We start from the raw sequence: 66042 nt of genomic DNA on the forward strand, positions 1-66042 counted from the left end.
TGGCCGATCGAGGAAGCTAAAAGCCAGACCTCTCGGGTCAGCAGTGACCGGCACACGCTGCGACCCAGCGATCAGAGGCAGCCCAGAGGAGCGTGTTTACCACAAAGGAAGAAAATGCACTCCCAGCAGTGTGCGCCTGCCACGTCTTTGTTCCTGGGGGGACGCTGGCTGGAAGCGGAATGATCTCGAAATTTGAAGCTAGTGGTATTTCATCTCTAGTCACACTGGAGATAAAAGACCTGATTTTATTTTACTTTTTAAGCATAAAGCAATATGAAGCGAAAGGTATTTTTTCCTTTCATGGGAAGCTTAATTTATGTTTGGGAACATAATGTGGAACCTGGACATTGCCCACTTCGGGCCACCCCTACCCCCAGCCCCTGCCAAGGCTCAGAGGGAGGCAAGGACCACATGGTGCGTCTCTAGACAAGTGACCAAGTGGCTGTGGTCCCCCTCCCCATAAGCCCCCGGTACATGGCCATCACAGGTGGGGATGGAGCAAGCTCAGCCCCGGGGAAGCAGCCCTCAGCTTCTCTCTGGGTGGCTTACTGAGGCTGCCCGTCCGGGCCACCCCTGACTCCAGAGAGCAGAATTCCAGCAACGGGTGGACAGGGGCATCCGAGAGCCCACACAGGGACTGAGGCAGCAGTGACCCTGGTCATGGCCTGGTGGGTCTTCAAGCTCCAAACCTCCCAGTGGCCATTCATTTCTCAGAGCAAACTCCCATCCTTCCACGTAGTGACTCTGTGCCCGTCCCCTCTCACCTGTGGCCGGCCACGGGCTCACCCTCTCTCCCCCCTTGAGGGCCTGTGTCAGAACCTTTGTGCAAAATCCTCTTCTCCAGGGGAAGCTGCAGGGGGTTCCCTCTCCCCTTCAGGGTTTTGTCCTTTACCTTGTCATACAGGCCACCAGCAGCTGTGCTTTGACTCCTCCTCCTCACTTGGCTCTATTTTTCCAGAGCACATATCACCTTGCGGCTTATGAGAACTGATTTACCCTCCATTCATTTACTAACATGTTTATTATTTCCTGCCCCGTAGGACGTCAGCACCACGAGGCCAGCGGGCTTCATTTCCTCACTCGTGTGTTCCAAGCACCTAGAATCACAAAGGGGCAGAGAGCAAACCTTCAGGCACCGTCGGAGCCATAGGTACCGTGCTCCCATCGAGTGCGGCCTCTCGGGGTGTGGTGTTTTTCCAACCACCCCCTCGCCAAGACACAAACACGGGGGCTGGCGGAACAAGTGGGGGAAGAATGTCTTTAAAGAAGGCTTGACGGCCCATCCCTGAAGGGATCCTCTGCTCCGACAGGGGCAGTGCTGTAGTCTCTGTGCTGAGTGTGCTGTTGGGGCCCCCAACAGGAGGTGGGCAGCCGTGAGTCACGCGTCAACGGCGCCGGGCCCAACAGCAGGGCCGATTGCAGCGCTCCTGCTGCCTGAAGTCCAAATTTCCTGGCTCCCATCAGGTTGTGCAGACCGTGGCTATCATTCTAACATAGTTACCAGAATATAAACATTTGTCAAGTGTTTCAGTCAAATCCTCCTTCCAAAGAAAGGAGGTGGAGGGGCCAACCGCGCGCCCCCAGATCTTAAGGACACGGTTGTTCTTGACTTCTGGTCCTCCATCAAAGGCTCTCTTGGAGTGCATGGACGTCATTTTCTCTGCTTGTCTTTCTTTCTTTCCTCGCTGGGGGAATGCATTTATTTATTTTTGTCGTAGTTAGCAGGGAAGTGACCTAAGGGCGTAGGAATTTCAAGACTGAAAGGGAAACCCTATTCCAGAGAAGCTTACAAGCTCACTGCTGATGGTGAGGCCTGATTTCTCGGGAAGACCCCGACCAAAGGGAAAAAGTCAGGGACAGCCTGGGATTGACATGACACAAACCACACAGGCTGTTTCACTGACTGCAATCGCCATTAACCCTTCTGTGCCCAATGCCCGCAACCCAAGCCAACGCTGATTGCCAGCAAAGGCTTACCAGGAGCTGTGTGCTGCCTGCAGGGCTCTGTTGCTGAACCCTCAGAAGAGACCGGCCTGTGTTCTCACAAGTGGGGGCTCTTTCCAACCCCCTTTATGCAGGCGACATAGCGCCGTGCAGTGCAGCAGATTAAAAAGCGTCGTTTCGTAAGATGGAAATGTGAGAACAAGTGAGTCTTTTCCATGTCTGAGGCAAAACTCTCCAGTTCATGTCTATTTTAAGACATTTGGTTGAAAGTTCCAAAGACAAATAAATCAAACAATCAGAGTCCGGAGGCCTTCACAGTAAGGCCCATTGTTTTTCTTGGTAAATTAACACGTTGGTAGGGCGCCATGTGGACCTCTTTTTCGCATGATGTATCCAGATTCCCGAAAGAGAATTTTTTGATTCCTGGTCTCACCTATAGAAATGTGCCCTAAAAAAAAAAAAAACAATTTTTAAAAAGTGGCCTGAGGTTTGTGTACAGGGATGTTAATGCCTTCTTCTTTATAACAATGAATATAAGAACAGTTTAAATAATGGTAGAAGAATGGCCAAATAGGGGCACCTGGCTGGCTCGGAGGTTGAGTGTCTGCCTTTTTGGCTCAGGGCTTGATCCCGGGGTCCTGGGATTGAGTCCCACGTGGGGCTCTCCGTAGGGAGCCTGCTTCTCCCTCTGCCTGTGTCTCTGCCCCTCTCTCTGTGTCCCTCATGAATAAATTCATAAAATCTTAAAAAAAAGAACCACCAAATAATTGATACTATACCCATAAAACGGATTATTACAAATCCATAAAAATCATATTCCCTGGAATAGTAAAGTTCATGCCTTTTTTTGTCTTAAAAAAGACAAAAACGAAATGCCAAAATGTTGCCAGAAGTGATATCTGAATTGTATGCTTATAGACAATTTTTCCATTTTTGTATTTTATTTATTTCCCTTAAAAAAAAAAACCCAGGATTCGTTTATTACTTTTGTTTTTTGCAAAGCCGATGGATACCATCTTAAAGTAGGACACAGCCTTGAGTAATAGGCTGAGGTGGATTAGCCACACGATTTTGTTAAATGTGGTTTTGGGAGCAATGTAAACAATTAACGACCAGAGCCCTATGAACCTGGTGTCCGCATGCCCTTCGGCTGAGTAAAAATGCTTTGAGCTTTGGTGGAGCAATGAGGCAAGACAAACCTGCCCTTCTGGGAGAAGGTAGGTGCCCTAGTGGCTGGATAGGGCCACCCAGGAACAGTTCCCTGGTTTGCTCCTTACACCTTAGAGATCTGGCCCCTTCTTCCCTCTTCCTCCTCCTGTCCTGGCAGTCCCTCTGGTCTCTTTCCTCCTACTCTGTCATAGGACCAACTATAAATCCAGAAGGGGCAAGAATTTGTCCTCAGGGCTTTGTGATGAAATAAAACCAATGGCATTTTACTTTCTGGCCCAGAGTTTACTTTCTGCAAATAAAAATAATGCCTACAGATCCCTTTCTGGCTCCAGCAAACATAAACGATGTCTCTGAGAAACAACTGTTTGATTAATGCAGCCAATTCCAGCAAGCAACTTAAAAATTCCACGGAGAAAATAAAAGCCAGTAAAAATGCCTGTCTGACTACAGAGGCCGAGCCAGTGCTGGGGTTGGGCAGGCAACCGTGTTTTCACCACTAGTGCTCTGCTCTGCAAATGTCTGGACACCGCCAGGCGCGGTCCCTGCAAGAAGGAGGCTGTTCATCACGCTAGGTAGGGTCCATTTCCTCATATAGTTTCCTCATTGATTTTGACAATGCTTATTGGCTAAGAAAATGAACATGCATAGTAAAGAGCTTAAGCCCTGCAGCATAAAATACAACCCATGTGTCTTACATATTTATTACAGATCTCTTAAAATGCAGCTCCGAGTACATGGTGTCCATCAGGACAGCTCAACCATGCAGCTGCCCTGGGCCTCCTCAGTTCTGTGTCTCCTCACCAAATGCCCAGATTTTCCTCCACAGCATCACTACCATTCAGGGCATGGGGAGAGTGTGTGAGGATGGGGCTCGTCTCCACAGAGGACCCCCATCACCCAATACAGGGGAGACACTATGCCATAGGCCACTTCATCTCCAGTTAAGAAACGTTGTAATCAATTGACTTCTGAGCTGCTGACCGGGTGTTGGTTTGTTCATCGCTTTATTCATTGAACAAATATTTATTACGTGCTTTCTGTATTAGGCTTATCTACACAAGCAGCTGTGGGACAGGACACAATGGTGAGGGTGGTGAAAGGGAGAAAAAAACGGGTTCCTGCAAGGGGAGGTCATATCATTAGTGGGAATCCAGAGCTACATCCCAGACGGCCAACACCGAGAGGGCAGCTGTTCATTGCCAGGTACATTCCATTTGCTCATTTGGTTTTATGCACGGATTTGGAAAATGTTCATTGGGCAAGAAATGGAAGTTCCGGGTGAGGTTTCAGCCTCAGGGAAGCCATGGTGGCAGAGGAGGAGGTCGAAGGCGGGCAGCACGCCAAGCACGCAGAATGGCAGCAGGCGAGGCTGGAAGTCAGTAGAGCACAGAGCTTCGGATGATCCGTGAGGAGAGGCTAAGCATAGGGGCCTGGAGGGGAACAGAACCATCAGCAGGGCAGGATGTGGTGCTGAGTTTCTATCAAAAAGTCTCAAATTGTTTGCTTTCTTTCCATCTGCACTGACTTAGTTCTGGTCATCATCAAATCTCTTTGGGACAATTGTGACTGCCTAGCTCATATCCCTGCCCTGTTCTCTCCATCCTCTAAATATACTCTGTATAGGACAAGAGTAGCTCCCCATGGGCCTAATGTCGAGGGCGGCCCTAGGATGGGACAGTGACCCCAGCTGTCCCAGCAAACCAGAACAAACAGATCCTGCATATGGCCGTGGTAGATGTGATTCCTCCTCACCAGACACACATTTATACTTTAAGCAGATGCAAAATCCCATGAGGCAACTCTGTCTTTGAGGTAAGTCAATCTTTATGCTACCCACCTAGCCCTATGATGCGCCAGAAACTATGAGATAAGTAGTGAATGAACGATCTCTACACAGTGGTCTTCTTTAGGAGCACCTCGTAGCACACAGCACCCAGGAGAAGAACTACGCTTCCCACGATGGAATATGCTACCTGCCATTGTACCCACAGCCAAGACTGGGTGGGCCTTCCCCTCACCACTCTGACCACCTACTGGCTTATCCCTTCGAGTGGAGACACAGAGGCATCTAGAACACCAGGACAACCACAGAGGGGACCCAGAGGGAAGAGTCTGCAGCCTACAAGCCTGTATTCCACAATTCTAGTGAGTCCGGGCCTCAAACCTCATGATGCCGAGATCCTATCATCACCTGTCCTATGGCCTGTGGGATGCAAAGACTTTGAAGGTCTCAAAGCATTGCAGTTTCTAGCAAACCTATTTCTCCAGGCCCTTCCAGGCCCTCCTTTCCAAGGAGGCAATATGGCTGTGGATCTCCAACCCTGCTTCCTTTCCTCAGGAGCTCACCAGTTCCTATGCTCCAGGGAGTCTGAGTCCCTGCCAAGAGAGTGGGAGTCTGATCACCTCCAGGCCTCTAGGATATGAGGACTTGAGGAATGGGCAACAACTGCCAGGAGTCATCTGCTAGAATTCAGATCCCCAGCTTAGGCCTCAGTGAAAGAGCAGGCCTGAGGCCTGGCAGGATATATGCTTCCAAGACCCTACTGTTGTTGTTGTTGTTGTTGTTTTTAATTTCTTTTCATTTCATTTCATTTCATTTCATTTCATTTCATTTCATTTCATTATTTCAAATTATTAACTTATTTAAAGTGTGAATGGGATGAGGGACAGGGGGAGAGGGAAAAAGAGAATCTCAAGCAGACTGCACTGAGCACAGAGTGGGACTTGATCCCATGACCTGGAGATTATGATCTGACCTGAAATCAAGTCAGTCACTTAACCAACCAAGCCACCCAGGCACCCCCAAGGCCCTACTGTTTGAAACAGAAACTAGTCCTGTTTTGGGTGTTGTTTAACAGCATAACAGTAAAGATCATATAAAACTTCCCAAACAATTAAGATAGCAACAAAAAAAAAAGATAAATATGGTTTCTTTGTGCAAAATTTCTCAAGCCTGTAACAAGCCAAGATGTATCATGACTCACCAAGAAGAGGGTCTAGCACCCAGTATTTCCCAAACTTACTCAATCATGTGCCTCTTCCTCATGGGGTATCTGAATAGACTTCTCTTTTGCAGAATTCATGTTGGGAAAAGATAAAGTAAATAATTAGATAAATCAGGGACAAGATATCAGGAGGATAGCTGAGCTGAAAAATGTTATCATAATTCTGGAAAAGTTGGTAATAATCTTAATGTCCTCTGGACAAATATGACCTAATCTATTATGATGCCAGTCAAGATGCAGTCGTGTAACCCATATAGCATATAAACAATATAAAGAAGTTAGATAAATTTTAAAAACAAAGCATAAAACTATGTGAACGATGATTATAATTATATATTAAAAATAAAATATGGCTCCTGGTAATAGGGAGTAAAAACACTGAGACTCACTCTTCTACTTTGACCAAATAAAACACTTGACAAGCTATATGAAACAACCATTTCAGAAACTGGAAAAGAGGAAGTGCAAGACTATGATTCTTGAGAAAAAGGAAACAAATAAGGTAGATACAATATTTCCTCAGATTACCTCCAGGAAGCAAATTCCAGACTGTGGAGGAGGGAGAAGAATCACCAAATCAAGGGGATGGAAATCAAAGTTTGGCAAAACTGAGGACCTTACATGGCACTTGCAGAGAGGAGGAAACTATGAAAATAAGGAGCTTCAGAAATCTTCGTAAATATCCACTTGAGTCTCTAAATGAGGATGATTCTGTACCTGCATAATGCAACTCTATGAAGCTAGAAGAAGAAGAGCTTCCAGGTGCACAAAAAAGCTACCAGGAAGCTATAGTTCAAACAATCCCCAGAATTATTTAGACTGAGCCAGGAAGCTTTTGACTTGCTATATCCAGAGAGGAGAGACCTTGTGGAACGCACATGTCTTCAATAGTGACCGTAGAAGGTCATGCTGCAGTAGTGGACAAAACTAGCCCTAGAGGAAAACTATGAAAAGGATTAAAAATACACCTAAAAATAGTAAATTAATCCACAAATAATTATCTGTCCCAACAAAGTCTAACAGTCTTATATATAATACTATATATATATATGTATATAATATATATATAGAGAGGAAGTATATAAGTATATATTATATATATATATTTAATATGATCAAGGGTTGAAGGAAAACATGAATATGATAAGAAAAGATACCAAAAAAGTGGAATTTCTAAAGATGAATCTCCTAAAAATAGAGATTTTCACTGGATTGGATTAAGATAATATTAAAGGGCACCTGGGTGGCTCAGTTGGTGAAGTGTCTGCTTTTATTTCATGTCATGATCTCAGAGTCCTGGTATCCAGCCTCACATCAGGCTCCCTGCTTAGTGGGGAGTCTGCTTCTCCCTCTCCCTCTACCCTTTCCTACTTCTCATGTGCTCGCTTGCCCTCTCAAATAAATACATTCTTAAAAAATAAGAATATTAAGCACTGCAAAAAGTTGGTGCACATTAAGACATGAAAACAGATAGTATCCAAAACAAAGCCTATGGAGGAAAAAGAATGAAAAAGAATGACCAGACTTTGAATGACCTTTTAGATATAAAGCCACCTAACATATGTATGATTAGAATCAGAAAAAAAGAGAGAAGAGTGGCCACAAATAATATTTGAGGAAATGACGGGGGAATATTGCAAATTTGATGAAGCCTATAATGCACAGATCCAAGTCATCCAACAAACACAAAGAAAACCACGCCAAAACATATCTTGCTAAAATTGCTGAAAACCAGTGATAAAGAGAAAATCTTCAATGTCTCTAAAAGAAAAAAGGCCCATTACAAAAAAAGGAATAAAGACATTTCGTCAGTGGTATTATAACCCAGAAGAAAATTGGATTACATGCTTAAAGCGCTGAGAGAAAAGAACAAATTAGAATTTTATAGACTTTGTCCTAAAACTTTATCAGATAAACAAAAACAGAGAATCTTTCACCAGCAGATCTTCACCAAAAAAGGGGGTGGAGGGCTTGAGAAATTCATTCAAGAAATGTTAAAGGAAATTCTCTAGGCAAAAGGAAAATAATTTCAGATAGAAACTTGAATCTATAGAAGAGATGAAGAGTACTAGAAATTATAAATATGTACAAAAAATATGAAACTTTTTTTTTAGTTTTTAAATTCCTTTCACCAACAATTGACCATTTAAAGCAAAAACTAATGACATTGAATTCGTGTAGTTTACAAGATATGTAGATACCAAATACATGACAACAGCAAAAAGATTATGGGGTGCTGGGGTAGCTCAGTTGGTTAAGTGTCTATATTCAGCTCAGGTCATGATCTCAAAGTCCTAGGATCAAGCCCCATTGGGCTCTCTGCTCAGTGGGGAGTCTGCTTCTCCGTTTCCCCCAGCTAATGAGCTCTCTCTCTCTCAAATAAATAAATAAAATCTTTTTTTAAAAAAAGCAAAAAGATTATATTTTAGTGATATATTATTTGAAAATTAAGTATGAAATATTAAAAATATGTATTTTAAATCCTAAAGCAACCCTCCCCCAAGAAAAGAAAGTGATAAAACTAATAAATAATTGTAGATATAAGATGGAATCACAAAAAATACAAAATTAACTTTCAAAAGAGAGATGGAGGGAAAAAAAGGAATATATTAGATTATTAAATAGAAAACAAATCAAAATGTATCACACCTAAACCCACACGGCTATAAGTGCATTGAATGTACATTATCTAAATCTGCGTTGTTTCATACGGTAGTCACTAGTCTCTTGTGGCGATTTGAACTCAAATTTAATTAATTAACATCAAAATAAAACAAAAATGTCAGTCCTCATTCAATCTAGAAACCTGTCCAGGGGTCAGTAGCCACACAGGTGACTAGTAGCCACCATTTTGGGCAGTCTAGATAGAGAGTATTTTCATCACCATTGATAGTCCTATTTGACAATGCTCATCTAAACATATGGACTGGGACACAGATTTTCAAATGGGGTGAAACTACGTGGTCCACCTGTATGCTCTCTCCAAAATCTCAAACACAAAACAACAATGCAACAGCCATAAACATAAAAGCATAGGTAGGTGAAGTAAAAGAAAGAAGATAGAAATGCCATTCATTGGCCACAAATCACAAAAGAGCTAGAAATGGCAACCTGACAGCAGGGGATCCTGCCAGGACTGGAGGGGGTCATTTCATATGACAAAGGACTTGCTTCATCATGATGACATGATGACATGATGACGTGATACCAACAGACACGTACCTAATAACAGAACTTCAAAATACATAAGGCAAAACTTATGGAGAAATGGACATACTCACAATTACATTTGGAGATTTAATAACTTTTCCCTCAATAAGTGATAGAACAAATAGAAAATCAATCGGGATGCCCTACACTTGGAGAACACTATTCCCCAAGTTGACCTGAATGAGCTTTCTAAAACACTAAACACCAAAACTGTAGAAAACATATACTATTCAGATGCACATGGAACATTCACCAAAATAGACAAAATACTTGGTTATAAAATAAATCTCAATAAATTTTAAAGGATCGAATTCATAGTGGTGTTGTGTGCTTTATTTTCCTTTTACCACGATTGAAGTTAAATGATAAATCAGTAACAGAGATGTATCTGGAAAATCTCCAGACTATTGACAATGAAACAAAACACTTCTAAAGAACACATAGGTCAAAGAAGAACTTATATTTCAAACGAAATTAAAATGAAAATGAGACACAGCAAAATTTTTAGCATACAGCTAAAGTACTTACAGAGGAAACTCTCTACCCTTAAATGCTTATGGAAAGGATTAAAATCCATGACCCAATATTTCAATGTAGAAGCTGGAAAAAGAACAATCTGAACTTAAAGTAAGTGGAAGGGAAGAAACCTAAGAGTGGATATCCATGAAATAGAAAACAGATGAACAATAGAGACAATTAATAACACTAAGATCTGGCTTATTGAAAAGATTCGATAATCCCTGGTATGACTGATCAAGTGAAAAAAGAAAAAAAGATAAAGTGTCAATGCCAGGAAGCAAAGAGAGGACATCATCTTAGATCCAGCAGACATTAAAAGACCAATAAGGGATAATTTGATCATTTTATGACAACAAACACAGTAACTTCAATGAAAAAGGAAAAATTCTACGAAAGGTAGAAATTAACAAAATCCACAAAATGGATGCAAGGAGAAATAGAAAAATCTCAGGAACCCTAAATCCAATAAAGGAACCAAATTCATAAGTTCATAATTTCTCCCAAAGGAAACACCAGGCCCATGTGATCCTGCTCATGCATTCTATGAAATATTTAAGGAAGAAAGAATACCAATCCTACATAAACTATTTCAGAAAATAAAGAAGGTAGGGAAAACTTCCAGACTCATTTTATGAGGCCAGCATCAACCTAATGCCAAAACCCAACAAGTCTTATAAGAAAAGACAACTATAGACACACCCCTCATGATTATACACGCAAAAGCCTTCAGAGCATATTAGGAAATAATATCCAGCAACACATACAAAAAATATCATTTCCAAGTGGGGTTTATTCCAGGAATACAAGAAAATCAATCAACCATACTTTGTATATTAACAGAACAAAAGAGAAGGACCACATAATAATCTCAGTAACTGTAGAAAAAGCACTTGGCATTACTTAAATCCCATTTGTCCTTTAAAACTGTCAGCATACTAGAGATAAAATGAAATACCTGCACCTTGAGGAAGAGCATCTATAATCCATCTCTAGTCCACTTCATAGAGAATGGTGAATTTGAATGCATTTTTTCTCAGGTGGGAAATGATACAAAATATCCCCTCGCCACTTCCAGGGAACATTGTACCGGAAGCCCCAGCCAGTGCGATATAGCAAGATAAAAAAAAAAAAAAACTGAAAATAAAATAGAAAAAGAAAATGTCTGTAGAAAATTCTTTTCAGGGACCTATCAGAAAAAAAAAAAAATAACAAAGCTGACAGACCTAAGGAATGACTTCAGCCCAATGGAACAGTCTAAGATCGCCATACAGCAGTCAACGGCATTTCTGCACACCAGCAACAAAACAACTAAAGATTGGAAACTTAACGAATAATGATTATGATACAGCATCCAAAATTCAAACACTTAGGAATAAATTTAACAAGATGTGTGTTAAGGGTTGTACCACGAAAATTACAAAACGGAGAAGATAATGTGTCAATGGTTCCTAAGACTCTCTAAGGTTAGGATGTCTGTTCTCTTGGACAGAGCTGGCCTTAAGACAGTTCAAATCAAATTATCAGGAGACTTGGTTTGGTACAAATCGATGGCTTATCTTGAAGTTTCTTCAGAATTTCAAATGTCTCCTAGTAGGCAAAAGAGCTTTAGAAAAGGAGGAAGTTTGGGGATATAGATACTTCTAAGAGAAGGTCGGATCAGCCAGGGTTTCTACACCTGCTGTTCTGGACATAAATGACTCTCCTGCTTTCTTACTGTAAAATTGTTGCTGGAACAAATCCAGGGCATAATAACTCTTCTGGATCATAGAATCAAATGGAATAGTTCCCAAATCATTTTATGAAGCTTGTATAATCTAGATTCTAAAATCTGTGCACAGAAACGGGATAAGGTCAATGTACACACCACCGATTGAGCTCACTTAGGTGAAACATTAAATGAAAAATAATATCACTGAGGGTAAGCAGTGTGTTTGAAGGATGGTACTACATTATATAAGAGGGATTAGTTTAATAATTCAGGAAGATTAAATATCAATATTAAACCCATTTCTCCTACCTAAAAAAAAAAAGAAAGAAAAAGAAAATTAACCCTTGTTGGTAGTGAATGGGTATTTAAAAAAATCTGCGAGTGAATTCTCATGTCATCTTCAATGTCAATCAACTCACACTCCAGCCCCGACGCAGCTGGTTAATAGCTTGTGTCCAAACTAGCTCTTCTGTTCTTACCTGAAGGGTCTGTTTATTTAAGCGGACTTCGTGGTTCTTAACCCATCAGAAGTGTTAGTTTAACAAAGAATACCAAACAATTAACCTCTGGTGGAAAAAAAGGAAAGGATTAAAATAAGCAAAATTTATCACTTTGTCAGCTTCTGCAAACACCACCTTGATGATCTCAAAGCCCCTCATGGAGAAACAGATAGACTCTGCCTATAAAACATGTATCGCGATGACTGTGCCTGCGAATTTCTACCAACATAGAGGGGTGAGTAGGGTGGTCGGTCTCCATGAAGCAAACTGGCAGAGTTGATGGATGTGTCCTCCACTGAACTAGCTGGGTGTCTGGTTTTGCTATCTCGAGAGACCAGCAGAGAACCCTCTGCACTCTTCACCCTGTAGAGCTGGGGGCCTACAGGGGGAGGTGCCAGGGGGTCTGTGGGTCCCAGCAAGTCAGCTGGCCCTGAGAGCCCCCCAACTCCTTGCTGGCCAGGGGCTCCTGGGGGAGGGAAAGGAAACTCAGGGGCTGTGTCCAAGGCCCCCTCATGCAGCTCCGACCACCCGGTGACCTCACCGGGTTCTGCTCCTCGCTGACACATCGAAGAAGCCAGACAGGGAGCCGCCTTCTTCCAGCCGGAGACTGCAAACCTGTGGACAGCAGGTCCAGGCCCCAGCTCAAGACACATCATTACTCTGTCCACCGTTGACATCTTCCCCACCAGGTGACTGGAAAACAAGATGAGATAGAGCTGGCGGATTCGGTTTCCTCTTGGGCACCCCTGGCCTCCTTGATGGAGTGCAGGTGTCCGTCCGGCTGCTCCCCACAGGCTGTCTGGACCCACTGCCTGCAGCCCTTTGGGGCCCCTGGGCAGGAGATTACTCATTTATTCTGTATCTGGAAGCATTTTAGCCGGGTAGGGAAAACACAGCTTTGTGCTCTGAAACAGCCACGGAATGTTCCTTCTACCCTGTGAGCTTTCAGGGACAAATAGGAATGTTATGCCTTTTTATAGATCCTGCCGATATTCCTTTCTCAAAATAATCCCTAAAATACAATAGTAGGAAGAAGCTTTATGTAACCTTCAGCAGGGCCTGGAGCCTGAGATGACGTGTAGAGAATCTCCACGACCAGATGGAAAGTCTCACTTGTAATGGATCACGTACACACCTTTTGAGCTTTCTCGTGGGGTCTTCTGACAGGTGAGTCCTGGGGCTCTCTCCCTGGCCTTGTTCCTCTTCTCCTTCCCTAGGATTCCGGGGGTCTTTCTCTTGCCTCCCCACCTGGCTCTGTCTCAGAGGGTGATGGAAGATACTTGAAGCCTTAACAATCCCAGCTTTTTCGTGGGACGGCAACTCTAAGATGACACTATCTCTTATTAGACCTTTTCCATAGCTTATATTTTATAAAATATATATTATTATTCAATATTGGACTAGTCATACATCCTGAGATTAGTGAAGACACATGGGACCTCTCACCTCCTGCTAATGTTGGGTGGCTGGCATCTCACTATCCTAATGAATCTCTGATTTATACAGTATTGCCAAAAAGCTTCTCCTTTCAAATGATTAGGAAAGGAAAGGAAACAGCAGCAGTGGGCACAGCCCATCCTGCCTGGTTTCCCCCTTAAAAGCACATACACATGGAGCCCACGAGGAAATCCACTGCCGCCAAAGCCAGCAGGCATCCATGTGGCCTTGGGGCCCATCTTGAAAAATGCCCTCAACTCAAGAACAGTCAGCTCTGTGGTTCTCCTGCCTTTCTCACAAAGAGTTGTGATATTTGATTTTTTTTCATCATAAAAGAAAAAGCCTTCGCATACCAGGGAAATCTGAAACCTGGCCTGACATCCTCTGGGGCAAGAGTGCATGGTAACCAGTTCAAAGGACAGAACGGGAGGTGAGGGTTGGTCACAGGGGAGGACTTGTTTGTTTGAAGAGGCAGGAGACTTGTGGGAAGGGTCACCTTTTATTAGCTGTAAATACATTCCTGAGGCAACTCCTCCAGGTATCCAGTAAATTCTCAGAAAATGGGGGCGGGATTGAACTTCACTAATTAAAGGGTCCATCGCCAGGGGCAGTCACCAATCTCCGCTCAGCTTGTTTGTATAACCGGCCCTTCAATTGCCAACTGGCCACATGTGGCCCCAGTGGCTGAGCGTGGAGATGTGGAGCTTAGATCCCTTAGCTGAGGCTCGGCAGAGCAATGCAGCCAGTCCCAGCTCCATGTGACAGATTTCAGAGGCAAGTACAGTTGTCATGAAAAATACAGAGAGACCATGACCTGAGGTTGGGAGAGAAGAGGAAAAAAATGCCTGAAAACATTCCTTCTTTGTTGCAAATTGGTCCTTGATGTAGAACAGCGCATGTGACTCCCTAGATTTGCAATAAAGCCTCAACATCTTGGTCAAGACTTTCCAGAGCATTCACAGGAAATACTGAATGCCTTGAAGTTATTTGTAAGGTCTGCCTTCAACCCTCTGTCACGGGGACAGGCATGCGTACGAAAAGCAGGGAACAGGGCTCAAATTATTTGAAAACTTTACATACGCATCTACCTATGAATAGATATTAGACAGAAAATTCCTGACCCTACAGGTAAACCTATGACGCAAAAATAAATAGCCAAGAATAAAAATCAGTGCTCTGTATAATATTTCACTTTACAAAGAATGCAGAAATTAGCCTGTAGTCGAGGAGTTTCCCTTTCGTGTTGACTTTAACAGCATATTGCCAGCCTCAAGGCTTGAGACCTTTTATCCTTGCTTGGGACCAAGCTGAAGATGTCTTTTCCTTTCCAGTATCTTACTCCAACTAATTAATTTCTAATTTCCTGCTCGTTGTGTGTACGTGTGCATATCTACACACACCCACACGCGCGCGCACGGCTTTTCTGGAGTCCTGTAATATGCTCCCCAATTCTAGCCAGAGGGAATATATAAAATTTCCCTTCACATCCCAACAAGTAGAGTAGGTGCTTAAAGATTAGTGACCACATGCATTAATGAATTGATTGCAGAGGGCCCCAGAGCAATTTCATCCTGCAGACCACCTAGTCACTGGGATTACTCGTCCCTCACAAAATGTAGCTAACATGTGTGGTGTGGGCACCTGTTTACCCTAGAACTGCCCTGGGCCTTGGATCTGATTTCACCATGGTCCACCACAGCTGCCAAGTGCCAAATGCTCACGGCCACCTCTGGCCACGGCCAGCCACCCAACATTAACAGGAGGTGAAAGGTCCCATGTGTCTTGACTAATCTCAGGATGCGTGACTAGTCCAATGTTTTCTTTTTTATGCCCAGATCCCTATTTTGAAAAAAAAAAAAAAAAAAAGTTTCACAACTGTGTCCACATACTCCTTTCTCATGATTTCCCTTCCTGCGTGTGGCTTTCAGCATAACTTTATGAGCATTGAGCAAGGTCTACTAACTTGGAAATGTCATTTCAGGAGGAAATTGTCTACATTCTGGTGATCCTTGATAATTCCGATGCACTTAGGTCATCAGGCCTTCTACTTTTAAGAGCCAAAATAATATCAGCAACAGCACAAGAACACAAACCCTCTACCTGATTAATCTGGATTCAACAAGCTATGGAAAACGCTGGAGTCCTTGTGTTTCCCGAAAGGCCCCCTCACCCCCACCCCATGCTCCCTCGACAGCTCGAATCCGTAGGCCAACACTGGCCCACCTGCACACATAACCTGAATTATAGCCGTCTAGCTACCAAGTTCTTATCCTGAGCTTCACCCAATAATCATAGCAACTGATTGCAAAGTGTCCCTCTGTGCACAGCATTAAATCCAGATTAAATAGATTTATTTTTGTTTCATTTGGTTTTCCGTAATAAGAGATAGAGGTAAGCGATGTAGCGTGAAGAGGAAAGGTTACAAAACCTCAAGTAAGTCTCCCTGCGTGTGGATGTGCTAAGTTCTTCACCGAGAATAGTGATTTGTTCTAACAACCCTATGGGAGGGGGTTCTAGCTTTAGGAATGTTTTAGAGATTAGAAAGTTGCCCAAATTGACCCCATCAGTAAGTGGCAGAGTTAAATACCTGATGGCTCCTATGTTCATGCTTGATCTGCTATAACCTGCTGCCTTCTTACAAGCAACCTAGATTTCCCTCTAGGCAGCATGGCACCAGGTATTGGATTCCAAGGGACAGTCTGCTCAAGGTACACTTTCCTCCCCTGCTAGAGGAAGGGCCTGACAAAGAGTCTTCTGGGGAACCCACTGACCATGAGCTCCTCAAGGCGGGGCTGTTTGCATTCCTAGAACCTTGCATAGCACTTGACACGTAGTAGGAGTTCCAAAATGTGTCGGAGGAGTGCACGCATGAACGCATACGTGAGCAAATATGGGAGAGCATAACACAGACGAGAGTGATTCTATTCCGGCCAGATAGGCTTGTTCGCTCCCACCACCCAAGGTACATGACATTCAATTTGCCAGCTCACAATTACAGTAAGTTGAGAGCAATCAGAAGGAAGAAATGTTTGCTGACTTCACCGTGTACATGTCTAGGAGAGCGCCATTTACACAGAACTGCTTGGAAGTTCCTATGGTAACAGGAAGTAACCTGAGAAAGAAGACAAACTACAGAGAGGATGAGTCAGTGACGTGATCCTGATCCAGAGCTGCACCACTTCCCTTTTTCCCGCTCTGCCGCTGAGGCCAGCACCAGCGTATTTTCCTAAGCCCTCCTGACAACTGCTCTCAGTTTCCCCAGGACACCAGGCTCACCACACTGGCCACAGTAACTCATTACACATAGTGCTTGGAGCAGCATGTACGTAAATACCAAGAGACAAAGGACATGGTTTTGTCCTGGGCGTCCTGTAGATGTTCTACGATGAACAGGAAGCAATGCAATAGGGGAATGGACATTGTGAGAATCACTGAAGAGTAATTAAGGATCAAGGGGCGACCACATCCAATATCATATCCTGAGAAGGTTTTAGAGTTAGTTCCTGGACAGTAATAAAGAGCAAGTCAATAATGGAAGAATGTTAGGGAAAGAGGCAGCAAAGTGTCACTATGTATGACCATGAAGACAATTTAAAATGATATGTGGCATGTATTGAGCCATCACTTAAAAACCATGCCCAGTTATAGTCTTAAAAATGGAAGGCCACCGCTGTACAAGTAGCTCACAGAGGGGCTAACCCAATGGTCAAATGTTGGGGAAACAAGAAAAATGGGGTAATTGTGTTTGTCCTTATTGAAAGAGTTAGAGTTAGAGCTTCTCAGTTTGGAAAAAAAAGAATGCAATTTGACAATAATCAATTCAGCATTTCCTCATCCTTTAGGGAACAGAAAATTTTTTAAATTCTCTTAGACATCAAGGACATAGGTTGTGCTGCGGATAGTAATTGTTACAGCCAGGCTTCAGGGTGCTTGTGTAAAAATACTCGGGGTAGGCCTGAGGAGCCACGGGCATCTTTCTGACAATTGTTTGTCATGGTAAAAGCAGGGGGATTTTGGAAGTTCAGAATTCTCTCTTTTGATTCCTCCAACATTGGGAGTCTCCAGTGCTTGGGATATTGAACGAGACTCTGGTTTTCTTACGTAGAGGATCATTGTCTTCTTACACTTCTACACAATCCTTACAGACAATCAACTAAGCGTCTTCAGCACTCAGCCAGGCTCTGGGCGGCCTTCAGAGGTATGACTGCACTCCAGTCAAAATCTCTGCTCAACCCAAAGAATGTCCAGACTCTTCAGAATTAACACCATTTTAGATACAACTGTTTGAGCCTGAAACACGGCATCAAAGATTACAAAGGGATCGGAAGAAGGAGAGATCTGTGCTACCATGAATGTCATAATTGAGAAGTTACTTGGATTGCAGAGGGCAGTTAGGAAATGCGACGTTCATGCTTAAACTATCAGTCCAAACACTGGTGCAAAAACAGATCATATCACCTATCTTTAAATTTGAGGTAATTTCTAGAGGGGAAACATCTCACTGTTGACATTACTTCCACGAATCAAATCGTCATTAAGTGGAAATGGAATGAGCTTGGAATGAGTTGGAAAGCAGTAGGTTTTGATTTGCCAGAGAGCCTTTTTCCATCATTTATCCTGGAGAAAGCATGACGCTTGTTTTCTTTGGCCACGGCTGTTCTGATAACTCAGCTCTCATGCGTAAATCTGTGCCAGGGCTCGCGTGTAAGAGCTCGCTCTTTATGCCAAGGAGATGGCGGAGAAGTTCAATAGGTAGCACAAAGTTAAATGTCACACAAGAGGGTACGTGTCTCATAACAACTCAGAACCAGAGACAATTAAAAATGACAGATGAGGGAGTCCCTGGATTTCAGGGTGGCTATTTCTGCAGAAGAGGGAGGGTCCCCTCTGGTGGAGCTGGCACTGAGTGCAGAGAACAGGGAGCTGCACCCAGGAGAGAGTCAATGCAAGTGGAACTGCAGCGTGCTCACGTCACGGGGAGCACATCTCCAAGGCTGCTTACTGAGGAAGAGCAGTAGCAGTTCTAACAGCATCTCACACCTCTAAGCCAAAACAACAGCAACAACAACAACAACAACAACAATAACAACAAAAAAAGAAGATAGATCCCAAGGCATAAGCCTCCCTTGGCCATTCTAAGAAAGGTCTCTTTGATGAGGGCTTAACGAGGGCACCTGTGTGGCTCAGTCGGTTAAGTGCCTGACTTCAGCTCAGGTCAGGATCTTGGGTTCCTGGGTCCCAGGTCGGGCTCCCTGCTCAGTGGGGCGTTTCCCTTTCCTTCTGCTCCTCCCTCTGCTCATGCTCTTTCTCTCTCACTCTCTCTCATTCAAATAAATACATAAAATCTAAAAAAAAAAAAAAAGAAAAAAGAAGAAGCTTAATGGGGCCCCAGTAAAGGTCCATGACACACAGGGTGCCCACAGAGGAGAGCACAGATTTTTCTTGGAGCCCCCCAGAGTAAAACTTGTCAAGCTGTACCTTGCCAGCGCAGGTTGTGACTGTCTGTTGCCAGGTGCCCAGAACACCTGAGTTGAGGTGTGGACACTCAACAGTGCGCTCTGAACCACAGCTCTCGCTCCGCAGAACTGCTTTCTCCTTCTTCACTAACAAAGCCTTTTCCTGTCTGTGACAAAGAGCCCCGGGAATATCTCAACACTGGGTCTACAGTTTGGAAGGAGAGGAAAGAGAAGGCACAGCAACTAGCCAGTTTTCCCCTGACTCTGATCATAAAATAGAGTTCAAGAGTGGTGTCATTTCACACTAATCGGAATAATGAGGTAAGAAAATGAAAAGGAAGTCGTCTCCTTCAAGTGCCCATTATCTGATGCGACTCACAAAGAAATGCTGAGGAAATTGGAAGTGTATGGACCCGTCACATGATGGGAGGACTGGAGTCAATATGGCCATTGTTAGGCGTTTCCGGGTCAACCTTTCATGAGTATGGGGGATTTTAAAAGACACAAATTACTGTTCCTATTAGTGAGTGTTGAAATGAGGCCAGCTATCAAGTCTGTACCAGTGCTTCCTTAAGGTGCACAGATCTGTGTTTTCATACTATTTACCACAATATTGAAAATTAAGACCAAATGCCAGCAAACAATGCACATTCTTCTCCATGCGGACTCTTTCTAATAATTCAGTCAGTATGAGGTTGGATTTCAAGTCTACCTAGAGAGCTATATGAAAAATGAACAATGTGATCTTTGAAAGATTTAGTTTCACCCAAGACACTCTAATGTTTTCTTTGTCTACAGGCAGTATCTCTGTCAGTGTAATATGGGCAGTGGTCAGGGAATGTCAGAAGCCACAAGGTGCTTGAAGGCACATTTTCACTTCATCTGCCTTTCTGACACGTTAGTTTAACTTCATCAGGGGGTTGGAGCCGATTTCCTGAAGCAATTTCCAGGGTCCTTGTGCAAAAAGTGAAAACCATTCCCATTCTTCTAAGACATGTGTTTGTTATTATGTAAAAATTCTCTTGTGCCATTCGGGGACGGGCCCCACCATCACCACCTCCACGGATTGGGCTTACTACTGTGTTTTGAATCCACTCATTTTCCAAGGCTTTCTGGAACAAGCAACAGCCCAGCACGTCCCAAAAAGTGGGGAGCTTATCTACTTTCAAGTTCCATATTCCAGCCTTCACGCAGCTTTCCACCATGTGAGGGAGCTCAGAAGGGGTCACTCATTGCCACCAGGTGTCCTAACAGTCCAGGAGATTGAGCTCCTTCTTGAAAGAGGACCCCAGGGTCATCTCAGAGAGGACAGTGGAGCAGGACCAGAGATTGGCCTGGGGATCTAGGGTGCCTTTAGCAGAAAGCAGTCCACCTGGGTTTTGGGGTGCCTGTGGTGGGGGCTTGGAGCCAGTTGCCTGGGGTTGAATCCTCTACCTCTAATTTTGATACAATATGTTTGTGGCGTCAATCAGGTTATTTATCGTCTTCTGAGCTTTTAGTGTTCCCATTACGAAAGAAGCACCCACCTCACCAAGCTGACATGAGGGTACAGTGAGCTGGAGTATGTAATGCACTAGGTAAAGTAGCTGGCACAGCGGAGGTGAGTAATAAGTACTAGCTCTCACCATCCCTTCCCTGTCAAATGCAAACAAACCTAATGCTTACCTCAAAGGCATTTGTGAGGTTAAAGGAGTTGAGGGGTGCAAAGTCATGGTGCATGTTGGGATGCTAAATCCTACAGGGAACGTTAATAATGGCAGTTCCTGCTGGGATCGGTATCTGTGGTATAGATACAGTGGCCCCGGCCCTAGCCGGCCAGGTAGCTCATCTCATAGGAAGATCCAAGCATGATCCCATGGAGAGGACAGGAGGTGTCCCAGCCTTCTGATGTGGACAGAGGCCCAGGAGAGATGTCAGTCTAGGCCCACAGCCCAGATGCAGCGCACAGGGCCAGTGTTGTCATGGAAACTGCTGACAGGCCCAGGGAAGTCAAAGATACATGTCCAATTACCCTCAACTTGTTGCAAGTGTCCTCTTTCTAGCTGGAGAAATCAGATATCCTCTTTAATTTTCCTTAGCATTCTGTCAGAGTCTGGTCAAATTGAGTAAGCGGTGGTAGGCACTTAAAAGAGAAGAGGGCAGGGTCTGATGGGGAACGGTGACAGTTGAAGAAAGTAGGACCGACTGCCCATCCGTCATCTTCTTCTATGATGAATGTGGCTGGACCAGATGCAGGGCTCAGGGCACATCTCAGTCATGGTTTGACCAAGGCCCTGGGCGTCTGCCAAGTTTTAGTCCAAGGAGAGATCAAAGAGGAGCTAAGCACGGCCTCAGGGCTCATGTGAAGAGCAGGGGCATAATGTGTCCCATGTGACACTCTGCCTATGACTGGGACCCTGTCTCTTTCTGGAACCCCTCTGGGTCCATGTTTGTGCACCATGGTGGGGCCTCCTCCTTGACTACTACAGCAGACCCTCTCCTCAGGATTGCCTGGGGAAACTTTTAAGGGACTTCATTGCTTTATTTGTTAAAGGAACAACCTCTGATTGATGCTGGAACTTAAACTTTGGGGTGGGGCCAAGTCCTCTTGGCCAGTAGCAAGTTATTGCTAACACTAAATTTAGAAACAAAACAGCTCAACCTCAAACTTTGAACATATTTAGCATGACCCTCATTTTACCTTTTTTCTTTTTTTTTTTTTTTGTCCCCACTAAGAACTCTTGACTTTAATAAATTGCTCTACATAAAGGGGATCTTAGAAAAGAAAGTAACCTGTATTTCTGGTATCCAATGGTCTTTTTCTTAGTATATGCTGGAGTTATTAAATGAGAGAATGATTTCATAACGGTTCAAGTCAGGCTAAAGAAAGGTGGGAAAAGATACTAATGTCATTACAATGAGGCAATTAAGTAAAAAAAAGACTTTTATATAAAAATATGTGATATATATATGTGATAATTATGTAAACCAAATTTTAATAATTTCTAGAACTGAAGCTAGTTCATCCTCTTATTTAAAAAAAGACAAAAATCCTCTTAAAATTGATATTTTTTTTAATGGCTAAAATACAACAACCATAATGCAAAAGAGTGAGACAGTTCTGGATTAAACCAGAAAGGGTATCACAAACCTCTTCAGTTGTTCAGCAATGAGGCTTCTCCAGACACATAGTGCTGCACGGTTGCTTCCTTTTATTGTCATTTACCTGTTTTTCAAGGTGAGATAATCCCACCAGTTCCTCAAGGAACTTCTCAAATGCAGGCAGATTCCTGCCCAAGTGCAGATTCCTTTCTGCAAAACCCAAGGATACAGGAGGAAACAGTCATGAGATCAGGCCAAGGCATCATATATGATGCCCAAGATCCTGGGGCAGGTCTGAGGAGCCTGGGAACTGGAAGGATACGGTGATTGTCACTATTAAGGTGTCCACAGTCTCCTCCATGTAGCAGAGTCCAGCCACCAGCTTCACAGACATAAAGAACCAAACAGGAAATGAGAGACAGGGCCCAGAGGCCAGGAAACAGGCACCCAGGGAAGCAGAAACTGAGATAAACCTGGCTCAGAGTTGCCAGATGCTGAGAGGTACCAACTGTCGACTTGCCTTCTGCCGGGCAGGAGGGTGTTAGCTGTTCATACTTGCACTGCAGCTCACAGCCATGCCATGTGCTTAGTTAGTACCTGAGGCTCTGGGATTCCCTTCCCCACTCCCTGCGATAACTCAGAAAATACTGCTATTCCGGGGCCGCCATCGCTACCACATCAGATGATGATTTGTTTCAGCATGAGTCTGAAAAAAAAAAAATGGAAATAGTCTGCTGGCTTTAATAATGCTCCAAAGAATGCGTGACTACAGGAAGCTCTTTGTGGATTGGAAACTTGGGGTTCTGAATATTTGGACACAGTCCTTGCCAACCCACAATACCCCTGGGACAATTTTTGGTGAACCAATGCTTGAGTGGATCCAACCTGAGGATGGATGGGGCGCCAGGCCTCGGAGATCTCCCAGAGAGGGGCCCTGGACCGCTGATGGCATCATCCTCCAAAGCAGCCTGCAGATGTTGGAATCACTGTCTGGCTAACGGACCGAAGGCTGAATGAAGAAGAGCAGGGATAGAGAATAACTGGCTGTGCCTGAAAAGGGTAGTTGAACATCCCTCAGCTGTGTCCTGGCTGTCAGTCTACACCAGCTCCTGAGATTGGAGGTGAGGAAGAATGTATTGGACAGGGAGGGAGCTCGGTCACCTGAGAGCTTCTTTCAAACCCTAAGAATCTATGACATGACAGCTGACGTGACAGTTGAGAAAGGTCTTCAAAACCCACTCACATTGACGTTTCTCTGAGTGTAGCCCCTGGGACTCTGCTCTCTTCTTTTACAGACTCTTGGACTGAGTACTCCTGCCATGTTCCTGCTCTGCTCCCTGTCTGTGTCCTACACTGGGACTCACATTCTAGCTTCATTTCTGTTTACTGTGTGGTCGGAAATTTGGCCTTATGTTCAAAACTCCTAGAAAGAGCTCTCTTTTTATATGGACTTGTTTCTCAGGTTTAATACCTAACCTGAGCACCACTTATCCGTTAAATGTTTTATATGGACTTGCTTCTCGGGTTTAATACCTAATCTGAGTACCACTTATCCGTCCACCTGTGCATACCATGCTGACACACTTTCTTGGAGTCAGAGACGTGGTGTGACCAGATGCCCACAGCCAGAAGGTTTCTCCAGAGCCACTCTAAAGAACATCAAATACATTCTGGAGACATCAAGAGAATATGCAGCCTCTATTATTATCTTAGGATGGTCAGAAGAGAGATACTGTAGCTCATAACTGTGGGATATACATTGGCCTCAAGAATTCAGACTAGGGTTGGGAAACAGAGCAAACTGGTCACCACCACCTCCTCCTTTGCTCATGAAAATCATTTCTAATTGATCCCAGAACTCTTTCTTACTGAGCATAAATGTGCTCTCACATTAGGTTGGAGCTGACAATCGAGTACATTTTCTGCTGTCCTGGCTTTGTCCAGCCAGTTATGATAAGTGTTTTCAACAAAACTAAAGGTTAATACAGAGTAAGGGGCTGTGAGGCTTTTTGTGGGGTATGATGCTATGCAGCAAGAACTGAGAGTATCCAATACGTGCAGATTGTCTCACTCTTGCCTTGGCTTGAAGCTTACTTGGGTGTGGAAGGGGATGTATCCCTCTATACACCCCCTTGCCATGTTTTCAGAAGGTCCCAGCCAGATTGCCCGGGTCCAGCGAGGGAGGGACTTATCATCCAGCCACACTTCTACATCTCAGGGCTGTGTGTACTTGAGTCATTGCCCCTAACTAAGATCCCCAGAGGGATCTGTGCTCCCGATTAGGATCCTGGTTGAGGGGTGCCACAGGGAAGAGCACTGAATCTTAAGGGTTGGTGCTTTAATGAAAAGGGAAAGTCGTTTTAATATTCTGGCAGCTGGCAAAACACCAGCCCTCCAATCTTCCTGAAGCAGCCTCCACATCTTCATCCACCCACAAAGGGCCTCCGCACATAGGCTCCAAGTGGCATTCAGGCCTGTCCCATTTGATTGGCTTGGGGATGAAGAGTGTTCATCATGCAGGACTTTGGCTGTAATGGCAGCTGTGTAATGGTGCAATGATTGGATTTCCCTTGGCTCTGACCAATCTCTAAAGAAATAAGAATAAATTGGGTAAGACACACGGCTAAGATCCCATGCAGAGCACACTAATCCCTTGGTTTATAGGTCCTACGGTCACAGTCAAGGGCACACCACATTGTAATGGCAGTGTTGCTGATGCTCAGATGACCTTCATCATCCTCCCCATGAGGAAGGGGGCAACCTCCAGAGGCAGAAGCCCACCAACCTCTGTGCTTATCCACAGGCCCTGTGGCCATGTGAGTCCCTGCTTATTTATATAAACAGGTGGGGTGCTCTACCAGGACAGAGGCACCTAGAGGAAGTTTTCTGAAAGAGATGCTCCCTTGTGGTACAACTACTGGTAGATGGTCACCACTAGAAACTGTGAGAAGGCAGGAATTAGTAAGAAAATTACCAAGTATGTATATACATACAAATATGTATGTGTGCAAGAGTCTTAAGGCAAAAATATGTATTCCTTACAATGAACCATGCGTTGAAACTATAATAGAAATCCTATGTTAGGGGCAGCCCTGGTGGCGCAGCGGTTTGGCGCAGCTTGCAGCCTGGGGTGTGATCCTGGAGACCTGGGATCGAGTCCCACATTGGGCTCCCTGCATGGAGCCTTCTTCTCCCTCTGTCTATGTCTCTGCCTCTCTCTGTGTGTCTATGAATAAATAAATAAAATCTTAAAAAAAAAAAAAAAGAAATCCTATGTTATAACCAAATAAAAGAAACTATCCAAATTAAAAGTCCCTAATGCCTGACCCTATACTGTTAGTCTGGGTGGGAAAGGCTTAATGGAAATGTTTAAATCATATTGAAATTATAAGGCTGTGAGATAGGGTGTGTTGAAAGTGAGGGTTCTCATATTTGTTTCTCTGTTGGACACCTTAAAGATAAATCTCTGTGACATTGTGATTCATGATAAGTAATATATATATATATATATTTGGTCTTCATCCTGAATCTGAGCTCAGAGCTCCTAAAATCCATGGAATTTCCCAAGTGAATAAGGTGATGAAGGTGTCTTTTGTCATGTTAATGAGATGACTTTTGGAAAGCACCTAGATCACCTAGGGATGGGAGGGGAGAGGCTTTGGGATTGAGTTCAATAGCCAATGACCAGTTATAGAATCAGTCATGCTTATGTAATGAAATCTCCACAAAACCTGGAAGGACGGGGTTCAGAGAGCTTCCAGGTTGGTGAACTCATGGAGGCGTGGGGGAAGTGGTGCACCCAGAGAGCATGGGCACTCCACATCCCTTCCCCATGCTTTGTTCTATGTATCCCCTCTGTCTGGCTATTCCAGAGTCCATCCTCCTATAATAAACCAGTGATCTACTAACTAAAATTTTCTCTGAGTTCTGTGAGCCATTCTAGCCAATTCATTGAACCTGAGGAGGGGTCCTGGGAACCCCTGACCTATAGCCAGTTGGTCTGAAACACAGGTGACAACCGGGGCTCAGCTACTGGCTTCTGAAGTGGGCTAGAAGGGGCAGTCTTGTGGGATTGAGCACTTAGCTGAGGGATCTGATGCTGTCTCCAGGTAGACAGTGTCAGAGCTGCGCTGAATTGCAGGACACCCAGCTGGTGTCACAGAATTGCTTGGTGGCATTGGAAAACCCCACACCGGAGCTGGTGTCAGAATCGAGGCCTCCCAGCCCCTCTGTTCTTTGTTATAAAAGGAGCTCGGTAGACTTGCATTTATAAGCATCAGTACCCTTTTCTCTTTCTTTCCCCTGTGGCTCAGGAGCCAGCAGGTTTTACCGGGAGGATTTCCTTACGCACCTTTATACTTGGTTGGCCTCAGAGACAGAAAACAAGACACAGCATCTTTTGCAGATTTGCCATGAATTCATAGATCCGATCCTCAAAACAATCCCTTTCCAGATGAGGAACTAAGGGAGCGTCAGCGGCGGCTCAGCATCTCAGAGCTGGGAAGCCCCTCGTCCGGAGCTGGCACGTGGGTCTGGTGCCAACATTTCTCCATTGAAAACTATCTCTGCAGGGCACTGACAACAGGATGTTTCCTCTCATCTGTTTTGGTTTTCTGTGCTTGCGCTATTGAAAATATAAGTTCTTTTGGTGTTTAAAGTCTTCTACAAGAGTATACAGAGTAGTGATCTTGATTAACAGCAGTAAGAATGATTATAAAAGTGGCAGGCCCTGCAGGCGGAAGAAGCACTGTGTGTGTAGAGCCCAGGTCTGGGGACGCACAGGGCAGGCAGGACAATGAGCCATTCAGGGAGGCTGGAATCCAAGGTGCCCCGGGAGTGGGAGGGAGGAGAGCCTGGCGGGGACCCTGTCTGCCCTGCACAATAACAGTGAGACGCATTTTAGTAAGCATCTAGCCCACGCATCATTCCATTTAATCTCTCGGACATTGCTAGGAATTGGGTATCCTCATTCTCTTTTTATAGATAAAATGTGAAGTTCAGAAAGATGATAGTCTTGTTTAAGGTCCTATAATGAGTACAAGGGGGAACTTGGGATCTAAAGCAGGTCTGTCTAGCTTCTCAGCCCATGAGCTGTCATATATAGATATGCATGTTGAAAAATTAATGCATGCATGTGTGGTGGCTTTAAAGTATATCTGTGAATTCTTTGACACACCTTCCTTTAAGAGGTAGAGCTTAGCTCTCTGTCCCTTCAACATGGGCAGGGCTTTGTGACGTCCTTCTATGGAATAGAATATGACAGAGGTGACAATGTGTGATCTCCAAGGCTTGGTCATAAAAGACAATGCAGCTTTCTCAGGTCATCCACTCTGGGAGAAGCCAGCTGCCATGTCATGAAGATAGATAAGCAAACTGTGGAAAGGCCTACGTGCAAAGGAGCTGAGCCACTAGCCATGTGAGTAAGCTTGGAAGTGAGTCATCTAGCCCCGTTTGAGTCTTCAGATGACTGCGTCCCCAGCCAACATCTTGATGACAAACTCAAGCAACAACATCCCTGCACAGTCGCTCTGGGATTCCTGATGCACAGAAACTGCAAGATAATAAGTGTGTTAAGCAATTCAGTTTCAGGGCAATTGGTACAGAGCCATTGGAAGCTAATACAGCATGATTTACAAACTCAGGAAATACAGATCCATAGGAAGTAAGAAATGTAACCTCCCCTCCTTTGTCTTCGCCTGCATCACACCCCCCCCCCACCCCAGACAGTCAGTTGGTGGCCTGGTATACACCCTTCCAGTGCATTTTGCCTCCAGTAAAGGCCTTATGAGCTAAACAAAACTGTGGAAGTTCGCAGAAGCCACTGAGTACCTGAGACAGAGGGGAGATCATGATTAGGCTTTGCACTGTGGAAAGATCATCCGGTATTTGCAGAAGCAGAGAGTAAAGTGGGTCAGACAGGAGGCAGCCCGGGTCAACAGGAGGAGAAAGGGAATGAGATGAGAAGATGCGGGACTGTGAGGGCAGAGTCTAGAAATGCTCAGACGTAGAGATCACAGGACCTACCCTCTTCCTCCAACCTCTTCATGCACCAGGGTCATGTATGGGGAGTGTTAAGGAATCATGTGCTCACGTGAATGAGTCCGACTTCAGTGAAGATCAACACTAATCCATGTAACCATTGAATGTCAGAGACGTGCAGCCCAGAGAAGTCAGAGGAGAGTCCCAAGATCTACAGAAGAATAATGCCGACGCCAGCCCTGAAGCCCACACCACTCTTCCAGAAGCACAGAGCTAATCATAGGCATTCATCAGCACTTAGTGCCTGCCAGGTCCTGTGCTAAGAGCCCTATGGACATTGCACATTTTCTCAACATTCCTGTGTAATAAATACTTTCATGATCCTCATTTTACAAATTACAGCAGGGGTCAGCAGACCGTAGGCCAAATCTGGAGGTTGCCTGTTTTGGTAAATAATGTTTTTTGGGAATGTGGCCACACTCTCTGTTTTATATACTGTCTATGGCTGCTTTTGCATTGCAGTGGCCAAGCTGAGTAGTTGCTATCAAGACCTGATGACCAAAAATCTTTGCTCTCTGGTCCTTAACAAGGAAAGCGTGTTGACCGTTGATGTAGACCCCATATTGGGAGGCTGAGCAGTGCTTGTTCGGAGCCAACAAGCAGAGTGGTGCAGCCAATTGCAACTGGGGTTGGATCTGCCTTTAGAGCCCTTTAAAGTCTGACTCTAGTGCTGCTGAACGGGCTCAGACGGGGTGAACGCTGGTCCAAGTCTCAGAGCAGCACAGAGCAGCTCAGAGAAGTTGCAATTCGAGGTCTGTAGAAGTGCCCAGTGTATCTGAAGAAGGCCAGAGGGGAGAGGGAGGCACACACCAATGCCCCCGGTAGCCTGGCAGGAGGACCTTGGGAGACTTGGCGTGCTCATGCTCTGCATACGGCCTGTGCTGGAGAGGTGGGCTCTGCATCTCCAGGTGGGAGACATCACTGGAGCAGACCCTCGAGGAGAGGGAATGCACCTGAGCTGCTGGCTGTGCTTTAGGGAAAAGGTTCTTGGCAAATTGGGCTGCCCATACACCAGCACAGACTGTCTCCTAAGCATTTGCACTCTCCTCCCTTAAGCAGTGTCCATAGCTATGTCTAAACTCTCGCTTTCTTGGAGCATTTTTTTTAAAGCCTGCCTTTGATGGGGTTCAGGCTGGCTGGCCCAAGCCCAGAGGTGGACCAAAGGGAGCACAGCAGAGAGGAACAGAGTGCAAGGAGACGATACAGCCATGCTCACCCTGCACATGCGGGGGCAGAAAAGTGAGGCAGGTAGGATACAAGGCACACGCTGGAGTAGTACAGAGGCCAGAGCCATGAAGGATCCAACAGCAGATACCAGTTTAGGGGAGGGCGCTTCCAGCAAGAGCAGGTTTGTATGGACATCCTGGATCTGTCCTCAGAGCCCCACGCTCTGCTTTATCCTGGTATGTTTTGGTCTGTCTATTGCATGGACCATCAGGTAACGGGGCGACAGCATAAATACTAGAAAATAGCATTGTCGGTCGGTTCTTCTCAGGAGAGGAGGCTAGCCCGGTCCCTGCACGGCTCTGCTCGTGGGTGGCTGGAATGTGCCTGAGAATTGCAGTCTCACAGCCTCTCTCTTCTTCCTCTGAGCTGAAAGGGTCTGGTCTCCAGGAGCTCCTGGTTCAAGAGTACATGATCCCGGGGCAGGATGAACTGTTAAGAGTTCGTACTTCAGCAGGCATGGCAGGATGTGATTCAGGGGGTGGGGAGACATGGGAACTCACGTTTAGGAAGCCCCCACGATTCAAGGTGCCAGATCCAGTGGGAGAGGACAGAAATGTGAGATGAGCAGGACAGGGACTCTGCCCCAAGGAGCTTGCGTTCTGGAAAACGCTCTGCACAAGGACAAGGAGATCCAGATTCGTAGGACGTTGTAGAATGCCTCCTCCCAAAGATGTCCATGTCTCAGTCTCCCCACCTGTGACTATGTCACCCTACATGGCTGAGAGCAAAGGCGATGAACTTAAGGGCCTGGGGTTGAGGAGATTGTCCTGGATTATGCAGCTGAAGCCAATATGCCCACAGGAGTCCTCCAAGGAGGGAGGCAGGAAGGTCAGAGTCTGAGGACATGCTTGGAAGCCGAGGGGTGTCGATTCTCTCCTAGAGCCTCCAGAAAGGGATGCGATCCTGGTTGCATTGGTTTTAGCCCACGGGAGACTCATTTTGGATCTCTGGCTTCCAGAACTGCAGGATCACAAACTTGTGCTGTACCACTGACCTGCTAGTAATTTGTTAGAGCAGCAGTTGGAAACTCATATGAACGGCACAGGAGGACACGGCCCTGTGCCTGGTGCGAGGAGCACCGAGGTGCACCGTTAGCTCAGGTTTCAGGGAATCTTCCTGGGAAAGATGCCCATGCTGAGTTTTGAAGGGTGAATAGGAGTTGGAGAGGCCCAGAGCGAGACCATTCCAAGCAGACAGAAGACAGGCGGAGAAGCACAGTGGTATCCAATGAAGGCCGTGAGGCAAATGAGGCCCCCTGCCCGCCTCCCCCCAAAAAATTCTGCATCGACAAAGCACAGGGATGGAGGGAGGAGGAGGGGGGAAGCTGAGGAAGTGAGTGGGGAGCCAGTCCACCCACGCCTTTCAGGAACCCACAGGTGAGGCAGCTGGTTGCATTGACACAGATGGTGTTTCCTTTCAATAGCACACTCTAGAAATAAATGCTTTGATCATATCCATCAACCACGGGCTTAACTATCATCGCTGACTATTAAAGAGTTCTTAAACCCATCACTTCCTTGAAAGAAAAAAAAATCCACTGGCTGCCCAGTCAACCCGTGACCTGTACATCTCAAATTATCCTTCTGACATTTTAAAATACCTTTAATAGTGATGTGGATAGAATCAAGTCATTGTGTTATCTCGTAAGCATGTTGCCCCAATTTTCTGGACCACATCAGAAATACCCAAAGTCCTGGGAAAGCCTGAATGAGAGGCCGCCGCCCCTCTGAGGAGCCACCTGCTACTTTTTGAAAGAATAGGAGTATTCTTATAAATTATTTATCTTAAATAATAAATAAATAATAAATAATAAATAAATAAAGAAGAGTGACACCTGCCCTGGATACAGCAGAGGCTTTTTTTTTTTTTTTTGAGATTTTATTTATTCACGTGAGACGCAGAGAGAGAGGCAGAGACACAGGCAGAGGGAGAAGCAGGCTCCATGCGGGGAGCCTGATGAGGAACTCGATCCCAGGACCCTAGGATCACACCCTGAGCCAAAGACAGATGCTCAACCACTGAGCCACCCAGGTTCCCACAGTAGAGGCTTTGCCTTTGACCCTGCCTCTGCCATGTACAAGCCTGGGGGACTTTGGGCAAGTAGCTTAACTATCCGACCTGTTTCCCCATCTAAAAAGTCACGTTGACAACACCATGACCACTGCATTATGAATATTAAATAAAATAGCACAGGTGAGTAAAGAGTGCCTCCCGGAGCGTAAGCGCTCAGCGCTCTGCTCCTCACGGTGCAGTCGACCGGCAGGGAGGCCCAACTGTGGGCCCCACGCATGACAAACGCAGCAGTGGACTTGACAGGAGCAGATGCCACGAGATCCTGGGGTCGCCGCCAGCTGGAACTGCCAGGCCCCTTCCAAACAGAGCATCGTGGAGACGCGCCTCGTCTGCATCTGCGTGGCAGGCAGGCCTGAGCTAAGAGAGACGAGGAAGCAAATTCCCAAACAAACCCAGATTCCCATGGAAAAGAATGGAAAAAGGTCAGGGGGCTTGGGCTTCTCGGGCTGCGGCTCCCTCCCTGGGCCGTGCCCGGGTTGCTTGTCCTGCGCCCTTGGCTCCCGTCGACCCCCTCCCAGCGCCCTTGGCAGGCCCGCCGTGCTGGGCTTAAGTGGATCTTCCCTGACGCCAGGGTCATTTGAGATGTCACCGCGGAGACTGCCGGACCTCCCCGGAGCCGACCTTTCCTGTTCTGATTTCCGGGCCATTCGCATCTACCCCAGACACACGCACACTCCCACGAGCGCCCCTCATTTAGATTTGTTTAGGACACATTTAGCAGATGCATTGTATTCCACGGGTGAGGATTTTTGAGCAGAGCTGACCCGCAATGCTTGAAGGGTAAAAAGGATTCACGCTTACTACTCAGCGCCGGCTGCACCCGACTTCCAGTTAGAGTCGAAGGTCATCGAGGCCACCTGCCAATTGCCGGATGCTGGGGAGCGGCGGGCCCCGGCGGCTGCGCCACTGCCTCTCCGCGGACCGCGTGTCCTTGCCACTCTGCACAGGGTCACGCTCGCCAACCCCCCCCCCCCAAGCTGGTCTAGCCCACCTCTCCAGGGAACATCCTGTCTCTCTTTGCCCACTCACTGCAAAGCCTCGTGTTCTTATATTCATGCGCCCATCATTTTGGTTTTTTGTTGGTTTTTTTTTAAGATTTTATTTATTTATTTATTTATTTATTTATTTATTTATTTATTTATTTATTCATGAGAGACACAGAAAGAGAGAGAAAGAGAGGCAGAGACACAGGCAGAGGGAGACGCAGGCTCCATGCAGGGAGTCTGATGTAGGACTCGATCCTGGGACTCCAGGATCACACCCTGGGCTGAAGGCAGGTGCTAAACCGCTGAACCACCCAGGGATTCCCCTCATTTTTTTTTTTAAGATTTTATTTATTCATTCATGAGACACACAGAGAGAGGCAGAGACACAGACAGAGGGAGAAGCAGGCTCCATGCAGGGAGCCCGATGTGGGACTCGATCCCAGGACCCCGGGGTCCCGACCTGAGCCAAAGGCAGGTGCTCAACCGCTGAGCCACCCAGGCCCCCTGCAACCATCATTTTTTCGAGCATCTGGACTGCGTACGGGGCAGAGTGCTGGGTGTGGGAGCACATAGTGGCAGGAACAAAGCTCTTGCTCTGGGGATGCTCACGGCTGGGTAGGGGAGACAGGTCCCTGGCAAGTAGGTGGTCAGGTAGTGTGGGGGGTGCCGCATAAGGCAAAGAACCAGTCGCTCTACGGAGCAGGAGGCCCCACGGGAGGTTCCCAGAGGAGGTGAGTCTGTGTCATCTTGACCGTGCGGACTCTGAAGCTCCTGCAAAATGCTCAGGTGTCCAAGAGGCAGGTCCACGTAGCTGGAGGTCCAGAAACGGGCTCTGAGGGCGGTGCCCCCCTGGCATGCTGTGAGCCCCCTGAAATCCCAGATGGAGCCCTCACTCTGTTGCCGTCTCCGTCTCCGTGGGCCCGCGTGATCTCCTGTCTCCTGAATCCCTGGGCCTTCCTCCGTCCCCTCGGCCACCTGAAGCACCTGACGTTACCGCCGCTGGCCCCTGGGTCCTGACCCTCCCCAGCCGCATGCCTGCCGCCCTCCGGGCCTGGTGTTCCTCCCTCCATCTCCAAGTACCTCCTCTCTGCACATCCCTTCCCCCATTTCCTCTTCCCTTTGTCCACTCCGTTTATCAATAAAACATACCAAGTCGCCTAAGCTTCCATACAGGAGACCCTCCGGCTGGTGCGGGAGCAGAGGGAGAATCGGGGCAGCGCGACACGGCCAAGCCCGGCCGGGGACTCGGGGCTTCTCGTGTGCCTGGCGAGGTGGGCGAGCACCAGTGAAAGGAAGCAAGGAGCAGAAGGCAGCGCACAAACACACGGAGAAGGTCACGTGTGGCGTCCAAGGGGGTAGTAGGGAGGAGACTTTTGTCTCTGGGGACTGTGGGCACCACACTCCCTTCTGTCCCTCGTGGGCTTGGATGAGCGGCACTTGTCACTGGGGCTGGCACCTGCTCGTGTCTGCCTCCTGCCCCAGCCCATAAGCGCCAGGAGGTCAGAAGCCACATCGTGGTCGCCGCTGTGCACCTGTTTCATGGCACCACCTGGTCTCAGTGGATGCGCAGTAAACGCAGGTAGAGGTGAGTCATTGTCACCTCCCTGACCTCGTGTCTGGCATTCTGTCCCCTGCCCCCCTTTACGCTCTCCATTAGGAAACGCACCTGTTGCCGGAGCGGCTCTCGGTTCTGGCTGTGGCCTCTCGCCCACATTCCCCACTGCACGCAGCCACCACCTGCCCAGCCCCCGCACAGGCGCCCATGTCCCGGGCCGGCCGCGTGACCTCTCACGGGAGGGACCTGCCTTGGTGTTACACCTTCACCTGCAAAACTATAGCGTCAGAGGAGGGTTGTGAACAGTAGAGTATGCTGGGGAGTCAACCAGGCGGAGGAGCGTGGCTCTGAAGAGCAGAGGGGGAGGGAGGAAAAGCCAACGCCGTGGCCCTGCTGTACTCTGGCCCGTGAGTACAGAGGGGGAGTGGCCTGGCCCACCCCCTAGGGACACGGTGCAGAGAGCATCTTAGAATCGGCCACCACGGGATGAAATGGAGACGCACGACCCACCAGTGCCCACCTCCTTGTGGCTCAGGGTCGGTTCACGAGATGCCAGCCCCCCTGAACTTCAGAGGTGCCCATGCAGGAATGCCAGCCAGGTTTCCCCCATGAGAAGTAGGAGATGAGCGGCTGGCTCTCAAGGTGAGCTGCTGTCAGTGCAAGGCCACCAAAGTCTTCGCGAGGCTCTTCACCACTGCTGGGATCGGGGGCGGGACCCCCAGGAGGGCAGAGCCGGGCACAGGTGGTGCCTACTGCACACCCTTCCCTACGGCTCCGTGTCCACCCGCCGCGCTGCCGTCCTCAGGCAGTCAGGCCCATTGGCTGAGTTGTCTGTAGCTCTTGCTCATTGCCGCCCTCCTCTCTCGCTCCTTCCAGGGAAGCTTCCTTCTTCTTCCCTGCTGTCTCTCCTGGGCACCCCCTTTCTCACCTGCCCTACAGCAACTGTAAGTCCAGATACTCAACTCTGCCCATTTGGATTAGCTTAGCCACCTCCCGAGGGACTCGACCACCCCATATAATCCCCCCTACCCCGTCCGTCCTCACGTTGCTGCCATACTGATTGCCCAACTTATTTTCACCGGGTCACCCCACGATCAGAACCGTGGCTGCCCACACCCAGCAACGCTGGACCAATATGTCAAGAGCCTCTGGAAGGCTTTGGAGGGTCTGCAAGCCAGGACGGGGCCTCCCCAGAAACCGACCCTGTCGGCACCGTGACCCTGGCCTTCCAGCCTCCAGAACCGGGGAAAAAATTAATTTCTGTTGTTTTAAGCTGCCCCGCCTGTGGTATCCTGCCGTGGCAGCCTGAGCACACTAACGAATCAAGTAACAGAGCGGGGTGCTGCGGAGATGCTGGGAGAAGGAAGGACTTGGCTTCAGCCACGTGGGGAGGAGGAAAGGTGTGGCAGGCCAAGTCCCACGAGGCAACAGGAAACAGGTGGCACACCCCAGCTAGGATAATGAGGCCGCTATGATTAAACAGCTTTTTTTTAAACAGAAGAACTATTCAGATTGACGAGGAAGGTTCAGGGAAAATGTAGAGACCTGCCAAATGTCCACGTTCCACACCCATGACTCCCTTTCCCATCGCCCTTACATTAGCTATACCCCGTTGGTTGAGCCTCTAATTGGTACTTCACCTCGCAGCCCGTCTATAGAACTGGCGCCTAGACTAGGACCTCCCTCATGTCCACCCTGAAACCGCAGAAGAGCATTCTGGAAGGCTGGCTCTGCACACACGTTCATAATTGCATATTCATGGCGCTAATTTCTTTTTTTCTCCCATGCTCCCTGGGTGGTAAGACGAAGCCAGATCACTCCACAATCTTTATAATCATTATTGTTGCCATAGTGACTAAGTGCCACAGCCACTTGATCTCCTAATGCTCGCCTTCCACCTGCACTTCATCCCAGGCTACCACTGATGATAATATGATGATAATATGATCGTCGTGAGCCCTCCACGTGCCGTGCATTAATCATGCTGCCAGCAGGGAGGCTACTCCTGTGGTCACTGAATATATAAGCAACCCAATCCCAGAATCTAGTATGAGGGCCAGAGGGTTGCTTGTGGGTGCGGTTCCGGTGTTAGCAAGCATCCCAACAGGAAACAGAGGGCACACTCCAAGCACGATAGCTGAAAGAGAGTCTTAAAAATATTTGTCCCCCCGCAGGTTTGGGAAGGGTTTATGAGGCTCACAAGGAATGATGCAGTAGCTCAGGGGAAGGAAGGGTGGGGTGGTGAACAGACGACAAGGGGAAAGTCCTGCAGAGGAGGCCTCCCTGGATGAAGCAGCGTGACTTCAGGCAGGGGACAGCCTGCCAGGGAGGGGACAGGACGGGTGAGTGAATACCCCTATTGTGCTCTCTCCCTCTGCCTCCTGTAATGCTCCTCCCACCGGTGCTCCTCAGCAAAAGACAGAGGGCACAGGAGCCCATGCTTGCACCCTCTATTCAACACGCTTTGTATCTTCTCTATTTAATGGAATTTTAACATCTTGAGGCTTTGCAGACCCCGGAACAGAATGCCTCTCTCAGGATTAGCTAATTCCTAGAGGCAATATAGGACTCCCCTGGGAGCACACCTTCCCTGTGCAAATCAACCAGTCCTTAGTCCAGACCCGCCATCACCTCCTTTGTCCAACTGTCACACCAAGCCAACCCTCCTGCCGCCCCAAATCACCCCTATAGCCCGGAGCCTGCTGAAATTATTCAAAAGATCCAACCCTAAACCACTCAGCTTGTGTGCCCTCCCTCCCCCGTTCCTTCCCACAAAAACCACATCCAAGTTCTGTCGCCTGCTTTCCGCCCACTCCCTGTTCTTCTGGGGCAACCCCGTCACTTCCCTCTTTGGCCCCTTGTCTTGCAACTGTGAGTAAAACACTTCTCTCTCAAGGCACTTGTCTCCATGTCAGTCATTTTACCAGACCTGATCAATTAAATCCTGGATATGGCTTTAGACACAGCCAAGCAGGGACAGGGAGCAGGCGGCCCAGTAGACAGCTGACTGAATTACCCATGGGAGTCCCTGCACAGGTGACTTGGAGTTGTTCTCTGAAAAGCAAAGGTTGTCAGCAGAGAGCTGAGTCAAGAGCATCCCAGGCCCAGGAAATAGCCATTGTAAAGGCCCAGCCTTTGGAAGGAGACCAGCCCTCAGGGGTGCTGTTGCTACCAAGATGGCGCTCCCATGTCCTAAGACTGCTTCTCCCTCACCCGTCCTCTGCTTCTTTCCCAACTGCAATCATCCAACCCGCAGGCATTAGGCCTATGGTCCACATGCTTTCTGCCCACCTCACCCGTCCACAGGGAGTGAGCTTTGTCTCTTTGGGTTCTGTTGTACATTTGCCAAATGCATACAGGGCTGGGCATTTGGTGCAGATGATCTTGTTCAAGCCTGAAGCAAACCCAAGAGGAAGGAGTTATAGCCCCACTTTCAGATGGTTGAGATGGGGATCCCTCTGCGCTGAGTACAATGCTGGGATTGCATCCAGCATCACCCACTGGCCTGCACTGTCTCGCCAATGGCTCCAGGGCCATGTGGCTCTGAAGGTATGAGACAAAAACAGTGTGGCTCTGATGAACTGAGAACTATTTCTGAATCTAGTTTCCTATTTCAGAGAAGGACTGTTCCTGACTCTTGATTAAGGAGTAGAAGGGGAGGCTGATGCTCTCAGCTGCCCCAACCCCCTGTGGGAATCCCCCTTTGGTGCACCCCCTGCCTGAGGTCACAGAGCTCGGTGAGATGGAGGTGATGTCCCTTGGAGACCTGCCTCCTTTAAGCCTTGGGTTTCTGTGGTAGGTCACAGTGCAACGAGCACCAGGAAAATTCCGTCCCTCTCTACCGCCATCGGTGCCTTGGCCTTTTGATGGGCTCTTGATGAATTTACACAGGCCTTAGAACACTCCGAAGTCCCGGGGGCAGTACCGAGGTAGACTCTACTGCCCTAGAAGGCAGGGCCTGTGCCTGTGACATTCTGTAGGACAGTCCCTTCAGGGTGAAGGCAGCATGGCCTGCCCCACTACTCCAGCTCAACCACCCCCTGGCCCAACAGGCAGGTCTACCTCTAAGCACAAAAGTGCTTTTTCTAGCTTTGGTTTTTCCTACAAAAACTGAAATATTAACCTGAAGGATGAAGACCTAATTTATCTTAATCGATAGGACCTTGCCTCCTCCCTTCCTCCGTTTTTTAAACGATCCTTGGGAACCACGTGCTAAGACAGCATCAGTCCAAAGCTATCACCTCCGAACAAACACAAACCTCCTCAAATCTACTTTTCTTGCCTCCAGCAGGAATAAATCCACTTGTTATTAGTCCCATGGTGGTGGGGTGTGTGAGCATATCCTCTGCGGATATCAAGAAAATTAATGTGACTCTGATATACCCAGTCCTCCCCCCATCTTGCCTGCTTGCCTGTCTGGCCTCAGGTCTGCATTTCCTCCACGAGTCCAAACATAAATTATGAAATTATGCCGGTGAAACGTGCATCCATGAAGCCCTCTCGCCAGGCTAATTCTGAGCCCGTCAGAACAGGTGTCGCTGAGCTGAAGCGTCCGCCCCCCATTTGTGACTTGTGTTACTCACGACGTCTCTTGGGCTCCCTCCTGCTAACCGGCACCTCGGCCCCGGGGGTGGATGTGCAGCCGCAGCGTCTGCTCGGCCTCCAGTCCCCTCATTGCTCTGTGACTAATTTGTGGTCCCAAAGAGAAGGCCTCTCCCCGAGCCAATGCTTTTTCTCGCCTATTCTCTCTACTTTTGTTGGACTTCGCAGGTTCTGGGGGTCAAGCGGCTCCACAGGTTGGTTTTCCTCTTCTGTGGGCTGGATTCCTACCTCGCACGGCGCTGCAGGGATATCCTGCATCTTGTGCAGAACTGCTGTCTGTGAGATGAAAACCTGGCCTATATTTGAAAAAGAAAAATCCGGAAAGCCTCAGCTCTTAAGGAGGACATTGGGAATTGTGGGGCGTGCAGACACCTCAAGCTCATCTGTTGGCCTGAAACCTCACACATTTGTAATAAAAAAAAATGTGTCAGCTACCTGGACAAGAGCCACGGCTGATTTTATGCTGAGTTGGAAGTTGAACACCCCGGGGAACAGTCAGCGTTCAGTAGAAACGAAGCTGTTCTCCCTGCCACCAGGTAGGGGGAGGCCGGCCTACACAGGCCAGGTCAGGCCTTTCTCTGGACAGAGGAATGGAACAAAGGGGCCGTGGGGCCCAGGCGGGGGGACACCCAGCCCTCGCCACTCAGTAGCTAGGGGCTTTGTCCTGGAGCTTGGCTAGGGCTAGTGTATTCTCCAAATTAGCCCAACACAAGAAAGGAGCTACCAGATCGAGCAAATAAAAATGGAGCATGCCAGCTAAAACTGAATTGTGGCCAATCCCAGTAACTTCGTAGTGTAAGGGCCTGAAATTCACATTTTACTGGGTTTATGTGGTCACGAGGGGGTCAGGAGTGGACCCACACACCCAAGTTCAGAGAGCGCCAAATGGGATAAGGAGGCAGAGATGGAACGGGAATTGGATCCAAATGGGAACGTGTCTGCAACAACAGAGCTGAGGCCAGGACAAACTGTCTGGAACCACACGCTGAACAGGGCAGCCGGCTACGGGCCACTGAGGCAGGCTCTTGTGTGTCTGACACACGCCTTTCTCTCTCTTTCTTTCTTTCTTTCTTTCTTTCTTTCTTTCTTTCTTTCTTTCTTTCTTTCTTTCTGTTATACAAATTGAAGCCTGATTTCTGGAGTCACTGGGAATCTATCTCAGGAAGTCTGGAAGGCGATAAATAAAGGCGAGTCTGCTTCCCCTCCCTGGGCAGGTAGCATATCTTATCCCTTCTAGATGGAAGTGCTCTGGTTAAGGACCAAACACATGCCAGGTTCCCGGGAGCAGGGTCAAGGCCTTCTCTCCTCGTCCAGCACCTGGTATGTAACTGAGAAAAAACACTAACAGATGCACACGCGCACGCGCACACGCACACACATGCCTGGGAGTGTGGGTGAGAGAGAAATGAGTCGCTTTCTCCCTCCAACTCTGAGACCCGTGCTAGTATCCCGTTTCACAGATGAGGGCATTGGAGGTGGAGGCCCAGAGAGGCTACGCTGCCTGCCCAAGCCGCACACCCGGGGAGTGAGTGCTGGAGCCAGGATTCAGACTCACCCTCCCCAGCCCGTGTTCTTAACTGGGATGTTCTGGGGCCACATCCGGAGACGGATCATAAGGAATATTTGTCTTGATGGATGACAATGCAACAAGGGACACAATGTTAGGACAGACCCCTAGGGTGGGTCCCTGTCTCCTGCACCCCCTTCCTGCCCTTACATGTGGCCACGGACCCCCGGCCAATGTGAACTGCGTGAATTAAGCTGTGCTGAGTAGCAAGACTCACCATAGCATTCCAGGCTGTTGTTCTCCTGCTTTCATTCTGGACACAGACATAGCTCAACAGGGCACAGGCCATTGGAAGGCTGGAGCACCCTGTGATCTCACTCTCCCCCGGACGGAGGCCCATGAGCCATGCCCTTACAAGGGGACATAAGGACAGCCCTGGGCTGGGGCTGCTTTCCTTTCTCAGAGAAATATTGGCCAGACCCACTTGGTTTTTGCTGAGAACACCAACTAAGGACATTTTGCCTCATCTTTTGAACTTTTGGGATCAAGTGCCATGCCCTTTAAATAGATGGGATAATTTGACCAGATTGCGTTAATGTAGCAAATGCCGGGGTCCCAGAAATAACCCCAAAGAGGAAACTCTGTGTTGTTCTTTTGCCTGTGGGATCCTGGGGGCATGACTTCCTACACTCTCTACCAGGTGGGAAAATAACTGTCATAGTTTTCATTGGAATAATGATATATTTAGCATGTGTTAAATTTAGACTTTCTAATCTTTCTCTGTCGCTAAACAACTACATACAAATAAGATGCAATGTTTCTAGCCCAAAATAAACAGAGCAAATAGTTTCCCAGACACCGCAGTCCCTTACCACGACACAGAGTGCATGCCTACCATTGGTCTGTGCCACATTCTCACACTGGCCCAAGTTGGGTCAGCCACGCCCATGGTGAACCGGATGCACAGACCACCAGGGTGGTGAAGTCCCTGCTCCTGGGGGAGCCTGTCACCAAGGTCCGCTTATTCTGATTCATTGAAGCCATCATCAGCCCTGGGTTTCTCTGTATCCCATGCCAAGTTATCGAAAGGGGATGTTCTGAGGCCTGGGTTTGCCCCAAATCCATAGAATCAGGACTAGAAGGGAAATCAGAACGTGTTGATAGCACTGTCATCCCCACATGGCCAGGGGACCTGCCTAGGTCAGTTCTGGAAGGGGGGTGACTCTTGCCAAGGTGACCACTGGGATCCCAAGCAATTCCTTGCTGCATAGTGGCAGGTGAGCCACTCTTCTCCTTCCACCCACCCCTCCCGCCTCTGCTCTCTGGCCGCCTGGAATGGCTGGCGCATCCCCCACATCACGGACAGCACGATATCTGAAGATAGTTATCAGATACCCGTGTAACAAAGTGCTAATTTCTCCTCTTACCTAGATGGCATTTCAAAGAATTGCAGAAAGGATGAATTATCCAACGTAGTGATGAGGTCACTGGTTAACTGTTTAGATCCTTATCTCCACTGATAAGCTAAATAGATATCAGCAGGACTGGAGATAGAAAGATTCTTTTTATTTTTATTTATTTTTATTTTTATTTATTTATGATAGTCACACAGAAAGATTCTTTTTAAATGAAACCATAAAATAATGAAAAAAATCTTAAATAGCTAGAAGAAAACGTTAGCAATACAACAGACAAACGAGCAAAACCCTGGAGTTGAGCTTGGCCTCTCTAAGCATAATTCCAAAATCAGAATGCACAAAGAAGAGGCTCATTGGCTTTTTTTCAGACCTAAAATGATAAGTATTCATATGTTAAAAATAAAACAACTTATTGGAATAACTGCAGGATATACAACGAGTAATTGGAATCCTTCATGTGATAGGAATCTTCTCAGTTTTTAAAAGAGGGCACAGAAAATTTACTCATAAAATAATAGATTTTCATGAAAAAACACAGGAACTAAGAACTGAAAATATTTACTTTTGTCATTCAAGAGAGAAATTTAAACCTAAAAAATGGTATTTCCCACCTATTAGATTGGAAACGGTTAAAGAAAGACACGTGGCGTGCCTTGTCTCCATGCAGGTCCTGCTGATGGGAGCTGGGGAAATGACGTGATTGTTCTGGGGGGCCCCGTGTCCAGGTGCATCCAAAGTAGGTTCACGCAGGAGTCTCAACACAGCAGCTTATGCACAGGAAAGTACTAACAGAGTCTGCAAAAAAGGCTTAGGTAGAAAGCTGAATAATTCAGGTTTTAAAACAAGAGCTGAAACTGTTAAGTTGAATGTCTTGAAATATGGAATTACAAGAAAAACAGTTTTTGCTGTTTTGAAGACAAATGCTTATTCATGAAATGAAGTCTGGTATCCAGGGCAAATCCTTGCAGAGTCATTCAGATAAGTACGATCTGTTATATCCTCTATAGGGGCATAGGAATAATTCTTGAAAGACTGTATCATGGGCTGTCTCTAGGAGATAAAATTACAAATGAAAAGCTTTTATTTTGTTCTCCTTGCATATCTGCATTTTATAATTATTCTAAAATGAGGTTGTATTTATTATGCTCTTAAAAAAACTGAGGTGGCACTTAGGATATGTTTTATCAGGGATGCCCGGTGGCTCAGTCGGTTAAGCATCTGCCTTTAGCTCAGGTCATAAACTCGGGATCCTGGGATCGAGTCCTGCATCGGGCTCCCTATTCAGCGGGGAGTCTGCTTCTCCTTCTCCCTCGTGCTCTCTCTTATTCTCTCTCTCTCTCAAATAAATGATTTTTTTTAAAAAAAGGTGTGTTTTATCAATAAAATAATGGAAAATCCACACACCCACTGCTGGCATGGCTGTGCTGAAACAAGCACACTCCTATATTGTTTGTAAAAAATGTTCAAGGTGCTGGGGATGTTTTTGGAGGTCAACATGGCATGACTGATTGAGAACCACACAATGGTTCACTTCTTTCGACTGAGCAAAATCCCTCTAGAGGAAATTGTAAAGAACAAAACTGCTGTAGGTATGGATTCAGCTTGATACATTCATGTGGGAATGAGTCCTTTTATGATAAGGAGCTGGGTACGTGATGCAAAAATGAAGGGGACTATCCTGCCATCATTAATGTTTTTAATTTAATAACATAGTTTTCTATTTGTCTTGAAAAATTATTGTGAGCCCAGGAGGCTCAGTGGTTTAGCACCACCTTCAGCCTAGAGCGTGATCCTGGGGCCCAGGATCGAGTCCCATGTCAGGCTCCCTGCACGGAGTCTGCTTCTCCCTCTGCCTGTGTCTCTGCCTCTCTCTCTCTCTCTGTCTCTCATGAATAAATAAATAAATCTTTAAAAAAAAAAAAGAAAAAGAAAAATTATTGTGACGTCACAAGAATATCCATTATTTCAGAACTGTGCGCTTGTATGCATGCAATAAAGGAAAAGAAGGGAACTCAAACTTGGGAAGATGAGAGCGATTTTATTTGATGGGCTTGAGGAGCTGTAGACGAGGGTTCTGGGTGTCCATCCAGTATCAGCCAAAGGAGCTTCCTACGGCTTCTGTAGAAGGGCGACAGAGGGGATACACCGAAGCTGTTAGGATTTGCTCTTTGTGGAAACAGGTGGAAGATGGCAGAGCAGGAGTTGGCCTAGGTCCCTGCGTGGTTAGACCTCACCCACCGAGCAGGGTCAGCTGCCACTTACGTGAGGGCTCACACATTGTGCTAAGTCTGAGATCTGTTGCACGGCTGGTGTCACCTCAGCTAGTACGGTGGCCGTTACTACATGCTACTACTCATCTTCTCGTTCTCTGAGTCAACACGTATGAGATTTGTCATCCACAGACCACTGTGTCATCTAAAACATCCAAAGACATGTGTCCTCGAGGGAGTCTCTTAAAGATTTTATCCTTCCCTATCTTCATTTCTGATCTGAGTACAATGACAAGAGCGATGTGCCCTCAGCTGTCAAAGCTGTACAGCATTCCAGGGCCCAGTGCCCACCTGTGAAGGGCTTTAGGGGGCCAGAGGCACACTGGCACCTGCAGTCAGCTCAGGATGGGAGGTACATTACTCCTCCCCATCCCAAGCACCCTCCTGCCTCTTCACTATGTTGCCCGTTACAGTGAACACCCCGCTGGCCCCATGTCACCCTGCAGGCAACCTCAAGGCCCCTCACTCTCTGCCGCTAAATGCAATCCCCTTCCAAGGCCCCCAGTCCCCATCCGGGTTTCCTGTCAGCGCACTCCTCTTACATCCCCACCACGAGGGCCACCTGCTGCAGACTCTCGGCATCTCCACCTGTCTCCACCTGGAGCCTCTGAAGTGCCTCCCTCCTCCCCTCTTCCCCGCCAGGCGGGCAGGGCTCCTCAAGTGCAGCTCTGGCCCAGTGGTCCCTCCTCACCGGTTATTCATGCTGCTTGCTGCCTTCAGAGACACAAACCTCTCTCCTGGGTATTACAGAACCTTGGCAACATCCCTTCTGGAACTTACTTCCCAGTAAATTAGGTGGCTGCTCACTTCTCTACCTCCAGGAAATTGCTCGCACTTTCCCCTCAACTTATAATTCCCTCCACTCTGCCCCAACTCAGGCGTTCCTACTTCCCCTACAGAGAAACCCTACAAATCCTATAACTCTTCAGCTTGGCAATTCTATAACCGCCCCCCCGCCCCCGCCGCCCAAAAAAAGCTCTCTAGCCTCTCCCCAGATCTGGGAAATCTGACAAGCCTTTCATTCTTTTGAAATCCTCAACCCCTTAATCCATTCATGGGCCTGTCCAAGGTCTGCACGCATGTCCCTCTCTGTCTGTCTGTTGTCCGTGTGGCTTTGCTTCTCTGGAGCATTTAGCACAGCACCTGCAGGTTCTCACAGATTCTCAAGAAATGTTTGAGTAGCCACGTGCCATCCGTCATTAGTGTTCCAAGGGTGAAGCCCCCTTATTCCCCCTCCAAATCCTTAGCTTTTTCATGATCCAGTTGTCATGGGTCTTTCGAAAGTAGGATATACTAAGAAGTTAAAATACCATCATTTTAAGTGTTAGAAAAACACCATGGAAACCCAAACATTGCTTCTTTCTAGTCCAAGAGACTGAGCTGCCCTCCCCTTACCACGCTTGGATGGCAGGCTGGCACATGCCGGTCTCAGCTCTGGATACAGCCAATTGGGCAAGTGGGAGAAATCCGTGCCATCTGACGCAGAGACTGTGGCTCCCCCTGTGCCTCTCACGCCCTCAAATCTCCTGGCCCGCTCCACAAAGCTTCATTTGGCCCGGGAGCCAAGCAGAGACCCCCCCATGGAGAGTGCTGGGCTGCAGAGAGGACCTCACCCCAACAGCCAAGAGCCTGGCCAGGCCTGAGAAGTTGGCTGTAAGAGCTGGAACAGCGCACATACCTCCAGTCCCAGACATTTCAGGAGCCTGGAGAAATTTCGAATCCCTTTGGAATTTCCTGAGCATCCGCCTTTCGAAATGCCACCAATGTGTACTGAGCCAGAAACATGTGCGAACCCGGAGCGGCTGGAACTCTAATACACTGCTGGTGGGAACAGACACGGCTCAAACCCTTTGGAAAACACTTTTGTTACCTGAGCCAGGCTCTTGGGCCCCACGACCACAGAAATGAGGCTGGGCCAAAAGTCAAAGGCACAGACAAGGCCTGAAGGGGGGTTCTGCTCCAGCTGAGGAGACACAGCACCTGCAGAGAGCACGGAGGAGGGAGGGGTGGCCCTCCTTATGCACAGAAGCTCCCTCTGCTTCCGCTCAGGTCCAATGTGCTAATGAAAGAAGGGGTGGGGATGCTTGTCTTGATCGGTTGGAAGGGCTTGTTCTGATTGGTCAGAATCAGATGGTCCCGACGGGTCATACTGGCCGACCACTGGGGCTTTTCAGAGCCAGGGTTCTGAATATGGGACCCTGTCTGGGCACATCCCGGCTCTGCTCCTTAAGACATGTGGTTTGACTGTAACAATCAACAGAAAGCGCCCCAGATACACACTGTTTTTCACCTGGGGCTGATTCCCATGGTCCCCAACTGTCCCAGCTTGATAGTTTCCTTAAAAGCTAAACACACGTCTGTCGTATGATTTGGCCATTCCACTCCTAGGCATTGACCCAAGAAAGAAGAAATGGCACTATCCATGTGCAGACGTGGACACACATGCCCACAGCGGGTTATATGCGTGGCCAAAAGGTAGAAGCAACCCAGTGTTCATCCGCAAGTGAAGGGATGAAAAAGAAGAGTGATGCATCCAGGCGATGGGACGCTCCTCAGCGACGCAGAGGAAAGAGCCACCCACACTCGCAAGAACATAGACGAGCCCCAAAATAACGAGGCAGGTGAATGATGCAGGGTAAAAACGAGCACATGCTATGTGTTGCATTTACTGAAAGTTCTAGAAACTGCAAAGTCACCTTAGTGACAGAAAGGAGATTTGTGGCTGCCTCGGGATGGGAGAGGGCCAAGCAAAGATGCAAGGGAGGGATGACTAGGGACTGCGAAGAAACCTTGGTGGTGATGGGCAGGTTCTCCAAGTGGATTGTGGTGATGGTTTCATCATAAAAATGTCAACTTCGATCAAATTGTACGCTTCCAATCTGTGCAGTTGTTGCGTGGCAATGATAGCGCAATAATGCTGCTCAAAGTCTCCAAATTAATTAAGAGTATAATGAAAAGGGATCCTTATTGTCTAAAGTCTTCCCTGTAGCTTGTAATGAATTCATCCTGACAAGGGAAAGTTAGTTCACGTTGAGAATTCAGGGCAGCAGACTTGTCCTGTGTCTTCTGGGGGGAAAGTCAAACTGAGCTCCTCACCAGACAGAATGTGAGCCAGATCTGGTGATGGGGTGGCGGGGAGCTCTGGAGGCAGAGGCCTGAGCCTGGGTGGGGAGGGAGTCAGTCGGGACAGAAGAGCCCTAAAGCCCCAGGGAAATGGTCCAGACGCTCAAGCACAGCCGGGAGCTTCAACGTCAGGCAGCAAGCAGGGGAGGAATGAGCTAAAAATGGGATCTTTGTGGAAGCTCTGCCCAGGGGACCAGTACAAGCGTGGGGCTCAGTGTCCCAGGGCCGTGGGCCGCTTAGGGCAGAGCCTGAAGTCTGAGACCGAGCCCACTGGCGAGAGCTCTGGAGAGGTCTGTAGAAGGGGTGTTCAGAGGGTGCCTCCAACCCGGAGGTACCCTCTCCGCCCTCCCTGGGACGCACTGCAAAAGGGCCTGCTTCAGAATCCAAGCTCTCAGAAGGTATCCTGGCCAGTCGTCCTGCCCCAGGGTGGGACATGGGATGGAGCTGGGACAGGAGCCCAGGTGGATGTCATGAGGACATCATTCATGCATTCATTCAAGAAGCATTTGCCCATCCTCGGGCTGTGAATGTGGTGCTCAGGGCTAGTGTATGCAGGTGGATGTGGCTCAGATGCTGGCAGGAGACCAAATTCAGGCCAGAGACAATGGGGGGAGGAGACAAACATGGCAAATACAGGGTCTGGCACATGGCAGCTGCCCTGTAAATGTATGCTGCTGGAAAGCGGGGAGGAAGGAAGGAAGCAAGCAATGTTCTACTTTCTCAGGCCGCTCAAGCCCTATCACCAGCCAGAAGACAGGTAGACTGCTCCCATCCCTCTTACCCTCTTTGATTCGAAGGGAAGAAGAAAAGGTTTACAAAAATGCTCAATAAATGTTTTTTTTTTTTTTAAAGATTTTTTTTTTATTTATTTATTTATTCATGATAGTCACAGAGAGAGAGAGAGAGAGGCAGAGACAGGCAGAGGGAGAAACAGGCTCCATGCACCGGGAGCCTGACGTGGGATTCGATCCCGGGTCTCCAGGATCGCGCCCCGGGCCAAAGGCAGGCGCCAAACCGCTGCGCCACCCAGGGATCCCTCAATAAATGTTTTTTAAAAGATTTTATTTATTTATTCATGAGACACACACAGAGAGAGAGAGAGAGGCAGAGACACAGGCAGAGGGAGAAGCAGGCTCCATGCAGGGAATTTGATGCGGGACTTGATCTCAGGACCTTGGGATCATGCCCTGAGCCGAAGGCAGACGCTCAACCACGGAGCCACCCAGGCGCCCCTTCAATAAACTTTTTGTTAAAATAAAATGCGTGCGACAGTTAAACCAGGTGCTCTGCTGTGTAGTTGCTACCTATGTACACAGCAAAAGTCATAGGTTTCATGCTTGGCCAGAACTCCTGGTCTGCTGAGAATTGCTCACATTGACAAAAGCAAAGCAAAACAAGAACAACAAAAAACAAAGAAAACCACACACACACACACACACACACACACACAAAAACACGAAAAAGAACCCCACCACCACCACCAAAAACCAACTGGGTGACCTACAAGGAAAAAAAAGAGAGAGAAGCAGCTGGCCCGTCTTAACTTTTAAAATGATCGTCATGGAACATTTGAGCGCCTGCCCCTTGCCAAGCTTTCCTCCTCCCCAAAGGAAATCTGGTGGCACAGGGTGAACTCCAGATCCTGGCATCTCCTAACGTTTGGATTCCACTGAGTTCTGAGCCCTCTTAATTGTTTCCAGGGCCTCTCTGTGGAGGGGCGTGGGGTCTGCGAGGTAGACGGGGCTGGTGCTGTTGCCTTCAGGTGCGGCTCCGAGAAGGCAGCGGGACTTCCCAGCAGTGGGACCCCCACAGCACTTCACAGCCAGAGGATCAGAAAGGGCGACATAACTTCCTGAAAGAGATTCGGGGCTGGAAGCTTGTCTCTAAGCCCAGCGATCTCCCCCGGAGCCGGGCAGGATGTGCGTGGCCGCCGAGTCTATGCACTTTTTACCTGGTGCAGGCGATGGGAAGGCTTCATTCACGCTCAACCGTCCTTGGCCAATGTTCCTGTAAGATGAGAATGGGGCGGCAAGACTGGTTCCGACCGTGGGCTTGATGTTTCCGGGAAATGCCTGGGCCTGCCGGGGTGCTGGCCAGGGGGGAGCTGCAGGACCTCACCCTAGAAGCACAGGGCCCTTGGGTGTGGGGCGCTGTGTCTGGAGGGAAGCACACACGTGCTGAGGAGGAGGGGGCATGTGCCAAGCCCCTGGCTCATGGGCCCACAATGCTGGCCGATGGGGAGAGAAGTAACAGGAAGGGATGCCCCTCCCGCGCCACCCCAGAGGTTCCTGCTGGGCGATTGGCAGGGTTCTCACCCATCAGCTGGCCCGGAGCCGGGAATAGGCTGCCCGCTGATGCACAGCCCAGTCGTGGCAATAAAATCATAAATGGAAGTTCCAGGGCAATTATAGGCCACACATGTACGGGTAAGGAGCCCTGGCGTGCAGGCGCCCATAGCCTCTGTCCCCTGTGTGCCTGGCTGGCTACCGTTAGCCAGAAATCCCAGGACATCTTGCACAGAATGTAGCTCTCTGCTCTTCTGACTTCATCTCAGTTTCCCAACAGGAGAGATGAAATTCAAGTCTACGATCGAAAGACTAGAAGTTTCTTTTTGAGGCTTCTCCCCCAGGGGCCCAGCCCTCCTCTGTATCTCGGGAGCCTATCTAGAGGCAGACATGCGAAAAACTAAAGTAGAAATGATACCAGTAACAGCCATAGTCACTAATAATGATGATGAAAATAATGGCTCGTGATAATAATGGCACCGCAGGCCTCACCGCCTCAGTGGCGACTGGGACAGGGACCCACTCCGACACTGGTGATTCTTCCGCTGGTTTTCACAGATGCAGACACACTGATGCTCAGAACGATGGGTAGGCAGCCCAAAGTCCCACTGCTGTGGCCGAGAAGATTCTAGCTCAGGTGTGACTGATAGGGCACGGGCATTCTCTTACGTGCTTTGACATGGCGCATCAGGCCAGAGCGCAACTGGAGATTTCAGGACTCCAGACCCCTTGGCAGAGTGGGTGGGAGGTGGTCTCCCTGCAGCCATCTCCTCCCTGACTACATGCCCTTCCTCTCCCTCAAGGAAGGGTCTTTAAAACTCCCTGAGATGCTACTTGCCCTTCCACCTGCTGACACCTCCCACCAGTGGGGCAGCCTTGGGAGACCCCCCGACCAGGAAGCTTCTGGACCTGCCTGGCTGGGCTAGGCCCCCGTCCAGCATCTCTAGACCCAGCACACATCCCCTCGTGCCATATCTGCAGCCAATCCCAGCCTATCCCAGCCCGATGGGGCCTCCTCAAGAGCAGGGGCCATGACTCACTCACCTCCGTGTCCCCAGCCCCAGCGGTGGCTGGAGTAACAGGGGCTCTGTGGATACCGGAATGAGCAGATGAAGACAGGAGCCTGGCTTGGGTGATGCTTCTCAGCCTTTTATAATCCATGTTCTTCCAACTAGCATCACATGCCACCTCCATGCCAGGGCCCAAAACCCCGGGACACCATCAGCTCTCCTGCCTGCGCCTGTTCAAGTCACTGTGGCTCTCCATCAGCCAGGGAGTTTTCTCGGGCTTGGTTCCTACAATCTGTGTTACCCGAATGATTTGCAATTTTTTTCATTATCCAAACATTCAGCACAGAACACTTTCTTTCAAAATACTTGCACCTGCTTCCCAGCTTTGGGAGTCTAATTCCTTGCCTGGAGTGAGGAGGGAGGGGACTCCTCTACACCCAGGCTCTGAAAACTCACGGGGTGTTGGGCTCAGGGTATGCCGACAGGAAGCAATGACCTGACTTCAGTCACCAGAGGTATAACTAGAGGTGAGGAAGCAGATTTTATGACCAAATCAGAGGAAGCAAATACAGCTCCATGTGTTTATATGGGACTGTACACCTGCTGATATGGGAAGACCCTGAGGGTGAAGGCGGAGGCCCTGCCCTGGTGGGCGGCGGGGTTGTCAGCTGCCAGCAATGGCAGGGAAGAGGAGGGGGTGCCACTTGCTGGGGGCAGCAGCTCCTGGAGTCCATGGGAGATGCCAACCTTTGAGGGGTTCCCCATGAAACAGCTGGGCAAACTCTGGGACAGATACGGGAATCTCACTGTAGTTCAGGTCTTACAGGGGACAGAAAATGGAAAACTTGCACCTGTTCTCTGTCTAGGAAGGCTTGGGAATCCCAGAGTCAAAGGGAAAGCAAGAGTCGGTGCAAGAGCCTGGGACAGGGCTGGGGGACAGGGTGAAACGGATGTGAGACATTGAAAAAGAAGCACTGTGCTCCCGTAGTTCTAGAGGCTCATCCGAAAGTCCAGTGCGGGGCTCCGTGCCCTTGGAACATCCAACATCCTATGCAGCCCGATGAAATCGTAAGAATTCTCCAGGACCTCACCATGTTCTTCCATTTGAGGCAAAAGAGAGCTTCTAAAAATATTTACCCATTTCACATAAGCAATGTAAAAATAACAACTTAAAAAACAAGTCATGCCAATGCACTGAGATTTTCCTGGGAAAAAAGTCTCCTGTGCCAAAATATAAATAAATGAATAAATATGATTAATTGTAGGAAGGCATGAAGATCTAAGATTGAGATGGCTCTTCAGGATCCAGGAAGCTCTCCCTTTTGGGATAACTGCCTCACAGGCCCGCCTACCTCCTACATTCATGAACTTTTTAACATTCGCTCAAAAACGCTCCTGGAAAGCCTGTAGAATGCTTTATTCGGGCATCGCGGAACTGAACGTGACCGAGATCTATCTTTGGGTCATGATGATGTAAACAAATAGTTGTCCTGCAAAGTGACCAGGACCATAAAAGCAATTTTTCCCCAGAACATCAGAGAAGAAGGAAAAGATGCTTCAATACATGATTTTAGATCAATAACATTTAGACTGATGATTTATTTAGGGACACCTGAGTGGCTCAGTCAGTTAGGCGTCTGACTCTTAATTTCAGCTCAAGTCGTGATTTCAGGGTCCTGGGAGCATGACCTGTGTTGGGCTCTGTGGTCAGTGGGGAGTCTGCTAGAGGATTCTCTTTCCCTCTTCCTTTGCCCTTCCCCTCATTCCTCCATGCTCTCTCTCTCTCTCTCTTTCTCAAATAAATAAATCTTAAAAAAAATAAAAATAATTTATTGATATTACTTCATAGCATACACCAAAATACATCCTAGAGAGATTCAAGGACATATTTAGTCACTTATTTTATTAAAATGGCAAAACTACAAGAAAATAAACATCAGTCATCAAATCTCAGGAGAAGGATGAGCTTTTTAAAGCAACAGAAGAAATTACCAAGGAGAAACAGTTGCATTATCTCTAGATAAAAAATCTAAATGCCGAGACATTGAACCACTAACCAAGATTTCAGGCTGAACGGATGAAGAAGTCATAATTGTAGTAAATATGAAGACAGAGGGTTAATTTCACAGCAAAACACCAGTGGAAAAATAGAGTTGGGGTCATGAACCAGGATCCACCAAAGGAAATGCAATTAGTAAACAAACACTTGGGAAAATTTCCTGCAGTATTAAGGATGGAATAAATATAATTAAAATAATTACATACCATTTGACCTACCAGGTTAACAAAGCTTATGAAAATAAACATCACAGCCAGAGAATGTATAGAGACACAGTCCCTTCGGTTGCCAGTGGACAATACTTAGCCAGAGCTCCAAAACCATCTGCGGCGAGGGACCAAATAATCTAACTTCTAGGAATCCCAAGGTAATGAAAACAAGTACTCTGAAAGCTTTGGAAAGAAAAAAATGTCATCACAACATAATTCATAATCATGACAAACTGATAATATCATAAATGTCCCCCAAAGAGACACGATGGTTAAGGAAACACTCTTTTGCAAAAGCAATTACTGCGCTTGTATTTTAAAAGACTGTGTCATAACAAGAAAAATATGTCTGATCGAATGTTAAATGGAAAAAGCAGAACATAAACCTGAATCTACAGCATGATCAGACCACAATAAAAAGGATTTACATGAAAAGTCAAAAGAGATATACCGCGACGTTTTCATGCGGGGATTAGACATGATCTGTGCCTCGTTTCGTTCTGCTTGTTTATGTTTTACAAATGTGCTTTGGTGCCTATGTCGGTGGCTCTCCAATTCTGGACACGTAAAGTATCCCTCGGGTACTCCTTAAAAATGAGGACTCCCTGGCCCAGGTGACCTGATCTATAGGATCTGGAATCTATATTGTTATGAGCATTTCGGGGAAATGTACAGTCTGCCGTTCTGAAATCCATTCTCGGACACCAATGGGGGGTGGGGGGGGGGTCCTACGATTCTATATTCAATTCTGACACTACCCAGAGTTAGCATCTGACCTCGCAAGTTAAAGGCAAGGTCCCCTCAAGAAGGCCCTTCTTCAGACGCCAGACACCGATGGGATCTCCACGCGACCTGGACTGCTACCCGACTAGGCTACAAATCTGGGGGTTCTCACCACCTCCCACCTCACAATTGTCGATTTGCTAGAAGGACTCACAGAACTCATACAAGTGCTATACCTACAGTGACAGTTTTATTTTAAAGGGTACGGCCTAGTGTCGGATGAAGAGATGCCTAGGGCAAAGTCTTGGGGAGGACAGCACGGAGCTGCCGTGGCCTTTCCTGGAATCCAGGAACACCACCCTCCCAGGACCAACCAGGAAGCTCCCTCACACTTCAGTGTTTAGAACTTTTATCAGATGTTTTATTACCTGGGCAAGATTGATTAAACCATTGGCCTTATGATTGAACTCAATCTCCAGCCACCCGCCTCCCCAGAGGTCTGGGAGTGGGGCTCAAAATTTCCAACCCTCAATTCCATACTTGATCTTCCCAGCATGGCCAGCTCCTCCCTGGGGCCTCACTACCTAAGGTCCCACCTCATTAGCATCAATTTGGATGTGGTCAAAATGTGTTCTTTCTACATAGACACTTCTATTAGAGAATTCCAGTGGCTTTGGAGCTCTGTGCCAGGGATGGGGACAAAGATCAGGTTTTTTTTTTTTTGTTGTTATATCACAATGGCCCCTGTCAAAGAGTCATGCCTTGAAAAATATTAGAATATGAATCATTTCAATTTTTAGAAGTAATTAATGGGGAAGGTATTTGGGGTCACTGGAGGACAGGGATGAGTTAACATGGAGAGCTTCAAGCCAGGTCTGCAATGGTAATCCAGGTTTTTAGGAGGAACCTGAAAGGGAGAAGGGTGGATGGGAGGGCGGATGGGAGGTGAAAGTATACGTTGAGGATAGACATTTGAAAGTATATTGCGTTTCTGGAAGAAGTGGTGTCTTCCTTGGTAGCTGGAGTTTAAGTCTGTATGGGGAAGAGGTGGTTCTAAAGGGAGGTCACTTGGCACCAAGTTAGGATAATCCCCATTTGCCAAACCAGGGGGTCTAATTTTAGGTGAGTGTTTGACAAACTGTGTAAGGTATGGCTGATTCATAGAATAGAAATACCAGAGCTCATTACATGCATCAAGGGGGAATCGTCTGATAAAGCTTGTTTTGGTTTAATGTGTAGGTTTATGGGACATGTGCCTGTGTGTGTGCGTGTGTGTGTGCATTTGAACATCTGTGCTCCACAAATACATGGATCAAAAGTCACAAATGCCCACTGCTGGGGCTCTGAGCTGCATCTGGTGACTGTCAGCATGCATAAAGGGGACAGTAAGGTGAGAAACAAGAAGAGGTGACCCGTCAGGAAACAACCACTGTAACCGATGACCAGCTAGGGCACAGCAGGAGACTGTGAAGAAAAGGCCAGAATAGAGCTATGTCTGGGAATTCTATTGACAGATATAGGTGCCTGCCTGAACACAAGGCTGGGCATGAGCTGGAAAATCCACGGAAGAAAAAACAGGAAGGCAAAGGGGCGGGGGCGGGGAGGGGAAACATGCATCATGAGTGACACATTGACTTAGAAAGCCCACGGGACATGGTATCAAGTGTAGGCAGATATACGGGTGCCTACCAGAGCCTTGGGGCAGGGCGAAACCAAGCCAGGAGAGCCAAATAAAATGAAGAATGGGATACAGAGAACTGCAGCCCACCAGGGTGTCAAGGAAGGGGAGGGAGCCAGCCAGAGGGCCCAGGAGGGAGCTTTCCAGGAGGAAGCACCTCTGCTCTCCCCTCAGAGCCCATCCGAATACACACAGAATCTCATTCCCAAAGCTGCAAAATTAGCTAAGCTTGAGAACTGGGATTTAGAAGCTTTCCACACTCTGGAAGGATGTCCCACCAAACACTACCTGTACCGAGCCCGCTGGAGCCCAAGTGATTACACTCCTGTAGAACTGGGTCAAGTAGAGAGAGCCAATGGTGGCACAGAGGAGATTCCAGAGAGATCATTTACCAAAAAGTATGGGGGAAAATTGGCTCTGTGGTTAAAAAAAAAAAAATTCAGGGTTGATCTTCACCTTAAATTAAACCCAAATAAATAAGTGTTAAGCCGATCAACGAGTGTATACACAAAACAAAATGTATGAATGTTGATACGTTATGTGTAAAGAAAGGCCTCCAAACAAATAAGTCACTTATGCCAAGTATTTTAAAGGTCAACAAAAATGGGAACAAAAGCAAAAGAATGCACTACAGAGACCTCATGGGGGCGTTTCAGTAAGGAGTGGCCGACAGCATCTACCGCTGTGTAAACTAAACCACATCTGACTGTGGAGGTAAAATCGGAAGCGGGTCTTGAACACTGGAGATTTAGACAGGTGCGGCTTGGGGAGGAAGGTCCAGGTGGCCAGGACGGCATGAGGCTGGGCCAGGGGACAGCCAAGCCTTGGGGTGGCCTGGTTCCCTTATCAGGTTACAAAAGTCCTGCGTAAACAAAGGCCACCTGGCAAGGGACACCACCTGCGTGACTCCATTTCCTTATGACTGTCAACATTGACATTTGCAGACTCTTTGAAAACACATTTAATTAGTCGAGCAAATGATACCCTCTCCACAGGCAAGTGGGTCTAATCCAAACACCTGATCCAGGATATTGACTCTGTTAGGGAGAAGCACCACCTCCACCATGGGAAAAAACGAGCCCAGCTATGTCCAAGTGCTTCCGTGCAGAGTTGGTTTTCTAATTATTTTCTCTTTCATCAAGCGCATCTGAAGAGCAGCTCTTTGCATATTGTAACCCGGAGAGGCGGGAGATCTTCAAAAATAGATCCCTCCCATCGGGGAAGGAAAAAAACATAACGATTAATACCCACGGAGGCAGCTGATTCACACCAGGCTCCCTGATACCCTCCCGGGATGGTGTTTCAAATAAATTATTAAATTTATCATTAAAGGCGAACTGGTATGTTTCTTCTTCACCTATTTTCAACAGGAAACAAACGCATCCGAAAATGGCTGGCAACCAGAAGAGAGCGCCTAATGTACCAGCCCGTGTTAGGTCCACTTTTTTAAAAGCATTTGCTTCCTGATCTTTGAGAAAGAAACCAGAAATTTCAGAAACATATTACACAGAAAGATCAGAAAATATGTCCTTTTTAGCCATTACAACCTGGTTTTGCTCTGGAGTCCTCTTGGATAAGATGGGTGCAGGTAGCTGGGGAGGTGGCGTTCCTCCCCAGTGTAGACACACTCCGTGCTCTCCCGTCAAAAAAGAGCAGAAGCGTTTTTTGGTTTTTGGTATTTTTTCCCAATGATGATTTCTGGCTTCAAGATGAAGCCATTGACGTCCATTGATGGTGAAATTCGAGACCTCCGTCCCAGGCAAGCAACGGGGATCCCTGCAGGATCTGCATTTCCTGGAGCCCTGATCTGAAAGATCACAGGCCTGAACTCCATCTCATTTACAGACTTCGTAACAGGGTCTCACTTTTAATCTAATTTTAAGTCACAACAGTCTTTGTTTGCAGAGCTGATGGAAGGGGCTCCTTGCCAATGAGATCTGGTGTAGGCTGGGGACAAAGGGAGTCCGGAAGGGAGTATTTGGTGAGAAGGGACCCTCTTTAGGGATTGAAGGATTTTGTAATGATCTAAGAAATGAGCTGGGTATAGACCCTTGCGACAAAGCCGAGCATTCACCCCCATTTGAAAGAAGCCCACAACTTGATGGGATGAGCACTGGGTGTTACACTATATGTTGGCAAATAGAAGTTGAAGAAAAAAAATATATATATATATATATTTAAAAAAGAAAAAGAAAGAAAGAAGCCAACAAATGCTAATAGCACACAGAGATTGTGCTTCATGTTTTTGTTCATGGAAGTTTAATAAAAGGTATTTTCTGTACTTTCTAGGAGGAGAAAAGGGAGACACAAATCTCTTTTGTGACACGCAGTGGTCAACTGGGGCCTGTGGTTACTGATGGTGAAAATCTGAGTCTCGGGGGCAGAAAAAGTGAGGTTAGTGGCCAGGACTCCTGTGCTGATCCTGGCTCTGCACCCGGCTCATCTCTGTGGCTCTCCTCACAGATCGCAAGGATGTGTTTTCATAAACCTTTGGCCATTGTCCTAGCTAGGCCCAGGATTAGAGCTGAGATGCTATGTGGGTCACCTGAGTGGCCTCAGCCGAGTGAAGTCTCCATGCATCAAGGTCCTTGTCTCCACAATGGAGAGCACGGGGTGGGGATGGGGGGAGTAAATGCACTAACTCATGCACATGACAAATGTTCCACACGTGGTACTGATGTTCTTGGGGGAACCTCGTTCATTGGGTCCATCAGTTACTCGCAGCGGACTCTAATTTCACAAGGCACTAACTTTGGCGCACAAACATTTCCTCGTATCTGGACTTTGTACCTTGAGCCTCTGCTTCTACCTGAAACTTAATCTAGTCACTTCTGAGTAAACTTGGCCAGATTTGGTGGTTTCTTGGTAATTTCAGGATTAAACTCAGCCAAATTCAGGTCCTTTCTCCCCTTCTTCCAGGGTCATACTTGGGCTCAGTGGACACCTGCCCATCATCACACTGTCAAGGACTAACCTTTGATTCTAGGCCAGTATCTATCCATGTGGCTTCCCCTCGTCCCATTATCTTCAACCATGATCACCTGCGGTGGCGATGACCTTCCAGGCTGGTCTTGGGCCATCACCACCCTTCAAAGCAAGCATCAGCTACAGAGTACCTACAAGGTAACCACGTGCCAATCCAGCTCTTAGGGAGGCACCCTCATCCTTCATCCCAGACTACAAAATTTAACCACTGGCTCTTTCTCAGATGATCTCCATGCCCTTTCAGACCACTGGAGGACCCACCCACAACCTCATAGTGTCCATGGGCCTCTGGGAGATCCCAAAGACTCAGCTGCTGTTCTGGGGCTATGCCTCATACCTGGCTTCTCTCCAAGGCCTGATGTCTACCTGGCATCCCTCGGGAAGAGAAGCATGGGATTCTTCTAGCTCAAGATCCACTGATGTGGCCAAAACTAGATCATTCCTGCAAGAACTCATCCAGAAGCAGTCCAGTGGAATCTGGGCCCCTAAAATGAGCCTTTGACTCTTTGTGCCTCCTCCAGCTCACTCCCACATCACCATGGGAGGCCCTTACTCGGATGCTGTGAGGAGGAGGGGAAAAGGCAACCGCAATCGTTGACAAATAATTGGGCCACAATCAAACCGTTCCCTCTATTTTTTTTTTAACTTGATGTCAAAATTTGATCAATTCAACCTCTGGTTTCTCTGTTCATAATCCTTTTCATACTTGGGGCAATACCACATGAATACTTCCAGCCTGAATTGGGGGGAAATCTCAGATTTAAGTTTGTATGTGACAAGCCCAGGTAATCGCATGCTATCCGCCCATGTATGTGTGTGTTGATAACTCCCAAGCCCCTTCGCTGCCCATGGCTGCCTGGACATCCCCCCGCAGGGCCGCCGCACTGAAGGCTCACATTCACTCACCACTCTGTCTCTGTTTCATTCTTAATGTTCAGCCAATTCTGACACCACAACTTCCTGCCCCTAAACCACAGACATTTTCCTACAAGAGTTGGGGCAGGTCTCCGAGTCCCCGCTCCCTTGGAATCTAAACCTCGAGGCCCCCTCGAGGTAGATAGAGTTCTTTGGATGAGAAAAGACTAGGTTCTAGTCCAGATGCAGCTGTTTAATTACTTTAGAAAGACTTTTCCAAGATGGCATCATTTCCTAGACCTAAAATTCTTCAGTTTCTCTCTCGTATCTACAATTATTGCAGTAATTTATAAGCTTCATGAGTTATTTAAATTAGGTCATGCCTTTCCCAAAAGTCTTCTGGGCATCGACCTCCCTGATGGGTTCTGCACACAGGCCCCAAGAGAAGCACGACATCATCTGAGCAGCGGCTGGTGCTGGGACACTGCTCAGACGCCCACCATGCATGAGTCCTGATTTCTGCTGCCCAAGCCTCCATCCTTCCAGGGTGAGCAGACACTGCCCTCCGGAGTGGCCAGGGCAGTGAGAGCCTTAGGTTCTGGGCTGTGGGTGTGCTAGGTTTGGGTTCCGGCTCTGCTAACGTCTAGAATCTGGCATTCTTGGGGGAGCCGATTTTCACTAAAAGTCATTTCTTGCCTTTTTGGTGTCAAGGATGTCAACTTATTTGACTTGTGGTGTCCCTCTTCCTCCTTGTAAACGCTATGATCAGACCCTCTCTGATCAGCTGATGGGAAGAGCCAGCAGGAGAGAGAAGTGGAGGAGAAGGAGCTGGTGCCAGAAGACCGAGCCATCCCCTGCAGACGCCAGCAGAGCTGCCTTCCACCCAAGTCAGAGCAATGTCAGTAAACGCTGCGCCCATGTGTGCACGCCTCTGGGGAGGCACTGAGATACGGTCTGTCAACTCCAAGTCAGGGCCACCGTGGAGCCAGCAGCTCTCCTGGACTGGAGCTGTTGCCCTCCTTAATACACACCTCCAGTGACACAGATGGCCATTAAAAGCTGAGGGCCGCTGCCTGGAGCCTCCCAAGATGCCTGGTTCACCTCTCAGGGGCATCTGAGAAGAAAACTTCTCTGTCCTACTAGCCACACCCAGGCATGACCTGGAGGACACCGTCAGGAGATGAGGTCAGCTGTTCCCAAGGCACTTTCTTGTCCCATCTACCAGGACCTGACTTTCCACGCTTGGCTTCTGCCCCGGATACAGCGTTTGGGTCTTGCTCGGGGTTCCTCAGGAGTTCCCATTATCAACCTCTGTGATAATGCCAGATCAAGCAGGTGGGGGGCTGCCGTGTGGTCTGTGGCCCCACCGCCCTGCAGCCCTTCCCATGCGAGGAAGAAGTTCCTCTCACATGTCATCTCTGGCAGCATAGTCGAGGTAACAGGGGTCTTCAGGGCCTAGAAGGCCTTTCTGCCCATTGAGGAAGTGAAGCTGGGAGCCTGTACTGAAGACGGTGCTTGGTTGTTTCCACAGTGGAAAATACTGGAAAGTCACTGATGGGGAGGCCTGAGGGTGGCAGAGGCCATCATCGATTAGGCTTTGTCAGACATGACAGATAAAAATGAAACAAAGAAGGGAGGGAGGAGGAGACGAAAGAAGGAAGGAAGAAGGAAAGTAGAAGGGAGGAGGAGTGAGAGAAAGAGAAATGTTGGACCACAGTCTAAATCGTTCTCTCAAGTAAGTATATATTTAGTAAAACCAACCCTAAACTAGTTCATTGAACTTTTTATGTATAAATGTTGGGCACTAGACCCAAATGGTGATTCGAATGTGCGCTAAACCTTCTCCACCACTGACTCCCACTAAATTTGCGAAAGAGAAGCAGGAAGCCTGTGATTCTGTGCCCATGGCTGAAGAGCATTGTCCACAGCCAAGGACCCTGAAGAGTCTCTGAGACCCAGAGCAGGCCTGACTGGGTGGGAATGAGGGTCATCTCTACCACCGAGGAGGCGCGGAGAGCAAATCACAGGATGTCATGTGCAGGCATCCAGGGGACACAGGGCAAAGCAGCAAAAGCAATGAATACAACTCAAAGGATCTTCGAAAGCAGATATTGTCCAGAGCAAAGCTTCAGGTTCCACCTTCATAAAACCAAAGACTGAGGACCAAGTGGAACAATCCACTCATGCTGAGGAATCCTGAGCACGAAAGGAAGGCTGTGGGCAGGTGCTTGTGTGAGTGTCTGGGCTGCTCAAGCAGCAGGCACTGATGGTGAGGTGCTGACCCATCGGCAGGGATGAGGGGACCGAGGAAGGGGCAGGGCCCTGAGAAGACTACTGCAGATTTTGGTACTGAGAAGGGGCTGTGCTGCAGCAGGTGTCCGAAGTGTGGGAGCAGCCGTGTGGATGTAGGTCATGGGCAGGGGCTGAGGGAGCGCCGGGGTGCATGCTCAGCAAAGCCTGGGTCACCATGAGGGACTGTGGGCAGGAATGGGGATGTGAAAGGCTTTCTGCGGGGATCTCAGAGGAATGAGGAACACGTCTTTGTAACCAGCGGAAATGCTGACCCTTGTTGCCAAGTGGCCAAGAACCTGGGCGAACTGTGTTCCAGAGGTTTGTGGAAGGTATCAGCTGTGGGCACCGAATGTGGATACTCAGGTGAGATTTCCAAGCTGAGTGTTGAAGGAACAGCTTGGTTCTTCCTGACGGTGAACAATAAATCACGAGAAGAGAGGTGATTTGGGTGGAGGAATTAATCCTGAAGCAAAAAGGCACCAGAATTGGAAGATTTGGAAAATCCTGTCTGTCCCAGTTGCAAACAACGAGAAGACTAAGGGTGTGGCTGAACAAGCAGGTGACAGGAGGTGAGTGTGGGTGCGAGCCAGGCTTCTAACCTGCCACCTTGGACGTGAGCTCAGCAGCAGATAAGACCTTGCTGGGTTGTGGGCTTACCTGGGACCTGTCCCTCCCTTCCTTCCTTCCTTCCTTCCTTCCTTCCTTCCTTCCTTCCTTCCTTCCTTCCTTCCTTCCTTCCTTCCTTCCTTCCTTCCTTCCTTCCTTCCTCTTTCTGCTCTTCAGAATGAGACCGTCTGTCCGTAGCCCATCCCATCCTTGTGTTTGGAAGCACACAACTTGTCTGCTTTCACTGGTTCCCATCTGGAGTCTCTCCCGCCCCTGACTTAGACCAGATTCGGAGGAGACTTTGGATAAGTTACGAGTTTTGAGAGAGTTCAGATGGAACAAGTATATGCAAATACTTGCATATGAGAAGGACATGAACTTCGGGACGACAGGGGCATGTGATGGACTGGATGTGATATCTGCCCCCCCCCAAACTCTTATGTTGGAGTCCTAACGCCCACCACGACTTTATTTGGAGACAGGGCCTGGGAGGAGCTGGTAAAGGTGAAACGAGGTTGTCGAGGTGGGCCCTAATAAGAACAGGAAGGGACGCCAGAGCTCCCTCTCTCCTCCATGTGAGGACGCAGCAAGAAGGCAGGTGTCTATGTGAGAGCCAGGAAGGAGGAATCACCAGGAACAGAATTGGTGGCGCCTTGATCTCAGACTTCCAGCCTCTGGGACTGTGAGAAGTAGACGTCTGTTGTGTCGACCTGGTATCCTGAGCGCAGCACTACAGTGTCACCGTGGCTTACGGCCTGAGCCCCAGGCACTCGTGTTGGAGACCCATGGGAAGGCGAGGACAGGGACAAAAGCTGAAAGAGCCACTGAACACTTGCCCTGCTTACCAGAACACATTGGAAGGGGCATTTCCTGCAGTTTGTTGAAAACATCATTGCCCAGTGCCTTGGCAGAGGTGGGCTGCTCCAGGAAGAGAGGGCAGGAGCAGCAGCAGTGTCCCTGCAACACCCTGGAGCCCACAGTCCCAGGCCCAGGAGACCTTGCAGTGCTTGACTGGGAAGGGCAGCCCTAGCGGGTGCTGCAACCACAAAAAACAAACAAACAAAAAAATCCAGCAAGATCTGATGCACTGAGGCATTGCCCAAGAGACAGTAGCATGGCCCAGAGAAGGTTCACAACAGGCAGCCAGTTGGACATGGAGGAGGTCTGGGGGGAGCTGTCGTGGGAAGATCCCCAGTTGTGACAGGGGCAGGGGACTCCCCCTACATTGGCAGGGGTCCAAGGAGCAGGGCCGATGAGGAGTATGCTCCACAAAGTGCCCCCATGTGAACCAGTCGTGGTGGGACCCAAGTCAACCCCAGAATGGTCATCCCTTCATCCATTTACTTAGTCAACAAGTACGTACTGATCCCCTGCTGGGTGCCGGGCACTGTTCTGTGTTGTCTTAGTCGGTTCTGGGGCTGCTCTAACAGAAGGACCATCAACCGGTGGCTCGTAGACAATAGAAATTTATTTCTCATGGTTCAGGAGGCTGGAAGTCCGAGATCAAGGCACCAGCTGATCAGGTGTGTGGTGAGGTTCACTGCCTGGTTCACAGACAGCTGCCTTCTCCCTGTGTCCTCACACGGGAGGAGGGGCAAGGGAGCTCTCTGAGGTCCCTTTTATGAGGGCCTCTGGTCCCATTCTTGAGGGCTCTGACCTCCTGACCAAATGGTCTCCTGAAGGCCCCAACTTCAAATACCAGATTTCCAGGTGTGAATTTTGGAGGGACACAAATATTCGGTTTATAGCGAATGCCCTGGAGCTTCAGTAGTGAGCACAATACACAAGGTCTCTTCTAGAAATAGCAATTATATCCTGAAGGTGGAAGCAGACAACAGGCAAGTGAACAACAATGGGAAGTCCAGTCTGAGAGAACAAGAGGCGAGTGTATGTATAACACATAAGCAAATACATATATATGTATATAAGCAAAAATGTGTGTGTGTGTGTGTGTGTGTGTGTGTGTGTGTGTAGTCCCTTTCTTAGTGAATCAGTCACCATGAAATTGTTTTGGTGTCTTTGTAAAATTTGGAATTAAAAGGAGAGGGACATGGGGGTAGACATGTTAACCCTGTTCTCGAATTAGGTGGAACCTCCTTCTAGAACAGCTGAGCCTCCCCTTACACCAACCAACTCCCAACCCTCTTGCATGGGGCAGTGGCTCTGCGGTGCCTGGTCCTCCGGGCAACATCTCACCACATGGGCAACCTGCTTAGCGTTTGCTTGAAGACTTGGCTCTTCTTGGCTCAGCGGAAAAGTGAAGGGTGATCATCTGTCCACCTCCTCGCGCATGTGAACTCGCCCAGTTCCATTTCCAGCGCGCATCAATGTGTCACATCCACTCGCCTTGTTATTCCTGGAACCCATTTCCCTGCTGGCAACCCCGAGCGCGGCCTTCGATCTGCGCTGGTGTCTACGAGAGCCGAAGGAATCACACATTAAGGCTGTTTTAATAGGCACAGAAATGCAGTTGCTGAATCTCTTTTGAGGCTTTTCTTATAATGTTTTTCCTTATATATTACAATCATTCGTGTGTGCCAACGTCAACTGTTAAAGGGAATAACACTGCAATCACTATTAAAAAGCAATAACGAGCCTGGGAGACTGGCTCCCAGCTTCCCTGCACAGAATCCTACTTGCCAACAAGGAGCCTCACAGGGACGTGATGCCTTTTTGTTCTCAGAGCATCTTCTTGACCTTTTCTTGCTTGATCGCAGGGTCTCTGTCACCTGGACCTTCCCATAAGGAACAGTGTTCTCGTGCTTCCTCAACTGGTCCTGGGGAGAATCCCCACCACGTCCCTGCTGTCTCCTCGGGAGCAGATAACCTGGTGAAACCTGTTCTTTCTCTCATCACCCAACCTCCCCAACTACAGTGGCCGCTCATCTTGTGACGACCAGTGCAGGATCTGCAAGAGCCATTCTGCTCACAACTGTTGTTACCTTCCTCTCTCCACCTGGGGTGTGGCCGACGACTCCCCATTTTGTCAGCCCGTCCTAAAGTCCTAAATGCAGACAATGCAAGCACCCCCGGGGAGGAAGGCTGAAGAGGGGAAGGCTGTGCTTGCTGATGGGTACCCCGGCCCAACCCCAGTCCCACCCGGGCCCGGGCCCAGTGCCACGGGGAGCAGTGCTTTCCCTTACAAGGAGGGGATGACTACAGAGCAGAGGGCGGGCTGGAGGTATCCCCAGTCCCTGCCTCCGGGGCAGTGGTGGAGGTTTCCAGAGGGCCACACAAGAGAGGTACCAAGTCGGGGACCTCTGCCAAGACAGAGGGTGTGTTCAGCAACAGCTTGAGCCTGCGGCCCTGGAGTCACCGCGAGAGCCTCGCTGAGCTAATGTTTATTGATGTTGCTTTCTATTAATTCAATTAAATCTCTTTCTGAAGCGGCGCTGGCAGGCAGGGCTGCCTGGTGGGGTGGAGGGGGTCTATTTTCCCAGGTGCTGGGTGGGGCTCCAGCCAAGGGAAGTGAAATGCGATCCCTCCCAAGTGTGGAACTCCCCAAAGCAACCCTGCCCTTCTTGCCAGAGGCCCCCCTCTGTCACCAGGGCCGCACATGGATTTCAGCACATCTTGCTTCGATTCGTTGCTTTATGCATAAAATTCCACGCAGGAAAATAAAACCTAGACATAATGATTTTGATTGCAAATTACTGCTCTCTAACATAAAACATATTAAATGTCATTAAATTTTATGGATTATGATTCCCTAGTGGACGGCAGGCTAGCCCTGTGTTCAGAAAACGGGAATTTAGCGAATTCAGATCCACATGATTTATCTGGAAGACCTGAAATGTCATCGGAATGACTTCACTTGATTACAATGATGAGTTGTTAGCTTTTAATTCTGTTGAACCTCTTCACTCGCTGATCTCCTGTTTGCAAAGTCACTTCCTCAATAAAATTTATTTGTAACTCCAAAATCAATATGCACGGTGTTCTGCGGTCATTTGTGGACGTGCACGGAGCGGCAGAAACTTAGAACTGCAGAAAGCCCCAGTTCCCAGCTGAGGAGGACCCAGGGATGCTCCACCCCAGGTCCCAGCCCTCAGCTGTGGGCAAGTGTCCCTCTCGTGGTCTATCGAGTGCCACGTTGTTGCTTTTTCGTGCTCTCGTTGGTGATTTCACTGTTGAAAACAGTCCCCATGCGTAGCCCCGAAGTGCTGTCCGTGTTCCTAACACGCCAGGAAGCTGCGATGTGTTCAGGGGGAAATGCATGTGGAACGTGGAAGAGCCGTGAAAGGTGGAAGAGCCGCGAGACTTTCGGATGTGGGAGATGCTGACTGAGCTGAGAAAATGTGGTCACAAGAGCGTTGTGTGAGGCAACAAGCCAGAGAAATTTATGGTTGCATTACCCACGGTAGTGAAGACCTTAAACCTTCTTGGTCAGTGTTTTATTATCAATAAGGACTGCATGTAATTAATTATGGATAAGAGATATAAATTAAAATGTCTTTGTCCAGAAACAGCACATAAAATGAGGTTACATATTGACCAGCTGGTACCAGTG

The 66042-nt window shown here is 47.9% G+C and overlaps 3 long non-coding RNA genes across 4 annotated transcripts in view; all 3 read right to left on the reverse strand.

Moving 5' to 3' along the window:
• LOC121496700 overlaps nt 1-12862 on the reverse strand; it is a 15097-nt gene extending 2235 nt beyond the window's left edge. Inside the window, exons 1-4 of the long non-coding RNA XR_005989315.1 lie at nt 12598-12862; nt 12036-12122; nt 6138-6179; nt 1-2392 (exon numbers count right to left, since the gene is read on the reverse strand). The exon at nt 1-2392 is cut by the window's left edge and continues 2235 nt beyond it. This is a non-coding gene — a long non-coding RNA (uncharacterized LOC121496700). The remainder of the gene's footprint in view (nt 2393-6137; nt 6180-12035; nt 12123-12597) is intronic.
• A 9170-nt stretch (nt 12863-22032) lies between these two features.
• Nucleotides 22033-40420, reverse strand: LOC121496653. Of its 2 annotated transcripts, none has more exons than XR_005989298.1 (3): nt 40297-40420; nt 22916-24617; nt 22033-22736 (listed from the first exon to the last, which is right to left on the reverse strand). It is a non-coding gene; the product is annotated as an uncharacterized LOC121496653 (long non-coding RNA). The 2 variants fall into 2 exon arrangements; XR_005989297.1 differs by lacking the exons at nt 22033-22736; nt 22916-24617 and adding exons at nt 32862-33223; nt 33505-34179 and having other exon boundaries at nt 40297-40378.
• A 3035-nt stretch (nt 40421-43455) lies between these two features.
• Nucleotides 43456-45330, reverse strand: LOC121496650. Its single transcript, XR_005989296.1, has 2 exons — nt 45103-45330; nt 43456-43555 (listed from the first exon to the last, which is right to left on the reverse strand). It is a non-coding gene; the product is annotated as an uncharacterized LOC121496650 (long non-coding RNA).
• Between the last annotated feature and the right edge of the window lie 20712 nt (nt 45331-66042).

This window comes from Vulpes lagopus, chromosome 8 (assembly GCF_018345385.1).
Source record: "Vulpes lagopus strain Blue_001 chromosome 8, ASM1834538v1, whole genome shotgun sequence".
In the NCBI taxonomy this organism is placed as follows: Eukaryota; Metazoa; Chordata; class Mammalia; order Carnivora; family Canidae; genus Vulpes; species Vulpes lagopus.